Source organism: Haliotis cracherodii, unplaced genomic scaffold (genome assembly GCF_022045235.1).
Source record: "Haliotis cracherodii isolate W230 unplaced genomic scaffold, xgHalCrac1.p SCAF_2, whole genome shotgun sequence".
Classification (NCBI taxonomy): domain Eukaryota; kingdom Metazoa; phylum Mollusca; class Gastropoda; order Lepetellida; family Haliotidae; genus Haliotis; species Haliotis cracherodii.
Window position 1 is genome coordinate 2,540,077 of NW_027266275.1, and position 72,089 is coordinate 2,612,165.

Consider the following 72,089-nt stretch of genomic DNA (forward strand, 5'->3'; position numbering starts at 1 on the left):
CTCAGTAGATACGCTGGCCAGATAACGAGTTATTAAACGTCAGATTAGAACGATAGAATAATACAAGCGAAAAAATCCTTTCAATATTAATAAAAAATCACTGCTAAAAGCAGGATCTATTGTACGATTCCAGCTATATCATGTGCATGGGTAGGTGAATCACTATCAAAAAGTGATTATGGTAGGTGTTCGGAATAAAGGGCTGAGGGGGGTCTCCCAATTCCAAGAATTCATGTGTAAATGCTTTTCGTGGAACTACCCATGGTACTTTTATGGCAGTATAAAGCCAGCACCGCGACATACGGCGGCGCACAACCACAAGGTGCAAGTGAAGGCAGGTGCACCTGCAGCACAACAAGAGACTGGCCGTTATGTGAGTATTGTAGAGTTCATCATAGTTCGCGCAGTGAGGTGGCCGAGTAAAGCGTTGTCTCTTCACACCAAAAACCCGGGTTCGATTCTAAAGTGTGGTTGCTGAGTGGGTTAGATCGCTGATTAGGCACCTCACTCTGAGGGTGTGGGTTTGAATCCCCAATTAGTACTTTGAGGAGTTTGATATAACAATTGGTTGATGAAGAATTGCTTTCACATCACTTCTCTGTACCTCTCAGTGTGCATAGTGAACTTGGAAGATAGCCTCATTTCAGAAAATGCATGTATTTCTGTTTTTATTAACGAAAACAAATGACTTAAATCCTTATGGAACTGAATTGTGAAGCCCTAACTCAATCCGTTTTGAACATGTATCACGGTCACAAATATCCGTGGTATATTTGTACTATACACACTGCTGTAGTGCTACATACATGGAGGTGCCACCTACCTATTGTTCAAGGACCTCATATAGATAGTGACCACTTCCGTGGTCTAGTGGTAGAGCGTCCTCCCGGAGAGCGGAAGATCCCCGGCCGCATCATACCAAAAGACGTTAAAAGATGGTACTTGTTGTTACCCTGTCTAGCGCTCGGCATTAAGGGGCTAAACCAAGGACTGGTCGGCTCGGAGTCAGTATAATGTGTCTTAGAGGGGTATTCATGTTAAACTACGGCATGGTATCTCAATGTGCAAGCACTATAAATTGGCATCAGTCCAGACTAGTACAAGCAGCCACACACACACACACACACACACACACACACGCACACACACAAACACGCACGCACACACACAAACACACGCACACACACAAACACACACACACGCACACACAAACACACACAAACACACGCGCACAAACACACACAAACACGCACACACGCACGCACGCACAAACACGCACACAAACACACACATACAAACACACGCACACACACACAAAGACACACGCACACACACAAACACACGCACACACAAACACACACACACACACACACACACACACACACACACGTCAAGAGGTTTTATTGTACTTTAGGCCTCCGGCCCATACACAAAACAAGAGTACAAAGAGATAATAACCGTGAGTACAACTGCTGCAGACAATACATATGTGGAAACAATTATTTTACGAAGTGACTTCACGATACTATAAGATTCTTGCGCCGAGAAGGTGCATGATGAACAAAAAGTGCTAACCTCAGAATTGTTTTTCCATCATTAGAATACAAATTTGATAAACACAGGTATTTCTGTGGAATACATGCTTCCCTTAAATCAGTATAAACAGTACAAACAAGCGGTATATGAAGTTCATCCTCTATACAAGTTTGACAGAAAGGACACAATCTCATTGGCTTCGGTATAGGACGATGTCCACCATTCTGTCAGACATCCCGAGACGAAATCTTGAATATGTTATGCGCAGAGATTTGCATGTTATAACATTTAAATACAAGTCAGGTTCAATCATCGATTTAAAAGATGACATGACATATCTTGAACTGTTTTCAAGTGTCGATCTCCAATCCTGCTGAAACATATCTAGTGACTTTCTATGGAATAATCTTAAACAATCATGTTTATTACCGTCACTTTGGTACAACCACGCATAACCGAAACCGGTGTCATCGCTGATTTACGGTGGTTCATCCATGTCATTTTCACAGCTATTTTGTCTTTTACGCCAAATGGAATCTGTTTCGGAGGCTAATCTAGACTTGAGTTGACAACTGAAAATCAACCACTCAATTAATTTTGACTGATCACCATTCCCTCATATTCATTCATAATGCAGTCTGGAAATAATCACCAGAACACCTGCTGTTGTAGAGCTGTCCCTTTAGGAGGTGACGTATGTGAAAGTCGAGTGCAGAATTTGTTCTATCTGGTTCTCATAGAGATGACCTTGACTACACCCTCAGATTCTCTTCGAGTATTGACCCGTGAAGATCTACCCGGGGTGGAATAGGTCTTCAGCAACATATGCTTACCCTAAAAGGCGACTATGCTTGTCGTAAGAGGGATCGGGTGGTCGGGCTCGCTGACTTGGTTGATGCATATCATCGTATCCCAATTGCGTGGATCGATGCTCATGATGTCAATCACTGGATTGTCTGGTCTAGACTCGATTGTTTACAGACCGCCGTCATAGCTGGAATATTGCTGAGTGCGGCGTTAAACAACAAACAAAGAAACAAAACAAATTTCAGAGTATTGTATATACAGTTTGTCTTGCAATGACGCTGAAACACAGGACCACAATACAAATCCTAAGAATTAAGTGTCACGTTTTGACACGTTTTAAAGCTTCACTGGTGCAATACTATTGACTTGAATAGACCTGAGAGGGTTTACACTGATGTTTATGTTTTCCATGCTGTCATGTTCCAGTGCACAGAGCTCACGATGGGCGTTGTTGTGTCGTGCCCCGTTCACCCAGCTGAAAGTAAGTAGAACCATTTCTGGATTTATTTGTTTGTTGTTTAACACATCACTTCGTAATATATGAGGGCGGTCTGTAAATAATCGAGCCTGGACCAGACAATCCAGTGCTTGACCTCATGAGCATCCATCTACGCAATGACATGCATCATCCAAGTCAGCGAGCCTGAGTTCGTGAAGACCAATTCTAACCAGGATCTTTACAGGTGAAGCGTTTCTGTAAGGGCCAATGATGCCTTTCATTTTGAATTGTTTTGTACCATCGGTGCTTTGTAAGGACACTTTACTCCACGCCCTTAGGCCGAATTGGAGAGTACTAATGTAAGTACTACAGCATTCGAGGGGCATGATAACGTTTTCAGCCTAGGATATCAAAGAGAGAGAATGTCTGGGATATCAAGTTTATAGTCATGCCTACGTGTGACTTATCTTAGTCTTGACCTGTGTTTGTTGTTTCATCTTTCACAATGTGGCGTGCTACAGTCAGTGAACTGAATTCGACTCCGAGGTATCCTATTCTTTAGCATTTAAATGGACAAAGCTGAGTTTATAGCAGTCATCAAATTATATATCCTAGATGGCCAATTACTAAAGAATATTGATGTACAGCTGCATGCTGTGTGTGGAGACCTGCCCCGTGACATGTAACCATTGAATGTAGATTGGCTTGGGAGATAGACAACATTGACCCCGTCCACAACCTGGCACTGAACAATAGCCACAGTACATTCCTTGAGTTAGAAGAGAACACAGGCTTCTAGTATGTGCCACTAGAAATAATCCTCAATGAACATTTATCGCATGTTCCTTGATTGCAATTTTGTTAAAAGAAGGCTACGCAGGTCACCCGAAGGTTTCCCAGGTCTAATGCCCTGTTAACCAGATGTAATTGCCACCAAGAAGGTTTTTATTTGAGGCTAGTGATAGGTGATGAGACCTGGACTATTGACAGACCAGGATTTGACCTGGCACAAAACAGGGATACCTGACCTGGAGAATAGATGGAGGCAGTGTATTGATCTGCAAGGGTACTCGAAGAAGAAGAAGTCTTTATTTGTACCAAGGCCACTGGCCCATATACAATACATACATTTGAAATAGTGTGGTACATGAAAAAAGGTAATGTCAGGTACAAATTTACAGATTTACAGGCTTTTCATAATTACGTCTTCTTTCATAGCTGTAATACAGGTATTTACATAGTTTTCCAAGTAATTGTTTACACGAAGATGACAGTAGCGTTTTAAATTTATGCATATTTGGATTATTGCAAAATGTTGTTGGTAAATACAGATGTCTAATATCGTTGTAATATTCACATTCTAAAGTAAAATGATATTCATTCTCTATACTTGTTTCACATATGGGGCAGAGTCGTAAACGTAAGTCAATATCAGCCCATCTACCTTCGTTTACCTTAAGTCTTAGTAGCCCGGCTCTAAGCCTTATCAAAACATTTCGATATTTTATTTCAGTAATAATGGAAAGGTATTTTTCTGGTTCCAGGAGACTTTTAAATTCTTTATACAGAATGTACCTAGAACTAGCCTTGATAGTACTATTCCCTGATTGGTAGAACATATTTATCAAAACGTTTTTAAAACTATTCATGAATGATGGCTTGTCGCCAACAGCTTGACTGAGCCAAACTACTCCGAATCCGTGAGAAAATAATATGGAACGAATAGAAGAAGCATAGTTATGACGACCACACTTGTCGTTATATACAAGCATATTATAAGATTTTCTTGGTATCCTATCTTCGTCCATTTCAATCAGTTTTAGCCAATACTTTACAGAACGACACATAGCATTTACATGTAGTGGGTACCGACCGCATTCCCCATACACAATAGCATTTGGGGTTTGCAAACCAACGTTAAGAAACTTCTTACAAGCCATAATATGCACTTGTTCTATTTTTTCAAATCTGTCTACACCCCATATTTCCGCACCATATAAAAGAATAGGTTGAATCTGAGTATCAAATATTTTAAAGAAAACTGAAGTGTCAACAAAACCAATCTTCCGTAGATTGCGAAATATTTCCATTAAAGCTCGTTTACCCCTTGATGCTAGATCTGAAACACATTGGTTCATCTTTGATGTATATGAGAATACAAACCCAAGATATCTATAGGAGTTGGCGGTTGAAATACGTTTGCCTTTATAGAACCATTTCTCATGAACAGATAACCGCCCTCCTCGTCTAAATACAACAACACTCGTTTTATCTAAATTAGCCGTTAATCCATGTGAATCTGCAAAGTTATCAAGAATATTAAGTTGGTTCTGTAAACCAGCTACTGTGTCAGAGACAAGAATAACATCGTCGGCAAACAATAATAATATTTCAAACAAGTCAGGAAATAATTGTACGCCGTGTTTCCTATGTGATGAAACATCATTTGACAGTTCATTGATGAAAAAGGAAAATAATAGAGGGCTTAATATACAGCCTTGTTTAACTCCGTTAGGACAATCAAAATATTCTGTATAAATGTTATCATTACATCTCACACACGCTTTCACGGAGGCATAGATTCCCTTAAGTGCTCTCATCATCTTTCCACCCAAGCCTACATCGTGCAGACACTCCCATAGTTTAAGATGATTTACTGAATCAAAGGCTTTTTTAAAATCCACAAAAGCAACGTATAATTTCCCTTTTCTTTTCGATAAACATTTGTTAACAATTGCATTCAACGTGCATATGTGGTCAGCAGGAGAATATCCCTGTCTAAAGCCTGCTTGTGTCTCGGGTAATTTACTTCCGGGTAATATTAGCCCAGTTTGTAAGTCTAGAGTTTAAGACACTTGTGTAAACCTTACTAATTGTACACAATAGAGATATCCCTCTAAAGTTATCTGGATTATTTTTGTTACCTTTCTTATGTAGTGGAAGGATAATAGCTTTCGTCCAGTTCTGAGGGAATAATCCAGAATCAAATAACTTATTGAACAAATTTCGTAGGAAAGGAGTTATTACATTTTCACAACATTTTAACATTTCAATGACCACGTCATCAACACCAGGGGATTTGCCATTCTTTAAACGATTTATAGCCTTGTGGATTTCTGAGTCGGTAATCGGCGACTCCAAAATACACTGGTCACACTGTTATTCTTTGTTTCCCTACGACCTGATATACTCCGTAACTCTTTCCAAAATGTGGTTGAATCAGATAGAGATAGCTTTAGTTTTGTTTGTGTCATAAATTGATAGTTTGATTTTGCTGTTCTGCAAACATGTTTATACTTGTTTGTCATTTTACAAAAGATTAACTTATTTTCGTTAGATTTCTTCTCTTTGAATTTCCTCATGTATCGCCTCGCTTCCCGTTTTGCTCGTCTGCATTCACTATTATAAAACCCCGTATTTCGGGGTGAACTTTTAACACAAGGTACCTTCATACAGTCAGCGACACAAAGAACAACATTAACAAATTTTTCGAGGGCAAGATTGAAATCAAAAGTTAAAAGATCGATGAGCTCGTTGAAGGATGGACATAGATTTGTTATACTTCCTATAAACACATCACGCTTACGAGGGTTCCATTTATATTTGTGTATTTTGGTGGAAAGATAATCATCACTTGTAGATATTTTAGGGAGAAATATGTCCAAATGTAGACATACAGGCATATGTTTTGACTCAACTCTTGTATCCACAAACATGGATTGACAACAATTGTGAACATTAACTGAACCTACAAAAAAATCGATTACGCTACATCCTTGATCTGCTATGTAAGTGAAACTACCCTCTTTGTCTCCAGTTGTCCTGCAGTTGAAGATATATAAATCATGAGTGAAATACAGTTCCAGTAGCTTACGACCAAAAGCGTTTACAAAACTATCACATGACTGTCCCTTTTCTACAGGAACAGGTGGGTCTTCGGGAAAAGCTGCATTGTTGAGGCCAGGTGTAATTAGTGTCTCTGGTGGGTTGTTTCCCCCGCCTACACGGGCATTCAGGTCCCCACAGATGATGACCTCACAGTCTAAGTCACTATGCTCAATCAACCACTGGTCAACCAATTCAATGGCGGTTGCCTTTTCTGCTGCAACGTAGAATGTTGAGCCAATGGGAGGAACATACATTCAAAATAATAACAGGTTTTTGCCAAGAGTTGAGAAATTATCAAATTTAATGCATACGACATTGTGTATATCTAATTCAATCTGTTGGCAGTGCAGGTCTATACGGGTCTTAACCAACAACGTTACACCGCCTGACAGTGTACCAGCCTTAGCTAGCCTATGAGCTTTTGCAATATATGTGTCATAAGCTGACAGCTGAGGTATGGATAATGCATAGTCAATAAATGTTTCAACTAGACATATGATTTCGAAGCCTTTTATGTAATCTAAAAAGTCTAGATCGTCTGTTTTGGAAAGAAAACCTTCAATATTCCATGTAACTATTTTGAGGTTTGATATGGAAATGGAATGTTCTGCACCTGATAATTCAGAAGTGATGGTAGGGGCCGGGCCGTATCCCTAGCTACTGTTCGCGGTAGCACTGTGCTCGGAATTGCTGTGTTACAAACTCACGACAGGCTACCCGTGAACACCACAGTACAATGATACCCCTTGAAGATCACAATACAATGAAACCCCGTGAACACCGCAGTACAATGATACTCCGTGAACACCACAGTACAACGATACCCCGTGAAGCCCACAGTACAATGAAACCCCGTGAACACCGCAGTACAATGATACTCCGTGAACACCACAGTACAATGATACCCCGTGAAGCCCACAGTAGAATGATACCCCGTGAAGGCAACAGTACAATGATACCCCGTGAAGGCCACAGTACAATGATACCCCGTGAAGCCCACAGTACAATGAAACCCCGTGAACACCGCAGTACAATGATACTCCGTGAACACCACAGTACAATGATACCCCGTGAAGCCCACAGTAGAATGATACCCCGTGAAGGCAACAGTACAATGATACCCCGTGAAGGCCACAGTACAATGATACCCCGTGAAGCCCACAGTACAATGATACCCCGTGAAGCCCACAGTAGAATGATACCCCGTGAACACCACAGTAGAATGATACCCCGTTAAGACCACAGTACAGTGATACCCTGTGAAGCCCACAGTAGAATGATACCCCGTTAAGACCACAGTACAATGATACCCCGTGAACACCACAGTACAATGATACCCTGTTAAGACCACAGTACAATGATACCCCGTGAACACCACGGTACAATGATACCCCGTGAACACCACAGTACAATGATACCCCGTGAACACCACGGTACAATGATACCCCGTTAAGACCACAGTAGAATGATACCCCGTGAACACCGCAGTACAATGATACTCCGTGAACACCACAGTACAATGATACCCCGTGAAGCCCACAGTAGAATGATACCCCGTGAAGGCAACAGTACAATGATACCCCGTGAAGGCAACAGTACAATGATACCCCGTGAAGCCCACAGTACAATGAAACCCCGTGAACACCGCAGTACAATGATACTCCGTGAACACCACAGTACAATGATACCCCGTGAAGCCCACAGTAGAATGATACCCCGTGAAGGCAACAGTACAATGATACCCCGTGAACACCACAGTAGAATGATACCCCGTTAAGACCACAGTACAGTGATACCCTGTGAAGCCCACAGTAGAATGATACCCCGTTAAGACCACAGTACAATGATACCCCGTGAACACCACAGTACAATGATACCCCGTTAAGACCACAGTACAATGATACCCCGTGAACACCACGGTACAATGATACCCCGTGAACACCACAGTACAATGATACCCCGTGAACACCACGGTACAATGATACCCCGTTTAGACCACAGTACAATGATACCCCGTGAAGGCCACAGTACAATGATACCCCGTGAACACCACGGTACAATGATACCCCGTGAACACCACGGTACAATGATACCCGGTTAAGACCACAGTACAATGATACCCCGTGAACACCACAGTACAATGATACCCCGTTAAGGCCACAGTACAATGATACCCCGTGAACACCACAGTACAATGATACCCCGTGAACACCACAGTACAATGAAACCCCGTGAAGCCCACAGTAGAATGATACCCCGTGAACACCACAGTACAATGATACCCCGTTAAGACCACAGTACAATGATACCCCGTGAAGCCCACAGTACAATGATACCCCATGAACACCGCAGTACAATGATACTCCGTGAACACCACAGTACAATGATACCCCGTGAAGGCCACAGTACAGTGATACCCCTTGAAGCCCAAAGTAGAATGATACCCCGTGAACACCACAGTACAATAATACCCCGTGAACACCACAGTACAATGATACCCCGTGAAGACCACAGTAGAATGATACCCCGTGAACACCGCAGTACAATGATACTCCGTGAACACCACAGTACAGTGATACCCCGTGAAGCCCACAGTAGAATGATACCCCGTGAAGGCAACAGTACAATGATACCCCGTGAAGGCCACAGTACAATGATACCCCGTGAAGCCCACAGTACAATGAAACCCCGTGAACACCGCAGTACAATGATACTCCGTGAACACCACAGTACAATGATACCCCGTGAAGCCCACAGTACAATGATACCCCGTGAAGGCAACAGTACAATGATACCCCGCGAAGGCCACAGTACAATGATACCCCGTGAAGCCCACAGTACAATGATACCCCGTGAAGCCCACAGTAGAATGATACCCCGTGAACACCACAGTAGAATGATACCCCGTTAAGACCACAGTACAGTGATACCCTGTGAAGCCCACAGTAGAATGATACCCCGTTAAGACCACAGTACAATGATACCCCGTGAACACCACAGTACAATGATACCCTGTTAAGACCACAGTACAATGATACCCCGTGAACACCACGGTACAATGATACCCCGTGAACACCACAGTACAATGATACCCCGTGAACACCACGGTACAATGATACCCTGTTAAGACCACAGTAGAATGATACCCCGTGAACACCGCAGTACAATGATACTCCGTGAACACCACAGTACAATGATACCCCGTGAAGCCCACAGTAGAATGATACCCCGTGAAGGCAACAGTACAATGATACCCCGTGAAGGCAACAGTACAATGATACCCCGTGAAGCCCACAGTACAATGAAACCCCGTGAACACCGCAGTACAATGATACTCCGTGAACACCACAGTACAATGATACCCCGTGAAGCCCACAGTAGAATGATACCCCGTGAAGGCAACAGTACAATGATACCCCGTGAAGGCAACAGTACAATGAAACCCCGTGAAGCCCACAGTACAATGATACCCTGTAACGCCCACAGTACCATGATACCCCGTGAACACCACAGTAGAATGATACCCCGTTAAGACCACAGTACAGTGATACCCTGTGAAGCCCACAGTAGAATGATACCCCGTTAAGACCACAGTACAATGATACCCCGTGAACACCACAGTACAATGATACCCCGTTAAGACCACAGTACAATGAAACCCCGTGAACACCACGGTACAATGATACCCCGTGAACACCACAGTACAATGATACCCCGTGAACACCACAGTACAATGATACCCCGTTAAGACCACAGTAGAATGATACCCCGTGAACACCGCAGTACAATGATACTCCGTGAACACCACAGTACAATGATACCCCGTGAAGCCCACAGTAGAATGATACCCCGTGAAGGCAACAGTACAATGATACCCCGTGAAGGCCACAGTACAATGATACCCCGTGAAGCCCACAGTACAATGAAACCCCGTGAACACCGCAGTACAATGATACTCCGTGAACACCACAGTACAATGATACCCCGTGAAGCCCACAGTAGAATGATACCCCGTGAAGGCAACAGTACAATGATACCCCGTGAAGGCCACAGTACAATGATACCCCGTGAAGCCCACAGTAGAATGATACCCCGTGAAGCCCACAGTACAATGATACCCCGTGAACACCACAGTAGAATGATACCCCGTTAAGACCACAGTACAGTGATACCCTGTGAAGCCCACAGTAGAATGATACCCCGTTAAGACCACAGTACAATGATACCCCGTGAACACCACAGTACAATGATACCCCGTTAAGACCACAGTACAATGATACCCCGTGAACACCACGGTACAATGATACCCCGTGAACACCACAGTACAATGATACCCCGTGAACACCACGGTACAATGATACCCCGTTAAGACCACAGTACAATGATACCCCGTGAACACCACAGTACAATGATACCCCGTGAAGACCACAGTACAATGATACCCCGTGAAGGCCACAGTACAATGATACCCCGTTTAGACCACAGTACAATGATACCCCGTTTAGACCACAGTACAATGATACCCCGTTTAGACCACAGTACAATGATGCCCCGTGAACACCACAGTACAATGATACCCCGTGAACACCACAGTACAATGAAACCCCGTGAAGCCCACAGTAGAATGATACCCCGTGAACACCACAGTACAATGATACCCCGTGAAGCCCACAGTACAATGATACCCCGTGAAGCCCACAGTACAATGATACCCCGTGAAGGCAACAGTACAATGATACCCCGTGAAGGCCACAGTACAATGATACCCCGTGAACACCACAGTACAATGATACACCGTTAAGACCACAGTACAATGATACCCCGTTAAGACCACAGTACCATGATACCCCGTTTAGACCACAGTACAATGATACCCCGTTAAGACCACAGTAGAATGATACCCCGTGAACACCACAGTACAATGATACCCCGTGAAGGCCACAGTACAATGATACCCCGTGAAGCCCACAGTACAATGATACCCCGTTAAGCCCACAGTAGAATGATACCCCGTTTAGACCACAGTACAATGATACCCCGTAAAGACCACAGTACAATGATACCCCGTTTAGACCACAGTACAATGATACCCCGTGAAGCCCACAGTACAATGATACCCCGTTAAGGCCAGAGTACAATGATACCCTGTTTAGACCACAGTACAATGATATCCCGTTTAGACCACAGTACAATGATACCCCGTGAACCCACAGTACAATGATACCCTGTAAGATGTAACCTATTTCGTCTCTGTCAGCTTATCTATTGGAGATTGCAATCTTGAGTTGTGTGGTTTAGATACAGGCAACAATGTGCTCTTGGAGCTAGACGTGGCACTGGGAAAGGACCAAACAATCAAAGACAACAGGAAGGAGACAATAGGCGTGCTGAGACGTTTGCCCAAGCTTAAGAATGTTACCGAGAGGGATCTGGTGGACATTTCCATCCTTCTTCAAGAGGCAAAAGAAAAGGTACAACAATCACAAAGATTTTATCTTTGACTGAAAGATAATTAAAACTGTAATCTGGTGTCAGTCGGTACATGATTGAATTCACATTTTGTGGTGGATGAGGTGCTTAAAAGCACAGCGTTACTACAGTCACAAACTGAAAACGTCTATACAATGCATGTACTTTACCTCTGCTTGTAGAAAGCTAAGGCATTGCGGGGAGCAGCGTCTAACCTCGACAATGATGGCCGACTGACGCAGAAAGATATAGATGACCAGATACGTAAGTATATCTTACCAGAATTATCCCCGTCATTTTGAAGTTGATATATACTTATTTCAATACTTGCGGTAATATTTAGGTTTCCCCAGGCATTGGATAATTCAATTTGTTTACGCAAAGTTTTGATATTTGTTACATGCATTTCATCCTCCTATTACCACCTCAGTGGTCTGGTGGTAGAGCGTTGGCCCGGAAAGCGGAAGGTCCGGGGTTCGATCCCGGCCGCGTCATACGAAAGGACGTTAAAATATGGTACATGTTGTTACCCTGCCTGGCACTCAGCATTAAGGGGCTAACATATCCTCCACATATCCTCCACATATCTCCAATAAACCTTTTCTAAAGCTTTTTTGAGGCCTTGAATGTTGTTAACATGACGCCCTTCGATCTATTCGTAGAAAAAGCATGCTGGATTGTACCTAAAATGTATGGAGCTGCTGAAAATTTGCTCGACATAAAGGGAAAGTTAACTATAGGAAAGAGACGCGAACACTCTTTGATCCTCGTGGGGATTCCAGCTTACAATAAGCCTATGGTCGTAAAATGCAACTTAATGGATCGGTAGTCGTTAGTTTACAGTAGTATTGTGACAATTGCGCAAATTGTTCACTGTCGATAATGCTAGAATTTTAATATAGAAAGACTTAATGAATATGTCGAACAATAGCTGAGAGGTACACGAGGAGCCATCACTGATACGTTGATATATATATATATATATATATAATATAATTTCTACACGAAAAGTTCAGATTTGGTGTCTGTGATAATGCCAATATATTGTTAAAACCCGCGACCTCACTCAGCAGAACACCGCCTCCGTGGTCTAGTGGATAGAGCGTCTGTCCGGAGAGCCTGGAGCTTTGCATGAGGAGGCTAAAACAAGGACTGATTGGCTCGGAGTCAGTATACTGCGTGTGATTGGGTGGGGTATTCATGTTAAACTGCGACATGGTATCTCAGTAGGCTGGCACTACAAATTCGGCATTAGTCCGGACTAGTACAAGCAGGCACACACACAAGAATAATCTTGAACACGGCGTTAAACCGCATTTCACCTCACCTCACGCAACAGAACATTTTTTTAATATCAACTGTTATTGATTACAGGGAACCAGTCAGTTGTCAGGGTGATGAGGTCTACAACACCCGAAGAGCTAATGGCATCAATGATCAAATATTTCGCCTTGAACGGAGACGTGAAGGCGAAGGAGGGACAGACGTTTTACGCCTATCACAAACTATTGACACAGAGCAAGGTGAAACTAACGCTTGTTTTGTTGTTTGTGAAATCGTTTCTCGGCAGATCGTTTAGATTTGTTTTTGAATGCATACTTGACGCTGCAATGAAAAGTGTTCTTAGTTGCTCAAATCTCCTAGACTCCTACCATGCCTTTTACCTAGAAGACCCGTGAAGGTCCGGGGTAGAATTGGTCTTCAGCAACCCATGCTTGCCGTGAAAGGCGACTATGCTTGTCGTAAAAGGCGACTAACGGGATCGGGTGGTCAGGCACGCTGACTTGGTTGATGCATGTCATCGTATCCTTACTGGGTGGATCGATGCTCTTGATGTCAATCACTTGATTGTCTGATCCAGACTCGATTATTTACAGGACGCCTTTATATAGCTGGAGTATTGCTGAGTGTGGCGTTAAACAAGAATCAATCAATCTATCAATTTCACCTAGAAACATCTTAATTATATAATGTTCTGTCCTACGCCCCGAGTTTAAATTCGTCAAGAAACGCATAGGTGGTAGCAACATTTTCAAAAGTACATTTCGTGGATGTTGCAATATATACAGGCAAATAAAGTGTAGATGTTGTTTATTGATAAAATGTCACAAAACGGAAAACGGAAAACGTTTGACATTTGCATGATTCGCCTTCTTGAGAAACTGAAAGCAGTTTTCATGTGCTGGTCAAGTTAATGACACATATCGTTTTCATAAATCTTTCAGTTAACGAAGTGAAATATGTCCCTGACTCAATACTTAATTTTTCCAACTGAATATACTGAATATCGGCAACATGGCACCACTAGAGATCGCCCACGATCAGGGTGACCCAGCATCACCACAGCAGCCCTACATAGGCGTTTTTTTACCTCAACGTCAGCGACTTCAGCGGCTGCAGTGGTGACGATTTTATCCCTAATTGCTTCCCAAAGTTGGCGTTCCTTTTGGTGAAGTGACGAATCCCGTTTCCGTCTTCAATAGAGAAATGGACAGATCCTTGTGTACCCACGACGGAATGAACGTTGGAATGTTGCCTAGAAAAAGTCAATACATGTATATTCGGTGGATGTATCGTGATGTGAGTGGTCACATCTTATGGACGAAGAACAAATTTGTGTCTGCTTTACCGTGCTCTGCAATCACCAGACGCCGTTTTTCGGCATGACAGTCTGTTCTGATTTCCTGGCTAACAGACAGCAATGTTAATTTTCAGACACCTGACCGTTGCTGATTTATCCAACTATGTCCACCTTTTGTGTACTAGATAATTATTTGTCACGCTCCTGTCAAACTATACTGAACCGCAAAAGAAACGTCACCATGGCCAGATATATGAGAAACCTTATTTGTCCAAACACTGTAAACATACTTTGAGAGATATTAAAAAGATGAAACTTGGCAAAACTGATCATCAAGGTTGAAATTAAAGTGTCAAATGTTCCTAAGTGAAACACAACACTAGTCTCTGAGAAAATGCCATCACAAGTCAGTATCTCGTGTGTCCGCCATTTGTATTGATGATTGCCGTGCTACGTCGATACATGGAATGAATGAGGCGGTTGATGAAGGCCATAGGCACTTGACACCCGTCAGAGTAACGTCTGACATAGTTCAGCTGCAGTTGTCGGCCTTGGTCGGACGTCAATCAGCCGTCTTTGAATCTCGTCCCACAAGTGCTCAATGTGATTTAATTCGGGACTGGGGGCAGGCCACTGCATGGTTCTGATGCCACTCTGCCGGAGGAAGTCTCTCGCAGTGTAGGCACGGGCTTTATCATGCTGACACTCGTGGTTGCGGCGACGTGCCAAATGAGGTATGGCGTGTGGTCTCAAGACTTGATCAATGTTCCGAGCTGCTGTGACACCATTGCCTCTCCCTGGACCGATGTTCTAGAAGACCACAGGGCCGACCCTTTGTGCAAGACCAATTCCACCCCACACCATAATGCTCGCACCACCCAACGAGTCTCTCTCAACAACACACACATCTGAATAGTTTCCAACGGCGTCGCCAGACTCTCTCTCTCTCCCATCCGCTGTTGAGATATAGTAACGGCTCTCGTCTGAGAAGAGGACTCTTCTCCACTGCTTGTGGCACCAATGCTGGTGCTGTGTTGCCCACTGAAGAATGGGACCTCGGTGTGGCCTGTAACAGTGGAGGTGTCTGCTCGTCAATCGTCGACGCACGATGTCCGCACTAATGTGTCCCGTCGCACAATCTGACGACCCTGACGTCGGGTGGTAGCCCTTGGTCTTCCACTACGTGGTCAGTCACCTGTGGTGTTGGTGGTCTGGTACCGTAGCTGGAGCCTGTATATGGTCCTTACGTGGACTTGAAATGCATTACTTGGCGGGCGGTTTTGTAGCAATTCAATAACGAATGAATGTTATCCGATCTGGGTGGATTTTTATAGGGCAAGAAATGGGGGAACATTTCATTTCATTTCAATGTGCACGGAACTCACGTGCATCGGGTTACCATGGCCGTTGCCGTAATGCCTTTGGGCGATCGGTTTTATTGTCATCTGCTTTGTTTTTTATAAATCAAATTTCATTTTTTCGGACAAAGTAATGTTAAATTTGAGAAAATGCAACGTTTCTTGGGATGACGTTTCTTTTGCGGTTCACTATATTAATATTCATACCTATTTTGTTCTTTAGGAAAAAGGCGAGCACAAAGCGGTGTATGCAAAGGTTGCGGGAAATAAAGGTGTAACTGAAGAAGACATTGACCAGTGTCTCGCAGAGATCCACAGGATAATCACACGTATGTTGTTATAAACGCATCCTACTGCTTACCTGCCTGTAATCTCAAGACAAAATAACATTTAACATCCATACTCCTGCATGCATCTAATGGCAGGTACTTCCATAAATCCAAAGTCCAAAATGTATAATGTGCTTCTTGCAAGTGTGTGTATGTATTGCTCATGGTGCACCATTGTCTTGTTTGTTTAACGCCGCACTCAGCAATAATCCAGCTACATCTGTAAATAATCAAGTCTGGGCCACACAATCAAGTGATTGACATCATGAGCATCGATCCACCAAATTGGGATATGATTACATGCATCAACCAAGTCAGCGTGCCTGACCACCCGATCCCGTTGGTCGCCTCTTACGACATGCATAGTCGTCTTTTACGACAAGCATGGGTTGCTGAAGACCTATTCCGATGACCGGGATGATAATAATGTGTTACAGTCATAACTATTCGTATACAACTGATGTTACAGATCACGCTGCTATCGTGAAGATCAATCAAGCTATATCCAATCAAAAGGTGGATCCGAAGGACCTCATGGCCGCTTTACAGAACCCAGATGCTGAGCTAGACTTGCCTTCAGGGGGAACAGATGCAGAACCAAGCAGGGAAAGAGAATATCAGATACTGCTATGGGAAGCTTACACAGAGAAGGTACTCAGACAGACACACCTACGCCATAGTGGTACGGCAATTTGTAAATGCAGTTCTGCCCCTTAGTCGATTATATACAGGCCGTCGTCACACAGCTGTAATAGTACTTTGTGCCCCGTTAAATATCAGACACACATGACAATTTTCGGCGATATGACAGCAGCTTTATCAGAGATACGGTAACCAGGTCCTGACAAACTGGTCCTTTAGGTGGCCCAGTTGTAGAAGGCGCCACCATGCGCTTTGTTGATTCCCTTAGGCAATCAGTATACGCTCAATGTGGGTGCGAATCTGAGGTAGGGCCTGATAATTTGGGTGTTTATTTTGCACCCAAATCCTCTCATACATCCCCTTTACAACTGAGAAACAAATGATCTAATTAAGACAAATACCCGCATATACGAAATAAATAAGAAATATAATTGTATTTTACAATAAATATATTCATAAATATGAAGTCAAAATGATATACATATTTTGATTCGAATGACGATGTTTTACAGGTAGACAGTAAAACTGATGTCAGAATGGACAAACATGACATCCAAAGAGTACTATTAAGTAAGTAACTTTATTATTTGAGGGAATAATTTGATATACTTAAGAAAATAGATTCGTTAGAGAGACACCAGAAGGAAGACTTGTCGGAAAGCCTTACCCTCAAGGATCTAAATAATTATTTGACAAAATGTTTCAGGTTGGGATATACTAAAGAAAATAGATACGTTAGAAAGCGACCAGAAGGAAGACTTGTTGGAAAGCCTTACCCTCAAGGATCCAAATATGAATTATTTGACAAAATGTTTCAGGTCGGGATATACTTAAGAGAATAGAGACGTTAGAAAGCGACCAGAAGGAAGACTTGTTGGAAAGCCTTACCCTCAAGGATCTAAATAATTATTTGCCAAATTGTTTCAGGTCGGGATATACTTAAGAGAATAGCTACGTTGGAAAGCGACCAGAAGGAAGACTTGTTGGAAAGCCTTACCCTCAAGGATCTAAATAATTATTTGCCAAATTGTTTCAGGTCGGGATATACTTAAGAGAATAGCTACGTTGGAAAGCGACCAGAAGGATGAATTGTTAGAGAGCCTAAGGAAAGATGAATTGAACATTAGTGAATATCTTGTGGGCGACATGAACAAATCTGAAGAGTGGTGCTATCCAACATTAATTTTGAAGCGTGACACCGAAAAACAGACACCCAAAGATCCAAAGGTAAAAACAATTTCAAGATGATTTACAACAATGTAATCGATATCATATTTAATCACACAAGTTTACGTCAATGAACTCTTATCTCATATCGTACCATGCCTATTACTGTCAGAACAATAATGAGCACATCAATATCATAAATATAGCTTACGTAATAACATCTACTTTGTAGTATGTGTACATGGTCGTCTTTTGTACGTACGTGTGGGAGAGATTTGACAATTGGTATTGTGAGAAAAGGTACAGATAATCGGCGTGAAACTTGTGAGAATATCCGGGAAAGACCAAAATATTTTACCTAATGTTAATATCTCATAAGAAATAAATAACTCGTTGTCTTTGTTTATCGTACAATAAAGTACTGCATGGAGAATAAACATTGAGGGGCTGGTTTATTCTCCCTGCAGTTTTTTTAGTACGATAAACAACAGCCAGTCGTTTACTTCTTAAATATTTAATTCTCCTTCTAGGAAACCACCGGCGAGAATAGGTGCGAATTCCTGACTCGACGACAAATAAAAAACATTGTGAAAGGTAAGGCATGTCACATTTTTGGTACTATTTGAGCAGACTTCCTGTAGAAGGAATGTGAATGTGGAAGTGCACGCTGATGCACCGCATATTTCTCGGTTATTGCATCTAAAGGTTCATAGAAAGTGCCTCTCTGATCACGTACATCACCGACATACTGAATGATGCCTGATGATGTTACTCTGAGTAATTTAAAGGGACCCGTGAAGAACTGGGGTGGAATAGATCTTCAGCAATGCTCATGATGTCAATGACTGGATTGTCTGGGCCAGACTCGATTTTTTACAGACCGCCATCATATAGCTGGAATATTGCTGAGTGCGGCGTTAAACAACCAACCAACAAACCAGGTTTTCGCGAAAAGATAGGTTGTCCTGCTCCGTCGGTGGCACCGTCACAAGCGAAAGAAGCCCTTAGATATATTTGCCATCTAAACGCACCGAGAAAAGCGACAATTAGTTCCTGACCAATATTGCTGAGTGCGGTGTTAAACAACAAACAATACAATACATAGTAATTTAAAGGAAACCAAATGTGATTATAATCTCCTCATACTAAAACCACCAACCTATGCTTTTATTCCAGAATTCAAGGCAGTCTGGGATATACAGAGAAGGGATCAACAAGAGTTGGAAGAACATTGGGATCAAGTGCTTCGAGATGCCAACTTTCCTCCAGAGGTCAAAAAGACCCCGAAAGGTGCAGATTTTGTAAAGTTAGAGGGCTATCGCAAGCTGTTCAAAGACGAAGATGAATATCAGGTATCGCGTGAAATTGTTCTGATTTCATACATTTACATATATATATATACTAGCGGCATTAATTCATGTTCACTATAAAAATGACATTATAATACAAGTGCTATGGATTTTTCAGATCATCCATAATAATCACATGTGCAAACATTTTGTCATCATCATCCATGATGACCCTAAACATTGATATCCGGGCGGACGCTCTACCACTAGACCACGGAGGCGGTCTTATGAGTGCAAGGACTGTGAGGAATCGATTACGAGATCATAATATCCGACCGCGACGTCAAGCTGTACGTCCACGTCTGCTGCCACATCATCGACATCATGTAGGTTTTAGGTTACAGGACTGGAGATTTGTCCTGTTTACAGATTAGTCCAGGTTTCATCTTGACTGCAGTAATGGCCGTCAGCGTGCTTCTCGACATCAGATGGAACGTTACGCTGACGCGTGGATCGACGTTCTGCATTCGGTGGTGAAATCGTCACGGTGTGGGGAACAATATCTGTACATGACAGAATCACTGATGGTCATCGATGGAAGCTGGCCAGGGGTACGGTACCTTGACGAAGCCATCCGTCCTCCCGTCCCGTCAGATCCATGGACGTCACTTCACTTTACAGCGGACAATGCACACCCTCACGTTCCATGTCTGCTCACAGACTGCACTGGACAACGGAACATCCCCACACTCCCTTGGGCTGATAGTTCACCAGATTTGTCGACCATCATCTGTGGATGAAATGAAACGTCGTTTACGCCAACTTCCAAACCAACCGGTGACGTTGGTACAGCTGTGATAGGCCTTGGTCTAGATCTGAAATGACATCACACAAGCCTTCCTAAACCATCTTGTCACCAATGAGGCGCCTGCTAATGGTGACTAAACGCAATACAGACTTGTGAACTGCCAATTGTTTGTTTGTTGTTTAACGCCGCACGCAGCAGTATTCCAGCCTTATGACGGCGGTCGAATCTAGACCAGACAATCCAGTGATTGTCATGAGCATCGCTCTTCACAATTGGGATACGATGACACTATACCCCAAATCAGCGAGCCTAACCACCCGATCCCGTTAGTTGCCTCTTACGACAAGCATAGTCGCCTTTTACGGCAAGCATGGGTTGCTGAAAACCTATTCTACGCTGGATCATCACGGGTAGAACAGCCAATTTACCCTCCGCCACTTTCAGCCTCACTTGACGATTACAAACGGCATTTGTAGACACTGTCATTATGAATATATTGTTCTGTTATAAAATCGTTATTTGCGGATACATATTATTTCCCATGATTGTCAGTGACGCACGAGAAATTGTCCTTTCCTTGGTAACATCTCCTACTGAATGGACCCTTGTTTAATGGATCCATGGCTTAGACCTGTGTTTTTCTCAAGTTCAGCAACAGTAAAACGTATATCTGACAGTATAAGTTTTTCTATCTCCTTGATTGAATCTTCATTGATGAAAGTTGAGAGACAACCAGACCTAGGGTCATCATGAAGGCTTTTTTCCCCGGCCATAAACATAGCTGCCCAGCGTTTAACAGTGGAATAGCTAGGACACTTATCCCCATACACTTGTGACATGCGGTCATGAATTTCTTGGGGAGTACTTTTCACTGCTCTTGATGACTGCTCAGTACTCGTTATGTTCCATTTCTATGTCCATTTTGACCCCTATCAAGTTAAACTGGCTGTCACTATTATACAAACGGCCTCAACAGACCAAATACACTTGTAATGAACTATTCAGTGCACTACCTTGACTAGATCACTTTGTTGTGGCCCTTAGTTGAATGTTAGTCAGACTTAGAACTTTTTGACCAGCCCTCGTGGAACTCGTTAATAAGGAATTGTAAAATGACATTGTACTCACTATGTATGTAGTTAAGAAATACCGCCAGCAAATTTCTGCTCCATAGGGTGTTTCTAAGACGTTGCTATGACAACAAATACTATTAGTTGGACAACTAATTCACTTGATCGTATGCTGAATGCAACATTCATTAACATTTTTGATGACCAAACAAACCCATATTTTCCCAGGGTTGATTTTCATTGTTTTTCCAGGCTTCAATGCGCATAGTTAGTCATATTGTCATAGCAACCTGGTTGTTGTACTAAGCGGCCAGGTGTAATTATTTCCATGTCAGTTTATACAGGCTAAATGTTCATTGAAACGATCAAAAAGGGTATTATTCTGAACTTGCGAAGATTGCTTAGAGTGGCAATGATATGGGATTGGATATCTGGCCTTTCATAGAGAAGATGTGAAGCGACTTCTCCTGAATATTCGTTATTTCTTGAAAACACCATGCTATATACAAGCATTATATGGTTGGCTGTGTTTTTTTGAGCTTTTTCATAGATAGTTTTCTTGGTTCAAATCCAGATATTCATATGAAGGTTTGTAGGTATACACACGTCACAGCTTTTGAGCATATATTGTTTTCTTCTTTAAACATATTATATTGTACAGCAATATTTTTATATTGTAAAAAATAAATCCTTTACATAGTTTTGTTTATGCCTCATTGCAGAAAGAGCAGAAAGAACGACAAGAGAAAAAGGCCCCCACAGAGGCAACACGTGGATTTGAAAATCTTTTGAGACGGCAAGATGTCCAACGCATTATGTTTGAATGTAGGTAATTTTGTTCACGGAATTTACAATACATTCCTTAGGGTTATAACACAGGGAAATAGTGGGGATAGGCACGATCTCCAAATGTGGGAATGCACAGGGGACCTGCTAACCTGTTCACCGTGTTAGTTAATAATTGTTTCAGTTCTCTTTGTTATATAAATTGAAAATTGTATTTAGTTATCTTTGTTATGTAAATTGATATTTGTATTTAATTCTCTTCCTTAAGAAAGGGATGTGTTTGAAATTGTTTTGGTGTAAATTCATCCAATGTGAATTACTCTGGAATACCCAATTGAATACACTTTGCATACGTTGAGGAGTAAGAGCTTGATACACTTTGCATTGAATTTTATCGAAAACACACAACTGATTGTTTTACTATTATCATGATGCAAATATTTGATTCGAATATAAGACTTTAGTTGTTTTGGCCTCTATGACACTTCTGATGGACATGTTCATGGACTTTTCCAGTGTTCATATTATTTCCAATAATCATGTCTCGCGAAAGTCTCTGTCTAAATTACAAAACAAAGCTCAATATCCCATTAGATAATTCACTATATCGTTTGTCTGCGACCTTCCATCTAACGTCCATGAAGATGAGAGAGTGAGTGAGGTTAGGGCCGCTTTGAACACTATTTCAGTTTTATCAAGGCGTGTCAGTTTGATAGGGGAGAAATGTCCGAAGTTACGTCGGTTTTACCACTTGGTGAAGCCAACAAAGAAGGGTAAGGTGCTAACAAACCTAGAAACATATCTAGTCGACACCTTGGATTCAAACCCATGAAAGGTTTCCGGCGGCACAGCGAATCTTTTTTTTGCGGCGCCTTAGACTACTTGATCTCCCGCTACTTGGTCTGCCGCGTCCCAGTCCTGGAAGGAACATGTTGTGATATAAATAAAGCGACAAAACTCTTCCTAAACTACCGGGCAAAAGAAAGTTTTCACCGACTTCACTTGACCAAACACCAAAAACAAAGGCATATGTGAGATCTATGATGATTAATTTATAAACAGAAATCATTTTCCATGAATTATAATGAAAATACATTGTAATGCTGATATTGCATTCTCCGCAATACACAAAGAAAGAGTCAAGGGGGCCAAATTAAAAATTACAAAATCAGAGTTCATTGAAAAAGTGCATGATGAGTCAATTAATGACACAGTAGTCAGGTAACACGTCATCAATAGCGAGTCTGACCACCCTGGGCATCCATGCACGCCAACACATGCCTCCTCATTGACGTCGTCAATCGGCGGATAACGTCAACAGGAATCCTGTTCCATAAGTTCAACAGAGTCTGTTCAAGTTCCTGTCGGTTCGCTGGAGGCGGTACATGTTGTGTCAGCTGACGATCAAGATGATCCAAGAGATGTCCAATGGGGTTCATGTCTGGAGAACAAGGTGGCCAGGGCAATACGTTGACGTTAACGTTGTTCAGGTAGTCTTGAACAATTCGGGCGGTGTGAGACCTTGCGCTGTCTTGTTGCAAACTAATCCTCTTGGCTGATGTTGAATAAAGGGCACCACAACAGGTCTCAACACTTTATCCCTGTATCGCTGAGCATTCAGGTTTCCTCGGATGATAACCAGCCGTGTTGTAATCTGGCCACAAATGCCACCCCATACCATGACGCCTCCACCTCCAAACGGGTGAGCTTCTCTAATGCAGTTTGGCGCCAGTCGCTCTCCCCTTCGTCGAAAAACTCGAACTCTGCCAACGTTCCTGAACATACAGAACCGACTTTCATCTGTAAAGAGCACTCTCGCCCAGTCACTACGCTGCAACCGACGTACAGTTCGTGCCCATTGCAGTCTGCGTTGACGGTGTAGACGGGTCAAGGCCATTCCACGGAAGGGTCGGTAGGCTCGTATACCAGCCGTACGAAGTCGCCGAAGGACTGTTGGTCTGCTGATGACATGCCCTAGTGCTGTTGCCGCCGTTGACGTCGCCGTCACACATCTGTTTCGGAGGTGAATCTGCCGGATGTAGCGGTCTCCGGCCGGTGTTGTCACTCTCGGTCTTCCCGATCTTGGCCGGTCTTGAGTCTGTCCTGTCTGTTTGTAGCGGATTATCAACTTGCTAATGGTGGTCTAGGAGCAGTTGAATTTTCTGGCTATCTGACGTTGAGTAGCCGCCATATTGGCCACATCGATCGCTCTGTCTCGTTGCGCTTGTGTAAGTCTGGGCATATTCTTGGTGTTTGATTGCTTACTGAATGCCTGCTCTGTCCAACGTCGGTCTTTATGCCACAATCACGCACGTGCATTTGGACAAATGTCTCAAAATCAGGTTATGCATGATTTGGAAAGCTGCGTTCGAAAATCTGCGTTGTGGTTGTGGCATGTTGCATTTGGGCGAATGTTTTCTGTCTTTGTGGACTGTATGTACTGAGTAACCCTATCGCGCTGCAAGTATTCACATGTCGTAGTCACCCTGGTCTTTGTGGACTGTATGTACTGAGTAACCCTATCGCGCTGCAAGTATTCACATGTCGTAGTCACCCTGGTCTTTGTGGACTGTATGTACTGAGTAACCCTATCGCGCTGCAAGTATTCACATGTCGTAGTCACCCTGGTCTTTGTGGACTGTATGTACTGAGTAACCCTATCGCGCTGCAAGTATTCACATGTCGTAGTCACCCTGGTCTTTGTGGACTTAGTAACCCTATTCACATGTACACGTGTACAAGTCAGGGAACGTATATTCAGATGTTATCGCATATGCACATGGATATTGTTTTCCGTATCACGAGGTTGTATCGTAAATCTATTTGTAATGCATTAGTACTCCGGTGTTATATTTCAGTGTACCCTGCCATCATAGAGATAAATGAAGTGATAGAATCTTTCATCAAGGCCAAAAATGAGCCGGTGAAAGACATTGATCGTCTCCAGAAGAAATGTCTGACAGCCATAAGTAAGCAGTCCGCCCAACTGGTGAAGGGAACCCTTGTCAACAACAAACACAAAGGTTATTTGACACTGCTCTCTGGAAAAAGACAACCCAAAACAGGAAAGGTCAGGGCTTAAAACTTACTATTAGGTTTGTTTGTTTGCTTTAATTAACGCCGCATTCAGCAATATTTCAGCATTATGATAGCGGTTTTGTAAATAATCGAGCCTGGGCGAGAAAGTCCAGTGATCACATCATGAGCATCGATCTACGTAATTGGGATACAGTGACATGCATCAACCAAGTCAGCGAGCCTGACCACCCGATCCCGTCAGTCGCCTCTAACGACAAACATGAATTGCTGAAGATAAATTCTGACCATGTTTTTCTCGTGCTACAACCTTTGTTAATTGTAACCCTGTTTGTCGTCGCTGCCTTTATGGACGGACTATTCGGGGATGGGGAAGGAGTTCCTGTAATGTAGACTTCTGGTATTGTACAAAAGCTGTGACGTAACAATAGTAGGTCTTGAACAAGAATTCCAGGCACTCCATGGTCCAAAATGAAATGGGCGGCCCCCTTACCCATATCATAATGTAACAGAACGTTTACTTTAATTTTTCTAAGTCATGATTCCTGAAAATATTATCATTGGGTTAATGATATAATACTTGTAGAATATGAAAACATGATAATTTGAAGCTGAGGTTAAAAGTACTTTGAATATTACACGACACGCGTGATAATATGCATGTGTTAATCGATATAGGTTGATGAAACTGACAAGTGTTTCAAAGAGCGACTGACGTGGCGGCAAATGCGAGACATTCTTTCTGGTGAGCATGTTGTCATAAATTCATATTAATATATTACTGGAATTTATGAATTGCTCGAAAAAACATTTAATGCAGAGCAGATATCACAACTGCCAAGCATAAAGAATATTCCTATAAACAATACTTGTAATCAAAAACATCACACAAGCCAAACTATCATAATCAGAAGATGGAGTGCGACTAGACCAATACTTTGCACTTGACAAAGGTCTCTACATATCCAAGAGTACTAAATCAGTGGATGTTGGATTACATTGGATGTGTTATCTGTTTATATTTAATCACATTTTGGAAAGATAGAGATATGAATTTGACAAGAAAACAATTCAGGTTTAGCTATCGTATAACGTACTTTTGATTATCTGATTTCAGATACATATTTCAAAGCTAATTTCAAGTTCCACGTTCATTTCTAGTGTATTGCATCACAGAATCTGTTTCGAGATATTATCTCTTGTTCTTTTGCTGTATGCGTGTTTAATGGTTTTTCAGATTTGAACGACTTTGAAGATTTTGTGGAGAAGATTATGTCACCCAAATCAACAGATGATGATTGCTGTAAGCATTACGAAACTAAATTAGCAGCCAAGGCAGATATGATCCAGTATTACCGATACAGAAGGAAGGAAGAAGATAAAAAAAGGGTTATGGAATATACACAAGAATACGAAGGAGAAGGTCATGAAGAGCTCTGGGGCCACACGCTTCTACATCTAGCCGTATGTTTTCAACAAAAAAAAACAGCGAAGACAATATGTAAAGATGCGCCCAGTCTTATCCACACTGACATTGGAACATGGCATGTTCATAGAGACACATATAATGGATTGACACCCTTCCTTCTGGCAGTGGCACATGGTGATTTTGACTTGGTTAAGTGCATGGAAAGCGTGAAGCCCGAAGATACTGTCACGATTGGTCGAAGGATGAATGGAACTGTGTTTATGGGCCATTTGCCATTTCACACGGCTGTCCTGTGTTACTTGAACGACCCAAACAAAGACGATACACACAGGGAGCCAGAAAATAGATTTGTGAAGATTATCAAATTGCTTGTGGAAGGAAATGGTGTTCTTGAAGGACAAAACTATAGACGCGACACTGTTCTCCACAGCATCATGCGTTTTGTAAGATGCTTTCCGGCGTGTGAGGCACGTGCAGTGGACATGATGTCATGGTTGGAGTCCTTAATGGAGAAGAAAGTAAAGAAAGAAGATGTTATTGACTATAAAAGAAAACTATTTTTCACAAAAAACGAAAATCACATGACAGCACTCCAACTTGCAACAGAATGTGGCCACATGAGTTTGTTTGCCTGCTTCTTAAAAATAAAAGGAGTGTATCTCATTGCCTACCCCCATGATGACTTGTATGAGATACGACGATTTGATGTCACCGAGATAGACAAGGTTGCTTTGCTCGAAGCTCAGCAATGTCCAACACAATCAGCCAAAAAGGAAACAGACAAGGAGGGTCATCCTACAGAGGCAGCTGATGCGGGAAGTAAGGCTCAAATTCCCCAAGGGTCTAGTAATGCCTCGAAAAAAGACGGAGAAATTAAAGAAGGAAAAGATCAGCCAAAAACCTTAAATTCTTCTGTTGACAACATCAGTAACCAATCTGTTGCTGAACTTCTCTGCTGTCAGGATCTACAAGTCGCAACTAAACTGGTTAGCGCTGACGTTTTTGAAGAAATGGTCCGGCGCAAACTGAAAACATACCTGAATCCCTTTCGGATTCTGTGTTTTGGGCACGTATCTCTGATTATACTGTTGTGTGTGTATGTTGTTGCGAGAGCTGCTGCTAGTGAAGGCATATCCTGGCCACCACGGGGATTTCTGGAATTCTGTAACGTTGTTACATTTCTCAGTTCTTTTCTGTACTTTGTTCAAGAATTCCCGCTTCGATTCTGTTTTGGAAAACAACCATTTACTTGGACAGCATTTCACCACAACGTCGTCTACAGGGTCCTCTTTGTCCTGTTTGCTGGTTTCTTGTTTGTTGACTCGATATTGTACAGGATACCCGATTCAGTCTTTGTTGACTACAAAACCTTATCTCTGATTTTGGCTATCCTTGCAGGTACATGGTCAATATTGTTCTTTCTGCGAATGAGCAAATACTTCAGCTTGTATATTGTACTTCTAAATGAAGCTTTGATTAGGGCTGTGGTGCCATTTGCCTGTCTCATCCTGATGCAGGTGCTTGTGTTCTCCGCCTGTATGCATGCAACGTTTCTACACCCTGAACAAGGAAGGGATGTTTTAAGTGATTTTTCACACTATGGAAAATCATTACTTACCATGGGTAAACTGATGATTGGTTTAACAGAAATTGGAGAGCTATTGGACTCCCGTGAAGATTTTATCATAGTATTTCTGTTTGCTTTATTTTTACTGATCACGTTTCTGCTGATGATCAATGCCCTCATTGGTGTAATGACCAATCGATTTCATGACACACAAACAAACAGAGAAATGGTTTGTCGGTTACAAGAGCTATCAATTATCATCTTTATTGAAGGCTGGTTTTCTGAACGGACTAAAAAACTTGGATTCCCGAGGCTTGGAGTTGATCCTGAAGAATCAAATGGAGACAATGCAGATGAAGCCATTCGAACAAATACTGATGAATACAGTACAAAGAGATTCGTTATGTCTTACAGGAAGGTTCGGAGTTCTACAGCAGATAATCCAGCAAATGCTGAGCATATTCTACGAAAACAGGTGAAAAGAAGCGAGGAACTTAATAATAAGATAGACAGGTTGTTAGATTTGCAAGAGACTAAGAGTTATGATGGAACGAGAGCTTTGAACATTTACCATTATAGCTACTAGTTCATGGGCGGGCGCAGCATTTTGCTCTAGTTTGTGCGTGCGTGCGTGCGTGCGTGCGTGCGTGCGTGAGTGCGTGCGTGTTTGTCAAAGAAGGAGTCTTATCTAGACAAAACCAGTTATTGATATTATAAGCATGGATCCGCGCTGCCGGGTTCGATGACACACTATCAACATTGTCAGGGAGCCTGACGCCGTATGATTACCATGTGTTGCTGGGGATCAATTCTAACCTGGCTTGAATTTCGTCAGAGAAAAACACAGAGTTTCATTTTTTTATTGTTTCAATACATGTGAGGATATAGTTTTGAAGAGGAATTTGAACACTACCACTTGAAACTTGACTTGTATGGCAGGAGGCAGTGCTCGGGATGAAGATGCCACATTTCCAGGCAGGACAATGTGCGAGGACGGGCAGTCACCTGCACACAGTCACCACCTTTCTGAAGTCTAATTGTACCTGTGGTATTTCGAATTTCCTATACAACGTGATTCATTGTATTAGGTCAACGTTGTTGTTTATGTTTGACATGTTTTATATTCCGTAGAAGGTATAGAATCTAGAACGAAGACCTGGTATCATCATTATTTGATAGTCATTTATGAATAATTTATAGTACAGTCTGAATTGGACATTGGACTTTCAGCATATATTTCTTATGAATATGGAAATGTTCTTTTGTTTGCTTTTATCTTTGTAGTAATTATCTATATATAGATACATTTGTACTTGAAAATATCTGTCTTAGATGAAAAATTGTTGCAGGATTTACTCAAACAGAACACTTCACCTGCTACAGTTATTCCTGCGTAGATGGGTTTGCGGTTCTTATGTCTAAGTTTCTTTGTTTGGTGATAATGTCGCACTCAGCTGTATGCCGACGATCTGTGAATATTCGAGTGTGGACCAGACAAACCAGAGATTGATATCATGAGCAATTACGAATACGATGACTAACAATCACCGGGCCTGACCACCAGATCCATTTTGTCGTCTCTCAAGACCAGAACATTGATGGGGACTGAAATTCCTATCCCGAATCCCAACGGGTGTTAGTGATGGTGGAGACTTGTAAATATATTTGTAGTAATTGTCAGTGGCAGCAAATGATTGAACAACTGGTAAAAAATATCCAGTGATATTGTGGCCAGCTTTGACCCGCGGCGACAGCAGCTAGTGAAGCTTTCCAGATGGTTTTGTGCTGGAATATAGAGTTATCCGCCCCTGGTTGGTTAACAAGGAAGGCCTTGCCGACCGAGAAGCATCTGGTATGTGGATGGTACAGTTTCTAGAAGGATGGCTGTATCTCTCTATATAAGAGCGACGAGAGGGCGATTCGAGGCCTTTACGACCTGATCTTTTACTACATTCTAGATTATTCTAGATTCAGGTACGATGACAGGACTGGTTCAATAATTTAAGTGAGAAAATTCTGGACAGTCGTGAATACATTTAATTATTTCTAAGCATGATCTTTAGTGATGCTGATATTGTAATGTCTTATTAAATGTAAACTGAAATTGTGTTTGAATAATTTTTTTTGATTATTTATAGATCTTGTGTGGCCATTTACTGATTTCCCAGTTTAGTTTTGTGCGAACCGGTTTCTTGGTTACCCCCAGCGTAGTATCCGTGTTAGTATCAGCTTGTGTGTCACTAGACACTAGACCACCCGTGTCCCCTTGTATCCGTGTTAGTATCAGTTTGTGTGTCACTAGACACTAGACCACCCGTGTCCCCTTGTATCCGTGTTAGTATCAGTTTGTGTGTCACTAGACACTAGACCACCCGTGTCCCCTTGTATCCGTGTTAGTATCAGCTTATGTGTCACTAGACACTAGACCACCCGTGTCCCCTTGTATCAGTTTGTGTGTCACTAGACACTAGACCACCCGTGTCCCCTTGTATCAGTTTGTGTGTCACTAGACACTAGACCACCCGTGTCCCCTTGTATCCGTGTTAGTATCAGCTTATGTGTCACTAGACACTAGACCACCCGTGTCCCCTTGTATCCGTGTTAGTATCAGTTTGTGTGTCACTAGACACTAGACCACCCGTGTCCCCTTGTATGCGTGTTAGTATCAGCTTATGTGTCACTAGACACTAGACCACCCGTGTCCCCTTGTATCAGTTTGTGTGTCACTAGACACTAGACCACCCGTGTCCCCTTGTATCAGTTTGTGTGTCACTAGACACTAGACCACCCGTGTCTCCTTGTATCAGTTTGTGTGTCACTAGACACTAGACCACCCGTGTCCCCTTGTATCAGTTTGTGTGTCACTAGACACTAGACCACCCGTGTCCCCTTGTATCAGTTTGTGTGTCACTAGACACTAGACCACCCGTGTCCCCTTGTATCAGTTTGTGTGTCACTAGACACTAGACCACCCGTGTCCCCTTGTATCAGTTTGTGTGTCACTAGACACTAGACCACCCGTGTCCCCTTGTATCAGTTTGTGTGTCACTAGACACTAGACCACCCGTGTCCCCTTGTATCAGCTTGTGTGTCACTAGACACTAGACCACCCGTGTCCCCTTGTATCAGTTTGTGTGTCACTAGACACTAGACCACCCGTGTCCCCTTGTATCAGCTTATGTGTCACTAGACACTAGACCACCCGTGTCCCCTTGTATCCGTGTTAGTATCAGCTTGTGTGTCACTAGACACTAGACCACCCGTGTCCCCTTGTATCAGTTTGTGTGTCACTAGACACTAGACCACCCGTGTCCCCTTGTATCCGTGTTAGTATCAGCTTATGTGTCACTAGACACTAGACCACCCGTGTCCCCTTGTATCAGTTTGTGTGTCACTAGACACTAGACCACCCGTGTCCCCTTGTATCAGTTTGTGTGTCACTAGACACTAGACCACCCGTGTCCCCTTGTATCCGTGTTAGTATCAGCTTATGTGTCACTAGACACTAGACCACCCGTGTCCCCTTGTATCAGTTTGTGTGTCACTAGACACTAGACCACCCGTGTCCCCTTGTATCCGTGTTAGTATCAGCTTATGTGTCACTAGACACTAGACCACCCGTGTCCCCTTGTATCAGCTTATGTGTCACTAGACACTAGACCACCCGTGTCCCCTTGTATCCGTGTTAGTATCAGCTTATGTGTCACTAGACACTAGACCACCCGTGTCCCCTTGTATCAGCTTGTGTGTCACTAGACACTAGACCACCCGTGTCCCCTTGTATCCGTGTTAGTATCAGCTTATGTGTCACTAGACACTAGACCACCCGTGTCCCCTTGTATCCGTGTTAGTATCAGTTTGTGTGTCACTAGACACTAGACCACCCGTGTCCCCTTGTATCCGTGTTAGTATCAGTTTGTGTGTCACTAGACACTAGACCACCCGTGTCCCCTTGTATCCGTGTTAGTATCAGCTTGTGTGTCACTAGACACTAGACCACCCGTGTCCCCTTGTATCCGTGTTAGTATCAGTTTGTGTGTCACTAGACACTAGACCACCCGTGTCCCCTTGTATCCGTGTTAGTATCAGCTTGTGTGTCACTAGACACTAGACCACCCGTGTCCCCTTGTATCCGTGTTAGTATCAGCTTGTGTGTCACTAGACACTAGACCACCCGTGTCCCCTTGTATCAGCTTATGTGTCACTAGACACTAGACCACCCGTGTCCCCTTGTATCCGTGTTAGTATCAGTTTGTGTGTCACTAGACACTAGACCACCCGTGTCCCCTTGTATCAGCTTGTGTGTCACTAGACACTAGACCACCCGTGTCCCCTTGTATCCGTGTTAGTATCAGCTTGTGTGTCACTAGACACTAGACCACCCGTGTCCCCTTGTATCAGCTTGTGTGTCACTAGACACTAGACCACCCGTGTCCCCTTGTATCCGTGTTAGTATCAGTTTGTGTGTCACTAGACACTAGACCACCCGTGTCCCCTTGTATCCGTGTTAGTATCAGTTTGTGTGTCACTAGACACTAGACCACCCGTGTCCCCTTGTATCCGTGTTAGTATCAGCTTGTGTGTCACTAGACACTAGACAACTCGTGTCCCCTTGTATCAGCTTATCCCTGGTAGCTGTAACAGGGGACTAGGTTGTATCGGGTGTCCCCAAGGACAGAAACCCACTGGTAGCTGTAACAGGGGACTAGGTTGTATCGGGTGTCCCCAAGGCCAGCACCCCCTGGTAGCTGTAACAGGGGACTAGGTTGTATCGGGTGTCCCCAAGGCCAGCACCCCCTGGTTTCTGTAACAGGGGACTAGGTTGTATCGGGTGTACCCAAGGCCAGCACCCCCTGGTAGCTGTAACAGGGGACTAGGTTGTATCGGGTGTCCCCAAGGCCAGCACCCCCTGGTAGCTGTAACAGGGGACTAGGTTGTATCGGGTGTCCCCAAGGCCAGCACCCCCTGGTAGCTGTAACAGGGGACTAGGTTGTATCGGGTGTCCCCAAGGCCAGCATCCCACTCGCAGCTGTAACAGGGGACTAGGTTGTATCGGGTGTCCCCAAGGCCAGCACCCCCTGGTAGCTTTAACAGGGGACTAGGTTGTATCGGGTGTTCCCAAGGCCAGCACCCCACTGGCAGCTGTAACAGGGGACTAGGTTGTATCGGGTGTCCCCAAGGCCAGCACCCCCTGGTAGCTGTAACAGGGGACTAGGTTGTATCGGGTGTCCCCAAAGACAGAACCCCACTGGTAGCTGTAATAGGGGACTAGGTTGTATCGGGTGTACCCAAGGACAGAACCCCACTGGTAGCTGTAACAGGGGACTAGGTTGTATGGGGTGTCCTCAAGGCCAGCACCCCACTGGCAGTTGTAACAGGGGACTAGGTTGTATCGGGTGTCCCCAAGGCCAGCGCCCAACTGGTAGCTGTAACAGGGGACTAGATTGTATCGGGTGTTCCCAAGGCCAGCACCCCACTGGTAGCTGTAACAGGGGACTAGGTTGTATGGGGTGTCCTCAAGGCCAGCACCCCCTGGTAGCTGTAACAGGGGACTAGGTTGTATCGGGTGTCCCCAAGGCCAGCGCCCAACTGGTAGCTGTAACAGGGGTATCGGTCGTATTGGGTGGACATGCAATGCTACTTGGCTGATAGCGCGAGCCGATGGCATTGTTTGCTTATTTGCTTGATACAGACTGAATTGTTTACAAGCCACAGAGATAGTGGTCAAATGTTGCAGGCTGTGGCATTTAGCAACACTCACTCACCTATCAAATTATATACTCATTGGTTACACGGAACTCAAAATTTCCAAAATTGTAACAGATATTAATTTCTAGTAATAGTTGTATACGAATAATGAATGAATTGGGAACACATTATAACCGCTTGTGAAGTATGACAGTAGATGTTATGACCGCCAACGATCTTAAAGGACGATAGGGGTAAATTTCAAAGTAGACATTTTTCCATCAGTTGTTGTTAATACCGCCACGATTTGCCAAACATTTATTCACTCGACGAGGCATACTGCATATGAGCCTCCGAAAGGCGATTTGAGGGAGTCTGTGCCACTCCTCTTGTCGCCCCAGACCTAGTTCAGCCAACGTTGTCAAGTTCAAGAGGTTTTATTGTACTTAAAGCCTCCGGCCCATATACAAAACAAGAGGACACACAGATAATATCCGTGGGTACAACTGCTGCAGACAATACATATGTGGAGACACTGTTACAAAGTGGGTGTACATAATTATTTCACGAAGTGACTTCACGATACTATAAGATTCTTGCGCCGAGAAGGTGCATGATGAACAAAAAGTGCTAACCTCAGAATTGTTTTTCCATCATTAGAATACAAATTTGATAAATGCAGGTAGTTCTGTGGAATATATGCTTCCCTTAGATCAGTATAAACAGTACAAACAAGCAGTATATGAAGTTCATCCTCTATACAAGTTTGACAGAAAGGACACAATCTCATTGGCTTTGGTATAGAACGATGTCGTCCAGTGTTAATGATTATTTCACATAATCCGAGACGAAATCTTGAATATGTTATGCGCAGAGATGTGTGTGTTATAACATTTAAATACAATTCAGGTTCAATCAACGATTTAAAAGATCTACACATAACATATCTTGAACTGTTTTCAAGTGTCGATCTCCAATCCTGCTGAAACATATCTAGTGACTTTCTATGGAATAATCTTAAAAAATCATGTTTATTACCGTCACCTTGATACAACCACACATAACCGAAACCGTGATAAAATAGCATATAACAAATATATCTGATGCCCATGTTGTGTACCCATGATTGTCAAGATTAAGAAGCATTTTGTATGCTTTTCTAGGCAGGCGGTCTTCGTGCATTTCTAAAATTTTAAACCAATATTTTAAACAAAGGATATATGCATTAATGTACATCGGATATCTTCCACATTCGCCAAACCATACAGTTTAGAGTGTTTATTCCTGTCTTCAAAAACTTTTTACATGCATATAAATGTATTTTCTCTATTGGTTCATAATGTTTAAAACCCCAATGTTCTGAGCCGTATAAAAGGATACACTGTATTTGGGCATCAAATAGCTTAAAATAAACTCTAGGTGGAACAGGTTCTAATTGAGATACAGTGGTAAGTAACATGACCATTGCTTTGTCGGCAGCCTGTGAGGTTAACGCACACCTGTCCCCTTCATGTCCCAAACGTGTTTAAAAGGGGAAATGTCTGGTCAGGGCATAGCATTCTATGGATATTGTGCTGCTGGAGGTGAGCATTGAGGATTTGTGTACGGTGAGCACGGGCCTTGTAATGAAAGACAGAAAGTCGACCCACAAGACCCAGACTGCCAATTTGACCTAGCAGGGCCCGTTTAATTGGCATGTTGAAGCTGAGCTAAACACCCGGGTACAACCATACATGAAGTAAACCAGGTCATGTGATATCATCAGGGGCGGTCGGGTAGCCTAGTGGTTAAAGCGTTCGCTCGTCACGCAGAAAACCCGGGTTCGATTTCCGACATGGGTACGATGTGAGAAGCCCATTTCTGGTGTCCCCCGCCGTGACATTGCGGGAATGTTGCTAAAAGCGGCGTAAAACCATACTCACTCACTCAATCACTCATCCATGTCAACAGTGTCCAAGTATCACACTATAGTAGTGATCTGACCTGATTCCAGTCACGTGGGGTGTACACGTGGTGTGCATCTGCTCCCGTTTGTCAGACAGACCTTACATGTCAAGGTCAGCATGTCATCGTATTCCAATTGCGTGGATTGATGCTCATGATGTCACTCACCGGATTGTCCGTTGCAGACTCGATTATTTTCAGACAGCCCTCATATAGCTGGAATATTGCTGAGTACGGCGTTAAACAACAAACAAACAAACAAACCTTTGTCAGGGTTGTATATATTCGTGTTTACTTGATGACATTGACAGTGTGCATCCCCTTTATCAAAATCTTCAGCAACCCATGCTTGTCGTAAAAGGCGTCTGTGCTTGTCGTAAGGAGCGACTAACAAGACAAAATCTTGGTTCCGCTTCAGGGACATTGTAGACACTTTTCCAAGAACTATCAAAGTCCTGCTTACAATCATGTCCACAACGTTGGCTGTAAAGGCAAGCATGATTTTCTCTGATAGAATTCATTGTTGTTGACTGAGTTCCTAGACTGTCAGCGTGATACACCAATAAACGGTATGTTATCAGGCTCTTCAAACAACGATTAACCTACATGTTGTCGGGAGCTGTTTATAAAAGTAACACAGTGCTGAATAGGCATGTTCGTTGACAGCTCAAGGAATGCATTCATTGCTATCTAGTATTCACAATCTAGTTTGCAATCTTTAATTTCACGTTGACTCCCCGGGGATTACAGGATCTTTACCATAAATAGGATTTCTGTTATATTTAACAATGCACTGACAATTATATAATCACTTCTTTTCAAACTAGTCAGCATAGGCCGAACCCAAGTGTTCTTATGTTAAATAACAACACGTCCTCAGCGCTTTTACGGTATATGCCTTTTCAAATTTAAATAATACCGTCGTTGGTGCAGTCGCTGCGAACAGTGAGTAAGCTGAGTTGGAAACGATCCAAGTCTACCTTTGTCGTAGGTCATAGTTTATCAGTGTGAACCCTGGTGTCCGGCATGGCTGGTATACGCTGACGGCTACATGTGTCCATTGTAGTTCTGTATTTTCAGTCAATGCTATATTGTTATGATACGAATGCAGCTAAATGTGTTTGTCTGTAGGAGGTTTTACCAATCGCAAATGCTGTTATTTCTTATGAATCAGTCAGCGCGATTACATTTTTAATACCATTGTCACATTGAAACATTATTTTTCGACAATGTTCATTAAATCAAATGTGAGGTGAAATGGGTTTCCAAGATTGTTGTGTGTGTGTGTGCCTGCTTGTACTAGTTGGGACTGATCCCGAGTTTATAGTGTTAGCTCACTGAGATACCATGCCGCAGTTTAACATAAATACCCCACTCAGACACAGTAAACTGACTCCGACACGACCAGTCCTTGATTTAACCCTTTAGTACAGAGCGCCAGGCAGGGTAACAACAAGTATCATCTTTTAAAGTCTTTTGGTATTACGCGGCCGGATCGAACCCCGGACCTTCAGCTCTCCAGGCGGACGCTCAACCACTAGACCACGGAGGCGGTCTTAAATCGACAGACTTCATGTGTAAATAAGAGAGTTTTACTGCTGAATACTACTGACACAATGTGCACCTTGTCAGTGTTATTAGCAACGCGCTGGTGTGACGTTGATTAATGTTATTTGCATACTTGTATATGCAAGGAGTCGGCGTGTGGTTCTCGGTAGGAAGTGACAACTTGGACACGATGGCTTGCGTTATATAAAATTATATTTTATACAGATATATATATATATAAATACAAAACACACTATGTGCCAGGTCAGCACATAGTGACAGTAGTTGCTGTCTGGGGATTAGTATCTTATGAATAACGGCAATTAAGTGTTTCAAGGAATACAGATCCAGGGTAATTAGCCTTTGGAATTAGATGTTCATTCGGACAATGGGTGTCCCAAATCGGTCGCTATGACATTATGATTCTCCCATAGAAACAAGGCATGTCGCAATTTAATGACATTATTCAATTCCTGTATGTCTCATCCTGCGAACGAGTGCTGCATGACACTGCGTCAGCAGTCTTACATTGTGTTACACTGACTGATGCATGTCAGGGATTGGTTTCATTTTGTCCTGCATCACAAGGTGTCTTGTGTGTTCCCCTCTCCGTGCTTGGCTTCAGAGATAGGTCGAGAGAAAATTAAACAAAGTAACATTGTTCCGAATCCTGACACTGAACATTATTTACCTTGCAAAAGCACAGGTACCCATGAGGTCATCGTTATTGTGCTGTATTCATGCTGCAACAGTTGCACTTTCCGTCATAGAAGTTACATTTTCTTGTAGAGCGACATGATATATATGTCCGGTTGGCCGAATGAGTGGCAACAAAACCATATGTACATGTTTGAGAGTGATGATGTGGCAGGATTCTAATCACTCTCCTTAAATGTCACTCTGGAATTCTAGAGTGACCTGATCCGAGAACGGACACAGTCTAAATTGTCTAAGGATCAAATTAACCTCCCCCTCCCCCTCAACCCCCTCAATGTATGGTCGGTGATCAGATCCGGGATCCGGGTTGGAATAGGTCGTCAGCAACCCATGCTTGTCTCCTCCCGTGAAGATCCGGGTTGGAATAGGTCATATAGCTGGATAATTGCTGAGTGCGGCGTTGAACAAACAAACAAACGTATCATGTTTTGTACGAGATGTACAGCAGGCCATATATAACATCATACCGTGGCATGCCATAAACGATGACTAGTCTCACCTGCCTATAAGCCACCACTAGCCATAGGTAGGCCCAGAGACCATATAACAGACCTATAATAGATATGGTCTCTGGTAGGCCACTTTATTAGGCTGTGATGCAGTAGCTACTTCATTGACCTACCAGAAGACAGAACGTTGTCCATATGTTATCCTTTAAATGAGACTAGCAGCATCCTTAGAACTTAGATACCAAGATACCAAGGTCCCCCGCCCCCGAAGGAGGTTGTGGATGAGTGGGCGGGGCAGATCAAGACGACCCCCTGTCCCTGCTGTCGACAAGATACCAAGGTCCCCCGCCCCCGAAGGTGGTTGTGGATGAGTGGGCGGGGCAGATCAAGACGGTCCCCTGTCCCTTCTGACGACAGGATATGAGGGGTGTTCATTAAAGATTTCCCCTGACCCACTTCCGATGGATCTAGTGGAATGAAACTTGGCATAGGTATTAGTCTTTCTCCACATAGGAACCACCAAGAGTTACACACTTCTCCCATCGTTTTATGCAACTATGGAGACCTTGCTTGTAAAAACCCTCATTTTGCGTCTCAAACCAGGACTTGACTTCAGAAATCAGTGTTTCATCATCTGTGAAACGTTTTCCCTTCAAAAATGACATCATGGTTGGAAAGAGGTGGAAGTCAGATGGTGCAAGTTCAGGAGAGTAAGGAGGGTGTGGAAGGATTTCATAGCCACAGGACCACGCTTGATAGCGTCCCGCAATTTCCGCAGCAGTGAAGCATAATAAGCTCCTGTAATTGTGGTACCCTTTGCCAAGAAATCCATCATCACTACTCCGTGCTGGTCCCAAAACACCGTGAGCATGACCTTGCCTGCAGAGGGTTGGACATGTGCCTTCTTTGGGGGTGGTGACTCCACATGCTTCCATTGCATTGACTGAACTTTAGTCTCAGGATCATAGTGATGGACCCATGTTTCATCCTGTGTGATAAGTCTGTCAAAAAAGTTTGCCTGCTTTTTTGGGCACATGTCCAAAAGATCCTTTGAGCAATTGACTCGTTCCTGCTTTTGGAAAGGTGTGAGCAACCTGGGAATCCATCGTGCAGACACGATGTTCAAATTGTCATGGAAGATTTTGTCCACAGACCCTCCACTAATCTTGACATCTTGTGCTAACTGGCGAACAGTTATACGTCGGTCTGCCAAAATGGCGGTCTCCACTTGATGGATAGTGTCCTCACCAATGGCTGAATGGGGGCGACCAGGAATGGCAGCTGTTTCCACAGACCACAGCTGTTTCCACAGACCACAGCTGTTTCCGACCACACTTGAACTGGCAATGCCAGTGTTTAACAACGTCATATGATGGGGCATCTTCCCCATAAGTTGCTTTCATTTCATCGAAAGTTTCTTTTGGTGTGCGACCTTTCAAATATAAAAACCTAATCACTGCTCGGTATTCTACTGGCTCTACCCGATCATAACACCTGTGAAAGTGGTAAGATTAATAGTTCGGTGCTGCAAATTCAGACATAACCCATAAATACATGTATCATTACGCATGTGAAATTTCAACCAAATATGATAACCCTAAGTGATAACCCTCGTACCAAGGTCCCCCGCCCCCGTTATATACGTCGTGTCAGCTTAATGTGGGAGAAAAGCAAAAAGTGGTGTAGGCTTTCCTCTTTGGGGAAACCCACGAGCACGGGTATGGTGCTGACAAACCTAGAAACATATCGGGGCGAACCGGGATTCGAACCCACGATCATAGGTTTCTGGCGTCTCCAAGAGACGCAACTCTGCACAGCGAATTGGCCACCAGGTTGACGCTTTGGCCACCAGATTGTGAATTTTTTTTTAATAATAATGAATATGAACGGTTAAAATAAACCAATATATAGACATATATAGAGAGAATATTATTCACATTACTTGTGATCTGTTAGTAAATATTCTATTGTAGTATAGTGTGTGGTATTTTGTTACATTATTATATGCGATTGTAAATCCGAAATATACATACATACATACATGTATATATGCACGTAACGATTTCAATCACAGTTGATGATATCCCCAACAGCGGCTACCTGTGCGACAAGCTAGGGGAGACAACTCCAGGGACCGCCTGGTGTCTTGAATGTGAAGTAGTTGAGGTGCGAAAATACACGGAAAAAGTCCTTCCTCTCGTGACCTTGCACTATGTGACTGGTCCAGAGGGGTCAATATTAAGAAGACACGGAATGTCACGTGTAAGGAACACAGGGGTGAGCATGGCAAATATCTCTGTGACGACTGCAACAAGTCACTGCGTCAGTCATGCTGTGTCGCCTGCCACGGAAACTCTGACTATCGGCACAGTCAGTTTACAGATGACGAGGATAGAGCTGGACTTATCTGGCATAATCAGGGGTCTTAAGAAAAAGCTTTAGTAAAAGCTAAAAGATCTCAAAAGTAGAAATCAAAAATAGGGAAACACAAGACAACAAAGCATCCATAAAAGAACACATCACGTCAACTGCAGGAACACTAACTGAACACATCAAGCAGAAGGCAAGGAAACTATTGGATGAATAATATGAAGTAACAGACAGACAGTTGTCGCAGGTTGATGCAGACTGAGATGTACAGACATCATTGTGAGTTCACTGACCAGGACTTGGTGTCCGACTGCCAGAAGGACCCGTATGGCGCGTATCAGGCCTTGGGGTCGGGGTCGGCAGAGTAGGGAGATGTCAGGGACGGCAGAGTAGGGAGATATCAGGGACGGCAGAGTAGCGAGATGTCATGGACGGCAGAGTAGAGAGATGTCAGGGACGGCAGAGTAGGGAGACGTCAGGGACGGCAAAGTAGAGAGATGTCATGGACGGCAGAGTAGAGAGACCTCAGGGACGGCAGAATAGGGTGATGTCAGGGACGGCAGAATAGGGAGATGTCAGGGACGGCAGAGTAGGGAGACGTCAGGGACGGCAGAGTAGCGAGATGTCATGGACGGCAGAGTAGAGAGATGTCAGGGACGGCAGAGCTGAGAGACGTCAGGAACGGCAGAGTAGGGAGACGTCAGGGACGGCAGAGTAGGGAGATGTCAGGGACGGCAGAATAGGGAGATGTCAGGGACGGCAGAGTAGGGAGACGTCAGGGACGGCAGAGTAGAGAGACGTCACGGACGGCAGAGTAGGGAGACGTCAGGGGCGTCAGAATAGGGAGATGTCAGGGACCGCAGAGTAGGGAGATATCATGGACGTCAGAGTAGAGCGACGGCAGAGCTGAGAAACGTCAGGAACGGCAGAGTAGGGAGATGTCAGGGACGGCAGAGTAGGCAGACGTCAGGGACGGCAGAGTAGGGAGACGTCAGGGACGGCAGAGTAGAGAGACGTCAGGGACGGCCGAGTAGGGAGATGTCAGGGACGGCAGAGTAGGGAGATGTCAGGGACGGCAGTGTAGGAAGACGTCATGGACGGCAGAATAGGGAGATGTCAGGGACGGCAGAGTAGAGAGATGTCAGGGACGGCAGAGTAGAGAGATGTCATGGACGGCAGAGTAGAGAGACGTCAGGGACGGCCGAGTAGGGAGATGTCAGGGACGGCAGAGTAGAGAGATGTCAGGGACAGCAGAGTAGAGAGATGTCAGGGACGGCAGAGTAGGGAGATGTCAGGGACGGCAGTGTAGGAAGACGTCATGGACGGCAGAATAGGGAGATGTCAGGGACGGCAGAGTAGGGAGACGTCAGGGACGGCAGAATAGGGAGATGTCAGGGACGGCAGAGTAGGGAGACGTCAGGGACGGCAGAGTAGGGAGACGTCAGGGACGGCAGAGTAGAGAGACGTCAGGGACGGCAGAGTAGGGAGATGTCAGGGACGGAGACACATCAGTCACACAGGGAATAGATGACGTCAGGTTTACAGCAGGCAGTGACGACATCCAACAGATCCTAGATGACCTACACCTGGGGCAGATTGGCGCCACATACCAGACTGGGTCCTGTCTGGCAGCTTATCCTGTACTGTCCTGCCACAAGAGACGGCGGTGTGGAGGGAGAGGTGCAGACACCAGGACCATGTGACACAATAGTTCTGTAGATGGTGCGCAGCCATGTGTTGTCACTGACCACACCAACAAGTGTGCGAATACCAAAATACGTCAGAATATGGTACTTGTTGTTACCCTGTCTGGCGCTCTGCAATGAGGGACAGAACAAGGACGGACAAGACGGCTATGTGTCAGTCCAATGTGTCTGAGTGGGATAGTCATGTTAATACTGCGGCATGGTATCACACACACACACACACACACACACACACACACACACACACACACACACACATATATATATATATATATATATATATATATATCCAATAATCTTGAACGCTACGATGAACCCCATTTCACCTCACCTAACCTCTTTACAATATCACATACATCAATAACACCAGTAATTATAACAACACCAGTAACAATGTTGATCTAAAAAATATCTTTCACTTTAGTGAAGGTAAGTCTGGCTTGAACTTGTAGGACAAAATGTGGAGGTTGATCCGACACTACACTACGAGACGGAAGGAACTGGCTCGTCAAGTGTATCCACTTGGGAAATGTGTTCTGATCTGAGGACGTGACACCGGTAAGAGCTTGGATTGCTTTTACATACGCGTGACCCACCAGGAGAAAATGGGCATTGTGGGTGCCTGGCTACCATTGTGCTATGACGTCAACTTACGTCAGTGAAGATCGCCATGTGTGATGCCATGTATCTCTGTAATAAACATGAACTGAAGCTTATTAATTGTAATTGTGTTCCGAAGGTGCTGCAGTTTTGAAATATTATTAAAGTCAAAATGTGACTTTTTTCACCCCTACGATCCCTCATCTCATGGCTGGTCACATATACAGTCCGCGTCGAAATTAAGTGACATTAAGTTATATTGCTCTCATTAGAACAATGCGTTCCTCTACGGCATCTATCAGAGTCTGTCCCGTAGGTGTCACCTGTCTGAACATGTGGACAAAGGGAGACACTCACGACGGCCAAACCATGTTACAATAAGACGAATGGTGTTGGGTTTCGAAAGAATATCTCTAGTTGCGGAAGCGAGAATTTCATGCGATCCTGATGTCCATATTAGGCAGTGATGCTTATGATTTGAAGAGATGGAGCCAAGCTTTAACTTACTGTGCCATTTCCCGGCCTCTGGCCTCCAGCAGCGCCCTGCCGGAAGTGTAATTCTCACCGCAGGCATCGGGGAGTCAACACAAGTCAGACTTAGACTAGTGATATGCGTTAGATATTGACAGAAGTAATCAGCGACAAGGTCGCTCGCTCACTTAGCAGGCTATGCAAAGCTGCTGGTTCGTGAAACGGTAAATAGCACGTGAGATACTTACAGCTGTTATTGTGTTTGATTTCAGAAGGTGTCATTCATTAGGATACCTTGTATTTAGTTGGTTGAAAATGGCGGGGTATTGAAAATGTGACGTCAGTTGTCGTGGACAACAAATTGTAAAGTGTTTGGGTGCTAAGCATCTGAATACAGATAAATTGATGTAGTTAAATCCAAACTTCCAGGATTAATAATGCATTTCAAAGCAGATATACACCATTCTTATTATAGGTGTGTACAGAATAAAAATAAATAATAATAAAAAATAAATCGGTATCTATTAATCTAGATTCCATGTTTAATAATGTAAAAACTTTTTAATCCAGCAAAATCCTTCTCAAGGTTTTAAGTTCAAATATCAGTTCAAATCGTGTATTTTTAAATACTGAGGGTTAAATCTTGTTTTATTTATCCGTCATCGAAATCTTTAACTGCTTCGTAAAGAAACAGCTCCGACGGAGAGCGTTTTATGTAAGAAAAGAGACCAAGCATTGTCGTAAGACTAGTAGTACATTAAACTGGGTGGTGAGCCTCGGTGACCTGCTTGATGGCGTGAGAGGTGTCTGATCACTGGTTTGTCTGGCCCAGACTCAATAATTTGCAGGTCGCTGCGACATAGCTTAAATTTGCTAACTGCAGCGTTAACATCATCCACTCAGTCACTCATAATCATCTAAGGTTATTCTTAGGAATAGTTACTACTACTCGTTCCTCTTGGACGAAGCAACCGCCTCTGTTGTCAAGTAGATAGAGCGTCTTCCGGAGAGCGGATGGCCGGTTGTTCGATCCCCGGCCGCATCATACCAGAAGACGTTAAAAGATGGTACCTGTTGTTACCCTGCCTGGCGCTTGGCATTAAGGACTGGTCGGCTCGGAGTCGGTATACTGTGTCTGAGTGCGATCTACATGTTAAATTGCGGCATGGAATCTCAGTGGACTGTACTTTAAAACTAAATACACACGATTACTACTGCTGAATTACTGTAAAAAGAGCCGTGAAACCATACTCACTCGCTCACGCCTGGACTAAGCGATCATTAAGCTAGGGCGTTTGGATGTTGAAATGTGGGCGTTGTAATATTGCTTGATTACTGAAAAAGCGGCGTAAAACCAAACGATCACCCATCCAAGGACTCCCCATGACTAACGTTACTTCACCTAATTTGTGGTCAAACGAAGACGATTTCAGTTATTTGTCAGCGCATCAGCTTGATTAGGGAGGAAATCCCAAAGTAATGTATATGTACGGAGCTGGGATTCGAACCCGTGATCACAATTTTCTCAGTTTTCTGCATAGTAAATTGCGCCGTGTAAAACGACAGGGCCAACTGTGTTCCCTCTTGTATTTGTAAAAGATGTTAGAGACCTGAATTAAATTAAATAGAAATGCAAAGTCTTTGTTTCTTGCTGTGAAAACACGTTTGGTTTATGAAAAACGACAAAGACAATAACGATGAATGAACTATGATGAAAGATTTGTTATAATTTTGAGAAAAGCAATCCACATTGCCATTTCTACTTTTAGAACCTTTGGAGCTAACAACTGAAGTTTGACAAGTAGTATAATCATTTCTGCGGAAGCGCATGCGTAGATAAATTCACTTACTACACATGCGCATCATTAACTGAAAAGGGCGACAACTCGATAATGCGACATTGTGTATGTGTCGCATTGTTGCATAACAACTTTTGTTACACATGTAAATACGAGTTAATGCGCGACGCGACATATTTTGACTTTGTAAAATGTGTCGTTGTCGCATTGTCGCCCTTTGATACAATAGTAAATATTATTTAAAGCACGACAATGCGACAAATTGTGGCATTGTCGCGCTTTGGTATATTTGGACACTTTTTGTTGTTTTGTAAGGACGACAATGCGACAACGCAACTACGTGCCTTCGAGGATTCCATACCTTTGCGTTGCCGTTTTGAAGAACTCGTCGTATAATACATTTTCACTGTGGGTTAAGTTATATAATTGCGTCTTCCTACTTTCAGGGTGGAGTGTTTCACACCTTGGTACTTCTAGTTACCTGTTACAGACGCAGCTTCAGCCCCTCGCGCAAGTCGCTGGAACATGGTGGCGAGCGTCTGCTGGGTGAAGACGAAGGCGGGGATAACCGTTGTACATTTCAGAAGAATGAACACGTGATACCTGGGTTAGGGAAGAACGCCACCTGGAGGCAAAACACCCTCGTCAGACCATTACCAGACACAGCCGGATGTTCCTTCTTGTCCTCCCTGCACAGATCAAGGCTTGCTCTTCACTTCGCATTAGCGATGATTCTTACAGCCGCTGAGAACAGGCCGAAGTTGGTGGCTAGCAGAAAATAGACAGTGCCAACGAAAAAGAGAAGTCCCATCTTTTCCCATAATCCATCTTTTCTCTAGTCTGGGGTCACTCGTGAGTCCTGGAAAACAAAGTCGAGTGCCACAGCTGATGAAACTGGGACGATCCCGACGTTGCACCAGTCAAGGCAGAAACGTGTTGGGTGTCCTTGCTCCCAATGTTCTGAAAGAGCTTCTGGGATACCAGTGCCTCAGCAAGTGGAGAAAGTAACAATAAATACTCAACAATGTCACTGAAAAAGAAGGGATGTTTTTCGTAGGGGTGTTGTGAAGATTTTGTAGGAAGGAATATGCCAAAATAGTAAGGATTGAGGCATTCAGTGAAGAGGCCATCCTTATCCCACTAACCATGCCCAGGTCTTTACGGTATTTATGTCTGACGAACAGACGTGAAACGCTCCATACATCCACAAGCACAGCATGCGGAGATACAGTAGTATTCAAGGTCATACTACGTCCTTGTGCGACCTCAAACTCATGTCCAAGTAACGTAACTGTCTTACATTCAAGATCGCATGCATTTGTTGTATTTGTTTGTTTGTTTGTTACCTTGTTGCTGAACGTTGCACTCAGCGGTAATCCAGGTATGTGACTGTCTGTAAGTAAGTAGTAATCTTTTCTGGACCAGGCAACCCCGTGACTGAATCGTGAGCATTGATCTACGCAATTGGGATGCGATGACAAGCATCAACCAAGTCAGCGAGTCTGTCCATCCACGCAGGTGTTGCTGAAGACCAATTCTACCCGAATATTGACTGTGTTGTTGGAGCAAAGTCTTGTATGAAATTGTTTGGAACAGATAAAGTACATTGTCATCCTCGGAACACAAGTCCCTTCCCTCATTCTAAATCTCGACAGTTTACAGAAAACGGGTCAGCCACTTGATTTAAAACACACGCCCCAAATCTGTCGTTATTATTTCTAGGATCTGCCCCTTTGGCGTTTATGTCAGATAAAAGTGGTCGTGAGTAACGCCCTACACCCTTCACTTTGGGAGGACATTACAAATATAGTTTCGCGTGTCAAGTTACAGATATCAAAATAATCTAATATTTTATCGTTTGCAGCGCAGGATACATTTCGTTAAGGCTTTCTGTCCGAGTACAAGAGCTAGAGTCACACAGGTTCCTAAGTTCAGAGGTCGTATAACCTGTTTCAAAGTTTTCTGCTAGCTATGACATGTACTGAAGAACGGAAGTTTCATTTGCTTGTGGTTGAAAGCGGACTATGCGTGGCCTCTTTCAGTGTCACGTTGACACTGAGTGACCTCCGTGTTCAGCGATTAATATTAAGAACCCAGTGGATAAACTATTCCCGATGACACACATCACAATATATACTCTTCAAAAAAAGAAACTTGACATAGATGTAAAACCACTTTTTGCCAAATATCTAAAATAATTATATTAAATGAGAACCAAATCAGTCAAACAGAAAGATGATGTGTCTATAATTCGCCAAAACACATGCAAAGCACATAAACTTAGCGTTTGGGGATCAATTTTACAGCGTCATCCAAACGCAACCGCCTGTAAAAAACGTACAGCACAGGATCCTGCATTTAGGCATGCATGCCCCCCTTCTGAATGGGTATAAAACTCCACATCAACGGCTGTTCATACAGTCCTTATAACGGCAGTAGAGGCGGTGACAGAATGCCAAGACTGAATGCAGCTCAACAGAACAACGCCATTGGGAGATTACAAGCTGGAGCAACTCGGCGTATCCAGAAAGACAATCTCCGCACTGTGGACCCGATACAACAACACCAACAGAGTTGACGACAGACCAAGGTCAGGAAGACCAAGGGTGACAACCCAAGCACAAGATCGATACATCCGGCTGCGACACCTCCGAGACCGCACTACCACAGCCACGTCTACAACCACACAGATCCCCTGGGTACGCAGATAACCAGATCAAACGGTACGCAACAGACTGAGGGAGGCTGGACTTTTTGCACGAAGACCTGTTTGACGTCATGTATTGACCCCACGCCATCTGGCGGACCGTCTGCTTTGGTGCCAACAGAGGGTTAGATGGGCACGTGCAAGGGAGAGAAATGTACTGTTTACAGACGTCGTGGTGAAAGTTACGCCCCCAACTGTGTGCAGCAGGTTGTCCCATTTGGCGGCGGGAGTGTCATGGTATGGGCCGCAATTCATCACGGTGGTAGAACGCCTCTCGTGCATGGGGCAGGTGCATTGACAGGTGTGCGTTACAGAGACTTGATCCTACAGCCTTATGTTCTTCCTCACGTCAAAGTTCATGGCGGAATGTTCCAGCAGGACAACGCTCGACCGCATATTGCACGTGTTTGTCAGGACTTCTTACACCACAACAACATCCAAACATTACCTTGGCCAGCCCGGTCACCAGATTTGTCCCCGATTGAGCATCTGTGGGACGAGTTGGATCGACGCGTTCGCAGAAGGAATCCACCGCCCCAAACACTTCCGGCGCTTCTTGATGCACTTCAGCATGAATGGCAGCACATCCAACAGCGTGTTATTGACAACTTGATTGCATCTATGGGTCGTCGGTGTTAAGCGGTGATTGATGCACGTGGTGGGCACAACCGATAGTGACATTTTCAGTACCCCTGTGCCATTAACTGTATCGTGTACGTGTGCCTGTCTAGGTGACAGGATTAATGTTTTGAACATTGTGTACATTGATCTTCAAACATTGTTTCAATTATGGTTTCTGTGTCCTATTTTGAACCAATCGCATTATATTACATTTTGAAAGTCAGTGTCAAGTCTCTTTTTTTGAAGAGTATATTTTACTGGGAACCAATCTACTCTGCTTATCTGATACAAGTAGACATCATTGAAGTGATATCTGGACAGATGTCAACTAGGTACATAAACGAGGCAATGAGAGATTGGTCGTCTGTGTCTCAACGACATCAAAGCAGCAGGCGTCGAGAAAAATGCAAATGTCATCGCGGAAACAACTCGTTTTCTTTTATCCAAATGGGCCTTACCCATCTCAGACGTGTTAGACGGCATGCTACAACCAACACAACAACAGGAAGGACACTCACCGGGCCATCCATCTGTTGGTGGAGATCGTGAAACAGCTTACGTCAAATAAAGCCGATGGGTTTCTCCATTGTGCCGCAGTGTCCGGCGCACTAGTTCTAATCAATAAAATTTGAAAATGTAAAAGATCACGTCACTTCTAGATGTAATTCCGTTCCCATGACGCATGTCATAGACAGTGCTTAAATGGTAAACAGATTCATAAAATGTGCAGAGATATTGCACTGACCAATGTTTTTCCCAAGTAATGGTGACCAAAATACTTGTGTACTGTACAGTCATAATACTTTGGAGATCCAATGACAGACAGCCGCGGATAATGACACATGTGGTGAGGGTGTGAGTGGATGTTGGTTCAGTCATCGTCAGCAATAATTCATCCTTATCACAACGGTCTGTAAATATACAGAGTCTGAACCAGACATTCCAGTGGTTGATATCATGAGCAGCTATAGGGCGATGATCACATGCAATCAGCCACGTCACCGCTGATCCAATTTAGAGTTCAGGAGCCTATGCCAACACGGTCTGATATTTCTGAGAGTACAGCTCCAAGATATATTTTCATTTAGGAATCACCTATCACTTTTTTACACTCTCACTGAAATACGATCTTAGTGCTTGCTGCCATACACAAAGATACAAGGACGCCCCTTAGAAGGCTGCAGTGTTGAGGAGTCTCCACATTCTCGGAAGGTTGTTGGTGGGTTCGACTAGGCAGCGCTTCCTGGTAAAAGTCCCAAACTCTGTCCTGTGTACATTTGTAAAACAGTGACAGACAGTAAATGAAGAAACCCCATGTACCAGACACTGCACGGAACGCTTCCTTGTATACAAAGCAATGATTCCTTAGCGGTGAGGGGAACGTATACAAACATAGAGGGTTCACCAACCCATATCACCCGAGGGCCCGATGGGCGAGGGGAACGTTTACAAACAGAGAGGGTTCATCAACCCATATTACCCGAGGGACCGTAGGGCGAGGGGAACGTTTACAAACAGAGAGGGTTCATCAACCCATATCACCCGAGGGCATGAAGGGCGAGGTGAACGTTTACAAACAGAGAGGGTTCGTCAAACCATATCACCCGAGGGACCGACGGGCGAGGGGAACGTATACAAATATAGAGGGTTCATCAACCCATATTACCCGAGGGACCGTAGGGCGAGGGGAACGTTTACAAACAGAGAGGGTTCATCAACCCATATCACCCGAGGGCATGAAGGGCGAGGTGAACGTTTACAAACAGAGAGGGTTCGTCAAACCATATCACCCGAGGGACCGACGGGCGAGGGGAACGTATACAAATATAGAGGGTTCATCAACCCATATCACCCGAGGGACCGACGGGCGAGGGGAACGTATACAAATATAGAGGGTTCATCAACCCATATCACCCGAGGGACCGACGGGCGAGGGGAACGTTTACAAACAGAGAGGGTTCGTCAACCCATATCACCCGAGGGACCGACGGGCGAGGGGAACGTTTACAAACAGAGAGGGTTCGTCAACCCATATCACCCGAGGGACCGACGGGCGAGGGGAACGTTTACAAACATAGAGGGTTCATCAACCCATATTACCCGAGGGCCAGAAGGGCGAGGTGAACGTATACAAATATAGAGGGTTCATCAACCCTTATCACCCAAGGGACCGACGGGCGAGGTGAACGTTTACAAACAGAGAGGGTTCATCAACCCATATCACCCGAGGGACCGACGGGCGAGGGGAACGTTTACAAATATAGAGGGTTCATCAACCCATATTACCCGAGGGCCCGAAGGGCGAGGGGAACATATACAAACAGAGGGTTCATCAACCCATATTACCCGAGGGCCTGAAGGGCGAGGGGAACGTTTACAAACATAGAGGGATCATCAACCCATATCACCCGAGGGACCGACGGGCGAGGGGAACGTATACAAATATAGAGGGTTCATCAACCCATATCACCCGAGGGACCGACGGGCGAGGGGAACGTTTACAAACAGAGAGGGTTCGTCAACCCATATCACCCGAGGGACCGACGGGCGAGGGGAACGTTTACAAACAGAGAGGGTTCGTCAACCCATATCACCCGAGGGACCGACGGGCGAGGGGAACGTTTACAAACATAGAGGGTTCATCAACCCATATTACCCGAGGGCCAGAAGGGCGAGGTGAACGTATACAAATATAGAGGGTTCATCAACCCTTATCACCCAAGGGACCGACGGGCGAGGTGAACGTTTACAAACAGAGAGGGTTCATCAACCCATATCACCCGAGGGACCGACGGGCGAGGGGAACGTTTACAAATATAGAGGGTTCATCAACCCATATTACCCGAGGGCCCGAAGGGCGAGGGGAACATATACAAACAGAGGGTTCATCAACCCATATTACCCGAGGGCCTGAAGGGCGAGGGGAACGTTTACAAACATAGAGGGATCATCAACCCATATCACCCGAGGGACCGACGGGCGAGGGGAACGTATACAAATATAGAGGGTTCATCAACCCATATCACCCGAGGGACCGACGGGCGAGGGGAACGTTTACAAACAGAGAGGGTTCGTCAACCCATATCACCCGAGGGACCGACGGGCGAGGGGAACGTTTACAAACAGAGAGGGTTCATCAACCCATATCACCCGAGGGACCGACGGGCGAGGGGAACGTTTAAAAACATAGAGGGTTCATCAACCCATATTACCCGAGGGCCAGAAGGGCGAGGTGAACGTATACAAATATAGAGGGTTCATCAACCCTTATCACCCAAGGGACCGACGGGCGAGGTGAACGTTTACAAACAGAGAGGGTTCATCAACCCATATCACCCGAGGGACCGACGGGCGAGGGGAACGTTTACAAATATAGAGGGTTCATCAACCCATATTACCCGAGGGCCCGAAGGGCGAGGGGAACATATACAGACAGAGGGTTCATCAACCCATATTACCCGAGGGCCAGAAGGGCGAGGGGAACGTTTACAAACATAGAGGGTTCGTCAACCCATATCACATGAGGGCCAGAAGGGCGAGGGGAACGTTTACAAACATAGAGGGTTCATCAACCCATATTACCCGAGGGCCAGAAGGGCGAGGGGAACGTTTACAAACATAGAGGGTTCATCAACCCATATCACCCAAGGGCCCGACGGGCGAGGGGAACGTATACAAATATAGAGGGTTCATCAACCCATATCACCCGAGGGACCGACGGGCGAGGTGAACGTTTACAAACATAGAGGGTTCATCAACCCATATCACCCGAGGGCCCGACGGGCGAGGGGAACGTATACAAATATAGAGGGTTCATCAACCCATATCACCCGAGGGCCTGAAGGGCGAGGGGAACGTTACAAACATGGAGGGTTCATCAACCCATATTACCCGAGGGCCCGAAGGGCGAGGGGAACATATACAAACAGAGGGTTCATCAACCCATATTACCCGAGGGCCTGAAGGGCGAGGGGAACGTTTACAAACATAGAGGGTAACTATACACACATGTGTATATGTAAATTTACTTTGCGTTCACATGAACATTAATTAAAGTATGTAAATGAAGTATGTTAATGGTGTAAGGCTAACATATTAATCTATCTTTTCACGATTTTCAACATGAAAAGGTTGTTTTAAAAAAAAAGTCAAATGAGAAGAAATCTTCACATTTATTTGATTTAATCTGCATATATTTTTTTCACTCCTTGAAACCCAAAGGAAACACTGTCCACCCATCTCTGAACGTTCGCATTAAAGTCGGTATTGCTGTGTACCGAACAGCGTCAACTTCAGAATACGCAAGAGTTGCCCGATTTGTTTGGTATTGGCAAATCAACAGATATATCAATTAGATTATCATCTGGCGTTCTAATTTGCATTTGCACCTGCTCCAGACAAAGAGCAAATTTGCTCCTGGTGTAAATATACATACGTGAGTAAACGCGTTCACGTGACAGGTGTACTCACGTATGTATTTCTACAGACGTATGCACATAAACACATATGTATAGAGGTGCATGTGAACGGGGTATAATAATATTAGTGGGCTTGCACTATAAAATCGGCATCAGTCCGGACTAGTACAAGCAGCCACACAAACACGAGCATGCACGTCGTTAAATAAGTGCAATAGTCTTGGACTCGACGATAAACACCATTTCACCTCAACTCACCTCACCTAATATGAGAAACCTTAAGGCAGAGAAACAAGACTTTCCGGCATTCAATATATACTGAACAACAAAAGTTGCCGTGACATTGAATAAGATTTAATGCAAAGTTATGTTTTTACCAAATCCTAAACAATTTCGGTTTGCAACAGGTAAAAGACTCCTGTAAGTGTTCAAATGGTTTAATTTGCCATACTGACTTCAGAAAATGCGTGATTTCATAAAAAAAATCATGAACATGACAAAATTTAAATTTACAAATCTATAGTGTGTGTTCCACCTCTGGTTACGATGCAAGCAACACATATTCGTCTCATGGAATGGACCAGGCGTCGCACAAAGTCCTGTGGGATATCTGTCCATATCTGCTGGAGCATGTTTCGAAGTTCCTGGAGTGTCTGTGGAACACTTGGTTGACGTCGAAGGACACATGTGCTCGATTAGTGAGATCAGGGGAGCGAGCCGGCCAGGAGATGACATTCACGTTGTTTTGTTGAAGAGACTCCTGAACAAGTCGAGCAATATGAGGCCGGGCGTTGTCATGTTGAAAGGTAATGCCTGGGCCATGACGACGCAAAAACGGTAGAACAACAGGGCCGATGATCTCGTCGCGGTAGCGCTGTCCATTGAGGTTTCCCTCTACCACTGTCGAACGGGTCCTCTGTCTTGCTGTAATGCCACCCCATACAATAACGCTGCCGCCCCCGAACCGATCTCCTTCCATGACACAATGATTGACGTAACGTTGTGAAGATATTCGTCGAAGGCCAGGGATGCTTCTTGTAGTCACTGTTGCTGGCTGGAATCGATGTCGTAGGTGTGTTGTTCGAATCCAGTTGTCTTGTAGATTATTGGTTACGCGTGGCCTGCCACTCCGAGGATGGTCTCTGTCTGCATTCGTCTGTTGCCAACATTGCCATAAACACCAAATGGTGTTTCTGTGGACGTTAAATTGTCTTGCAACATCCCGTTGACTCGATCCTGCTTCAAGCATACCAATGGCTCGCAGACGCACACGGACTGGCGTGGCATTTCGTAATGTTGAATAATTGCGTAATTTTGTTGTTTTTCTGAGAGGTTGTTGTCAGCAAGATGCTAAACAATGAATATGGAATCCCGTTAACTCACATGTTTTATACCCATTCTTGAGTAGAGAAATGCATGGGGCTTGCATAAATGTCAACTTTTGCATGGAATGCATGCTTTTCTGTAGCAGTTGCGTTTTTGTGACTTGATTCCATACATGTACTACAATATTGAAAACCAAACTTTACTCGTTTGAAAAATACACTAAAATATTGGTGTCACAGGAACTTTTGTTGTTGAGTATATTATGTCCAGAATCTCCATCCATTCCAGGACTATCTGGCAGCACATTATGGCCAGCCTGTACTCCAACCGACCCTACAACTGTGAGCCAAACGATGAAAGAAGCCCATTTCTGGTGTCCCCCGCCGTTAAATTGTTGGAATATTGCTAAAAGCTGCGTAAAATCGTGCTAACTAAGTGCGCTGTGCACATAATAATTGTTATTTTTTCCCCACGTTTACGGGCCAACAGAGACATATTTAACTAACATCACCATCAGCTGTTGGTTAAAAAATAGTTCGCCATTCAATTTCCTAATATGTGTGTGTACGTAGATTGTAAACGTCAAACGTCCACTTGTAAAAAACGGTCACAAGCCTCTGTAGCTCACCTGGTGTTTTAAACATCAACTCGAGAGAATATCAGTCTCGATTATCTATCGAAACAGATTCCATTGGGCGGTGAAAATTATGTGAATGGATCACCGAAAATCAATTGCACATATAGAGCGACGAGTTGATTGTACTAGTCCGAACTTTTGCCAGTTTTAATCGTGCTGGTCCCTAGCCCCGCCGTATTATAATATGAAGCTGACACCGAGACGATCAGGCAGTGATGCTGTACACCCGAGCGGCTGCCTCGATGATGGAGGCAGCTAATACATTCACTGAAATACTATTTTCTGAGTTTTCATAAGATACTAAAAAACAAAAACAAGAAGTCGTTTGACAAACGTTTTATTACACAACAAAAGCGACAAGACAATCAATACAAGGGGCATCATTCATCAACTCTCACCGATGTAAATATAAGCGACACAACAACAATTTACGACTCCGATTATGTGTGTTTATGACCGGTAGTCACAACCACATGCAAAGGCAAGGCAAGGCGAGTTTTCACCTGAAACAACAACACGGGAACATACGGAACAAGTCAAAATAGGGCATCGCAATGACATCATCTGGTGATTGATGCCATTGATGCAATCTGGAAATGTCTTCCACATGACTACATTGTAGCCCTACAAAGGCATTGAAGGCAGTAACCCTTATCAACAAACATGTGAACAAGAATCGTGTGACGCTTTTAGATACATTCCTAAAAGGAGCACGCTTGAATGTAGTGTAGCCACCGCTGACGTACTTCCATTGTCTTCCAAACACTTCACAAAACAGCATAATTTCTATTTCAGATTATCAACCAGGAAACTTCTTGTGATATTGGAGATACTTCTTGGATTTTGAAGCAGTAGTTACACATTGGTGCATTGCCTCGTTAACAGTAAACACCCAACACTATCGTGTTTATGATTTACTCTGTAAGTCACACTTAATATTTACCATTCACATGATATTTGACAACAAGGACAATTTATGCGCCCAGGGCATTTAAATTAACAACAACAACAACAACAACAACAACAACAACAACAACAACAACAACAACAAAAACAAAAACTATTAAAGTACGCTTTCTTTCTTTGTGTAAAGTCTATTCACGACATGACGTCCAATCTCATATTGTATGGACCCGTAAAGTATCGGGTTATAATGGGTCTACAGAAACCCATGCTTGTCTTAAGAGACGACTAACAGGATCGGGTGGTCAGGCACGCTGACTTGGTTGATGCATGTCATCGTATTCCAATTGCGTGTATCGATGCTCATGACAGCAATCACTGGGTTGTCTGGTCCAGACTAAAAGAATACAATCTATCTCGTGCATCAAATACAGGGAAAGGTGAGAACGGTGCCTCACATTTAACGAATACAATGTACCGTGACTACCTCATCACACACAGGGAAAGGTGAGAATGGTGCCTCACATTTAAGGAATACAGTGTATCTTGTGCATCAAACACAGGGAAAGGTGTGAATGGTGCCTCACATTTAAGGAATACAGTGTATCTTGTGCATCAAACACAGGGAAAGGTGAGAATGGTGCCTCACATTTAAGGAATACAGTGTATCTTGTGCATCAAACACAGGGAAAGGTGTGAATGGTGCCTCACATTTAAGGAATACAGTGTATCTTGTGCATCAAACACAGGGAAAGGTGAGAATGGTGCCTCACATTTAAGGAATACAGTGTATCTTGTGCATCAAACACAGGGAAAGGTGTGAATGGTGCCTCACATTTAAGGAATACAATGTACCGTGACTACCTCGCGAAATAATGTTTCATGTCCATAACATGACAACTTTCAGTAAAACGTTTTGATAAGATAAAATTCATCTTTCCATATAATTGCAGTATTATTGCTACTGGTTCGCTCTGAAAACACATACCGCTTTGAACACATTCTCAAGTTTTTTAAAGTCACGTTTGTCTTTAGTAAATAGGGACAAAGAATTATTTATACAAGGATCACATGTATCTTCTAGTGTTTTTTATTATTGTACTTGACATGTTTTCCATTTTAAACAGGACATTTCAGAAAGATTAATAATGAAATACGTACATTGTTTTTTAGTTAAAATTCATTTGAAACTTACAGTTTTTAAAATAGATGCTGTTTTTGCTGTTTTGTTTTTGCATCACCAGAGACGATTTTTTAAATAATTTTACTGTACATTTTAATGTACACCTATTTGCACAGTAACATGCAATGAGGACTGTTTTCACAGAAAGCTTCTCATGACAATCTCTGTGTTATTGTAACTGACGTGATTAGCAGTCGTTATGGCACGAGGCTTATGGAAGGGATTGGTCCACATATAGTCGAGGCCGGTTATCTCGAACCTTGCGGGGCCGTGTTGTAACTTCGAAATATCCGGACATTCGAGAAAATGAGGCAAGAACATCCAAAGAGATCAAGTCACAGTATTATAGATACATAGCAATTACATGCACAAGAAATTATAAACAGAACACATGTATACGATGACACATTGAAACATATTTCGTCGGCACTGATAAATACCAATTGTGACAAATATTCAAACTACAAATATGGCAAATTCAAACTTCGAGATAAAGATATAAAATTCTATAGTAAAGTCAAATTAGGACCGAGTCCAATGTTCAAGATAGCCCTATGTATTAAAAATTGTTATCTCTAATTCGAGGTGAGCGGGCACATTTATGTGTATTTTTATAGCCATGCGTTCGGGACCGGAGAATAGGTTCGATAAAGACGGTACCTTCGAGATAACGAGTTTCGACTGTGTACGATGTTATGGCAGGGTGACACCCAATCTACCCAACAGTTTATATGGAACAATTCATAAAACGATTCCCCCTGATTCAGGCTCATGTATACAAACTTTGTTGTTTTTTTAAAACCCAAGACAAGCATATTTATACAACTTCGTAAGATAATTACCTCATTAACTTGATATCCAAAAACTGTCTCTCTTTTCTTGTGAATAATTTATAATGCCAGTGCATCCTTAGTATCATGTCTCCCCGTTGTGCCAAACAGGGAATTGGTCGTTTCCGCAAAGTTTACATGTGTGTGCTTTGGGTGTTGAAAGTGGAAAAGTGTTGGTCATTTGTCCGTTGTCTATCAAACCGGTCTCTGTAGTCTTGCAGGTGTCGAAGCACCTTTCTGGTACAGACGAAGGAGATCCCAATGAAGAGCCCCTGGAGTGTGTTGGTGACGATGTACAGGTACGTGGTGACTGGATGGGGGACAAAAGCTGACAGGAACCCAAAGCCCCAGGTTAGACCCATCACAATGAATAGCTTGACGTAGATCAGAATCTCATTTCTTTGTTCAGGTCCAAGGGTCCGGGCCGAGGATATCTTGACAGAACAAATCGTGGTTGATGTGCAGATGAAGAAGATGGTATTTAGAACAACAACCATGGCAAGCGGTGCAGCAAAGAAGATCAAGAGTGATAACTTCCTTGTGATCCAACATATTCCTAGTCCATACCCAGGAGAAAACACAGATGCAGGATCCACACAGTCCAGTGTCAAGGCCGAGACGATTGGAACAAGAGGCGACATCCAGGCATACATGCTATACATCAGAAATTGTCTGTTTTTCTGTCTTGGTTCCTTGACCCGAATACGTTTTCTCGAAAACGTGGACCAGACATCAATAGCAATGACGTTCATCCAGAGAAATGCTGCCAAGAAAAAGTAGTGCATGCCAATGGCGAATATCTTGCAAACTATTGGTTGCTTTTCAGTAGATGGGGCAATCAACATGAGCAACTGTGCTGTGAAAAGAGCCACACATAGGAACAGAATGTTTAGGCCAGGGATGTTTCTAAAACCACGGAAGGTTGCATAAATAACAATGGTGACAAGAAGGGCAGTCATGGATAATACCATTCCTATACCACTGATTACTCCTTCCAGAGATGAGAAGTTTGAGGACAGAATGAGGATACGATTTTGCTCAGTTCTTGCGGGCATTGTACGATTGACAACACAAACGATTGCAGTTTTGCCTTTCCTTATGAAGTCCCTGTGACGATGTATAACCTTAGAGGCAGATTCCTGTAGTCGTCCATCCTGTAGAATGTGGAATTCCTGTTCGTTTAATATGATATGAGGACAGTGGCTTAAAGTTTCGTTTCCGAATAATTCTGAAACATCTTTTCCTACCTTAAGTGTACATTCGCCATCCTCACAACCAACAAACCGACAGGTGTCCTGAAATGGGTCATATATTTCATCTACATCACAAATTAGCCCATTTTCAAACTCAGTCTCCATCGATTGAAACGTTGTCCCAGCTGTTTTCACGCCACGGCCAGAATTGATGTCAAGAAGTAGCGAAAATGAATAGAATCCCATAGCTGCAACATATATGACACAGCTTACAGTTTTTCCATTGCCAACACACTTTGGTGAAGCCTGCTTGTTGCACATAGCACAATGAGTATTTTTGTAAATGCCATCTTCGGTGTATACAATCTTATATCCAGATGTATGTGAGCATTGCTCCTCCATTTCAACATCAGGACATGTTGAGATGATGTCTTCAAAACAGGGTCTAAAGTCACTTGCGTTTGGAGGAGGCAAGAGCTGAAGGAAACAGTTTCCATTGGCAAGAATATCGGTCATGGTGAATGTTTCATTCATCTCAATAGGTTTATGATCAACACATTTGACCCTTGGCTGCCACAAATCTGATTCCTCTGCGTGACATTGTGCACAGAATACATTCTTGTACATTAGGCCTGACTCCCTGCCCATTGCCGGAATCTGCAGAAAGAGGTCCGTTGTGTTCGTCACCGAGCAGAGATCAGCGATGTACTGACTGCCGTAATCCCTAGGGCAGTCCACTACAGCGTAGAACTTCCTTGCAGACACCTTGCAATCATATGTACAGTTGATATAATCGTGAAGGGATCTGTTAATTTTCTTTTGGAATGATTTGTCAGCATCCACACAACAGTCGTCGAAGAATGTACACAGATCGTCGCAGAAACAACCCATGTATTGGAAGTAAGTGTTGCTATCACTATACCTTTTCGGAGGGAGGTTTTCACAAAGCCATCCTTTGCAAGAAAAGTTTCCATAGTGATTGGTCACATTTTCACGTATATTCAAACTAATCCTGCCCTGGGCTGGTTCCTGGAAACCAAACCCAAGGAAGATATAGACAAGAATCACGTAATTCATTTCTGTGTAAAAACGTGCAAGCCACAGTCACCCCACACGTTCCCTATTAATCCCCTGGCCACCATATGCTACTGACATCGCTATGTCGCGTACGTTAGTCGCTGTCTTGTACTGCAGAAGGCTGTGTCCGTCATCCAACTGTTTATCAGACATCTTTCTTCCTTCAATAATTGATTTTATGCTGGGAACAAGCTTTTATATTGTCTCCCAGACGAACGAGTTTTCCTTCCAAAACGGACGTTACGGAAACGTGTTATTAAGTGTGTTACTCTCAGATCATGATGGGTTTTTAACACAGCGCGGTATGTTTGTTAATAGTGCACTGAAGGTATATTTAGGAAACATTATCATTAACTATAAAATTATCAATACCAGACAGAAGAAATCTCATTGCTTTTGCATACTTTTGCGATTCCTGATTTAAAGTAGGGAACGGAAGATTGAGAGGTGACATTACAGTTTTGCTAGCAGTCAGAGTAAATATAAAACGTCAACGCCAGCCAATAACCAGTCTCGATTATGCGGCGAAACATATTCCATTCGGCGTAAGACCCATTAAGATCCGGGGTAGAATAGGTCTTCAGCAACCCATGCTTGCCGGAAAAGGCGACTATGCTTGTCGAAAGGGGCGACTAACGGGATCGGGTGATCAGGCTCGCTGACTTATTTGATGCATGTCATCGATCCCAATTGCGTGGATCGATGCTCATGTTGTCAATCACTGGATTGTCTGGTCCAGACTCGATTATTTCCAGCCCGCCGTCACATAGCTGGAATATTGCTGAGTGCGGCGTTAAACAACAAACAAACAAACAAATAATGGGCGTAAGTAGCAATATAGCGTTGAAACAAATATGAACAGATCACTGAAAACCAGTGATGACAGTTCGCGAATACACATACTGGTTGATGATGTCACTGCTTGACTGATCTACTGGCCTATCGAATGTGTGTGTTACCTTTATTTCAAAGTAACGGTTAAAATAGCAAAGGTGGGATGAGAACTGTCCGACTAGATCTACATAGTTTACAGAAAACGACCAAAGGTTTCAGAAAAATAACTTTTAGATCTATATAAAAACGGGGAAAAATGAAGGATGTGATGAAGAATGTGATGAAGGATGTGATGAAGGGGATGATGAAAGATTTCACGAAGGATGTGATGGAGGATGTGATGAAGAATGTGATGAAGGATGTGATGAAGGATGTGATGAAGGGGATGATGAAAGATTTCACGAAGGATGTGATGGAGGATGTGATGAAGGATGTGATGAAGAATGTGGTGAAGAATGTGATGAAAGGGATGATGAAAGATTCACGAAGGATGTGATGGAAGATGTGATGAATGTGGTGAATAATGTGATGGAGGATTTGATGAAGGATGTGATGAAGGATGTGATGAAGGGGATGATGAAAGATTCACGAAGGATGTGATGGAGGATGTGATGAATGTGGTGAAGAATGTGATGGAGGATGTGATGAAGGATGTGGTGAAGAATGTGGTGAAGGCTATGATGAAGGAGATGATGAAGAATGTGAGGAATGAGATGAAGGATGTGATGAAGGAGATGATGAAGGATGTGGTAAATGATAAATTCACAATTTACATCAACTTCAGCAGAGAATGTTCTCGAATCCATGTGGTCAACAATATTTATTTTATATATTAATTAGTTACATAGGACCTACATGAATATTAACATCTCAAATATACTCATACTGCTGCTGCTTCATGTTAGATGTTCGACAATCGAAGGATGTGATGAAGGATGTGATGAAGGAAGTGATGAAGGGGGTGATAAAAGATTTTTACGAAGGATGTGATGAGGCATAGGATGAAGAATAGGATGACGTATAGGATGAAGGAGATGATGAAGGAGAAGATGAAGGATTTGACGAAGGATGTGGCGAAGGATGTTATGAAGGATGTGATGGAGATGATGAAGGATTTGATGAAGGATGTGGTGAAGGATGTTATAAAGGATATGATGAAGGATGTGATGAAGGATTTGACGAAAGATGTGACGAATGATGTTATGAAGGGTGTGATGGGGATGATGAAGGATGTGGTGAAGGATTTGACGAAGGATGTGATGAAGGATGTTATGAAGGATGTGATAAAGGATAGGATGAATGATGTGAAGGAGATGATGAAGGATATGTTGAAGGATGTGGTGAAGGATGTGGTGAAAGATGTGATAAAGGATAGGATGAATGATGTGAAGGAGATGATGAAGGATATGGTGAAGGATATGATGAAGGATGTGGTGAAGGATTTGACGAAGGATGTGATGAAGGATGTTATGAAGGATGTGATAAAGGATAGGATGAATGATGTGAAGGATATGATGAAGGGGATGTTGAAGGATTTGACGAAAGATGTGACGAAGGATGTGATGATATGATGGCAATGATGAAGGATATGATGAAGGGTGTGGTGAAGGATGTGATGAAGGAGATGCTGAAGGATGTGAAAAGAGGGTGATGAAGGTAGTGATGACGGATGTAATGAAGGAGATGCTGAAGGATGTGATGAGGGAGTGGATGAAAGAGATGCTGAAGGGTAGGATGAAATATATGATGGAGATGGTGGAGGTGATGAAGGATGAGACGAAGGATGATGAAGGATGTGATAAAGGGGATGATAAAGGATAGAATGAAGTATATGATGAAGGATGTGATGAAATATTTTATGAAGGATGTGATGAAGAATATGATGAAGGATGTGGTGAAGGCTATGATGAAGGAGATGATGAAGAATGTGAGGAAGGAGATGAAGGATGTGATGAAGGAGATGATGAAGGATGTGGTAAATGATATATTCACAATTTACATCAACTTCAGCAGAGAATGTTCTCGAATCCATGTGGTCAACAATATTTATTTTATATATTAATTAGTTACTTAGGACCTACATGAATATTAACATCTCAAATATACTCATGCTGCCGCTGCTTCATGTTAAATGTTCGACATTCATTTAAAGACAATCAATTGTATCAACATATTAGACATGGATAACAGTATATCACCGACTAATTTATAGTAATAAAAGTAAAGGAGGGTCGCGCAGCACTAAATGCACTAATTATAACCTTAGCTTGTGAGGACATCATCCGTTTGGATAAAGAACTGAATACTTGATGTCTATTCTCCGGGGCTTACATGGGTTTATATCCTTTCGGGTGTCATGTGGTCAATAGTTTCTTTAAGGTGATGAAGGAGATGATCCTTAAATGCTCTCTATCACCCATCAAATCATGATGTCTGCTCGTGACAAGATAGGATGTCCAAAATGACAGTCCTATTGTGATCTATGTGACATCCAGCGGACGTAATGAGTGTGGGGATGAATGCATTAGGAAGTATAGGGCAGTCACCATAATGGGATTGGACAGGACTAGATGGGTTTTGTAACGAAAGAAGGAAATGCAAAGCGTCGTGTGCGTCATAATAAAAATAATTAATCGATTCAAAGGACGTATGTTCGAACAAGAACGGACAATCAATTATCAGTAAGCCTAGCTCATCTTACAAATTCATGATTATGTTTTTATTTATAACGTTGATTGATTGAATGTGAAATTGATACTTATATCGGTGTATGATACTCAGTGCTCGTAAATCGCGATAGCTCTAATGTGAACTTAAGTCTAACAATATTGGCAAAAGAGGTAAATTTCAATATAGATTTGCGTCGCATAAAACGTCGTTACCTCGGATGTCAAAGCTTTGTACAGAACATCGTTCCTTTACCGTTTCAAGATCCGCTGGTTGTGGGATTTTAATCCCAAATTCGACCCCACTAGAAACCTTGGTCTGCTAGCGGTTGATCCCTTTATAGGATTTACCAAAGTGATAAACGTCCGCGATCTGCACCACATCAAGCCAGACCCTCACATAAGCTGATACACATTTATGTTGAAGTAATGTTCAGAGTTTAAACACCACCTCGGTCCGCCAGTCTGAATTACCAGCCCTGGTAACAGTGTTGGGCGCCATGTCAGCTGGAAGGCAAACGTCCACGTTCTCAAGATGTGGCCTGCACCACTGCTCCCCGCTATCAATCAATGTATAATAATTATTTACACTGTGCGGTCCATACGAGTCTTCTGGAAGGGATCAGTGTTGAAAATAATTAATCTAAGGATTGTGTACAGTGTATGAATTCATTGTTAATTGATAATTTAGCTGATTATTGATTCCATTTATGAATCATGATTGTACTGCATTCTGTTTCTTTATGCATATCAATCATGATTGTGACCTTCCTGTATCTTTATGCATGTCAGTCATGATTGTGCTGCCCTCCTGTTTCTTTATGCATATCAATCATGATTGTACTGCTCTCCTGTTTCTTTATGCATATCAATCATGATTCTGACCTTCCTGTTTCTTTATGCATATCAATCATGATTGTACTGCTCTCCTGTTTCTTTATGCATATCAATCATGATTGTACTGCTCATGTTTTTATGCATATCAATCATGATTGTACTGCTCACCTGTTTCTTTATGCATATCAATCATGATTGTACTGCTCACCTGTTTCTTTATGCATACCAATCATGATTGTACTGCTCTCCTGTTTCCTTATGCATATTTATCAAGATTGTGCTGTGCCCTGTTTCTTTATGCATATCTATCAAGATTTTTCTGCGCTCTGTTTCTTTACGTATATCTATCATGATTGTACTGCCCTCCTGTTTCTTTATGCATATCAATCATGATTGTGCTGCCCTCCTGTTCCTTTATGCATATCAATTATGATTGTCCTGCGCCCTGTTTCTTTATGCATATCAATCATGATTGTACTGCCCTCCTGTTTCTTTATGCATATCAATAATGATTGTACTGCTCTCCTGTTTCTTTATGCATATCAATCATGATTGCGCTGCGATCTGTTTCTTTACGCATATCAATCATGATTGTGCTGCCCTCCTGTTTCTTTATGCATATCAATCATGATGGTGCTGCGATCTGTTTCTTTACGCATATCAATCATGATTGTGCTGCCCTCCTGTTTCTTTATGCATATCAATCATGATTGCGCTGCGACCTGTTTCTTTACGCATATCAATCATGATTGTGCTGCCCTCCTGTTTCTTTATGCATATCAATCATGATTGCGCTGCGGTCTGTTTCTTTACGCATATCAATCATGATTGTGCTGCCCTCCTGTTTCTTTATGCATATCAATCATGATTGCGCTGCGATCTGTTTCTTTATGCATATCAATCATTGATTGCTATCCCTTCTTTATTTGTTTCTTCATGCATATTAGTGTGCTAATCTGATGGTCTGCTCGGATTGGCAAAATCGAAACACAGAAAAGTTAAATTAAGCATCAGGATGCACACTACGAATGCTTTCCTTATACTAGATACACATGGCTCCCACGGGAGGGTGGGTGAGGTTGCACACTACGAATGCTTTCCTTATACTAGATACACATGGCTCCCACGGGAGGGTGGATGAGGTTGCACACTACGAATGCTGTCCTTATACTAGATACACATGGCTCCCACGGGAGGGTGGGTGAGGTTGCACACTACGAATGCTTTCCTTATACTAGATACACATGGCTCAAACGGGAGGGTTGGTGAGGTTGCACACTACGAATGCTTTCCTTATACTAGATACACATGACTCAAGGGTGGGTGAGGTTGCACACCACTTTTGTATGCGGATCCTCGTGTTGAAAGATAAGACAAGCCCGGTAGCTCTGCCTAGTACACAATTAAAGGTTTTATTGGGGTTACGAGGAATAAAGTCCAGCGTGGTAGCCTAGTTTTATAGCGAATAAAACTAGATTTTATCTGTAGAGGGTGAGGTGTTTGTGTGTGTGTGTGTGTGCGTGCGTGTGTGCGTGCGTGCGTGCGTGCGTGCGTGCGTGCGTGCGTGCGTGCGTGCGTGCGTGTGTGTGTGTGTGTGTGTGTGTGTGTGTGTGTGTGTGTGTGTGTGCGTGTGTGTGTGTGTGTGTCTGCTTGTACTAGTACGGGCTAATGCCGATCTATAGTGCAACTAAACCATGCCGTAATTTTTACACCACTCAGACACAGTAACCCGACTTCGAGCCGACCAGTCCTTGTTTTAGACCTTCACCTTTAGGCCGGGTATCAAACCAACGACCTTCGGCTCTCCGGGCGGACCCTCTACCACTAGACCACGGAGGAGGTCGTCTTCAGAGAAAGTACATATTGTGACGTGAACACATGTAAAGGCATGTAAGTAATATTCATTATCGCCGGAATGGCATGTTTTCACGTTATAGGTATTAGCACATATGCTGCTACTTTCTATACTTAATCATCGCGATATTTCATTGTTGTAATTCAAGTGTCAAGGATTATATTTCACATGCTTGAGTGCGAAGAAGAGAAGGGATCACAAGGATCGGCTGTTGTTCGCACCGTCTGTAGAGCTGTTGGCGGTACACACTTGGCCATAGGGAGAGTATTGGGACCGGTTGTGAAACTATCCTGGGTGACATTTGCAGTTTTGGTACCCAATACCTAGTACAATAACCATGGTAAAATCTGTATTTGTCTTGATGTGTCTGTTCTACATTGAAGAGGCAGTAAAATGATACATATAGATCCACAGTACCGAACGCCTCACCAGTACTCTGTGTGCACATGGCGACATGGATTGAACCTATATAAAGACAACAACTAGTTGGAATGTTTGTTTGTTTGTTTTGTTGTTGATTAAAGCCGCACTCAGCAATATTCAAGCTATATGACGGCGGTCTGTAAATAATCGAGTTTGGGCAAGACAATCCAGTGATTGACATCATGAGCACAATCCCACAATTGGGAAACGGGGACATGCATCAACCAAGTCAGCGAGCCTAACTATCCGATCCCGTTAGTCGGGTTGCTGAAGATCAAGTCTACCCATGCCCTTCATGGGTACTAGGTGCAATGAGAAATACTTAGTTTTGACTTGTGTTTGTGATATATGAGTAATATTTTAGTATACTCCTCATCATGACAGTATCATCATTGTTTTAAATTCATGTGGTAAGACAGCTGATGCGATATTGCTGGTGAAGCGTTCAGCATGGTTTCGGTCTCAGTAACTCTGCCAGGGGCGCCTATACATACGTAGATAAGAACATGTTACACAAACACATTGAATGGGGCCGAGCTGACGAAATGACGAGCTGATATCCACCATCCTTAACTGAATGATTCCCGTAGGAGTGCTGACGTGTGCCGAAGAGGTGGTTGTCATCACTTGGAGTACCAAACACCTCAATGTGTATGTGGTCAGAAACAAATAACATACATACATGTGTAACAGGACTTTGTGAAACAGCTGTTAAGTCTTTCGGTCAACCCCTCCGCCCTGTATGTATTGAAGATCCTTTAACTGACATGCCTGCATTGCGCTCTTGTTTACGTTCATTCTCTTCGTTACCATCAGTTACGTTCTCTACGTTACCGTCATTTACTGTCGGTTACGTTGTCAACGTTACCGCCAGTTACTAACAGTTGCGTTCTCAGGGTTACCGTCAGTTATGTTCTCACTATGTTACGGTCAGTTACGTTCTCAACGGTACCGCCTGTTACGGTCAGTTACGTTCTCTACGTTACCGTCAGTTGCTGTCAGTTGGGTTCTCTGCGTTACCGCCAGTTACTGTCAGTTGCGTTCTCTGCGTTACCGTCATTTACTGTCAGTAACGTTCTCTACTTTACTGTCAGTAACGTTCTCTACGTTACCGCCAGTTACTGTCAGTTGCGTTCTCTGCGTTACCGCCATTTACTGTCAGTAACGTTCTCTACGTTACTGTCAGTTACGTTCTCAACGTTACTGCCAGTTACTGTCAGTTGCGTTCTCTGCGTTACCGTCATTTACTGTCAGTAACGTTCTCAACGTTACCGTCAGTTACGTTCTCACTATGTTACGGTCAGTTACGTTCTCTGCGTTACCGTCGGTTTCGTTCTCAAAGTTACCATCAGTTGCGTTCTCTATGTTACCATAAGTTCCGTTCTCTGCGTAACTGTCAGTTACGTTCTCAGTGTAACCGTCAGTTACGTTTTCTACGTTATCGTCAATTACATTCTCTGTGTTACCGTCTGTTCCGTTCTCTACGTTACTGTTAGTTACGTCCTCTGTGTTACCGTCAGTAACTTTCTCTATGTTACCATCAGTTCCGTTCTCTGTGTTACCATCAGTTACGTTCTCTGTGTTACCGTCAATTGCGTCCTCTGTGTTACCGTCAGTTAAGTTCATTATGTTACCATCAGTTACGTTCTCTGGGTTACCGCCAGTTACGTTCTCTGTGTTACCATCAGTTACGTTCTCTGAGTTACCGTCAATTGCGTCCTCTGTGTTACCATCAGTTACGTTCTCTATGTTACCATCAGTTACGTTCCCTATGTTACCGACAGTTACGTTCTCTGTGTTACCATCAGTCACGTTCACTATGTTACCATAATTTACGTTCCCTATGTTACCGACAGTTACGTTCTCTGTGTTACTGTCAGTTAAGTTCACTATCTTATCGTCGATTACGTTCTCCACGTTACCGTCAGTTACCTTGTCTATGGTCCCGTCAGACGGCAAATATGACACACACATTCTTTCCTTATTGTATTAAAGTGTAGGGGCATATAACTGTCCAGGTCAGGAAACGAGATAACATATTTCTTTGTTTTTTGTTCAAATAACAGTCAAATTGCTTTTATAAATAAATACCGGAAAAATAATGTAATTGCAAGGAGGTTGCAATGTCGTTCAATGATGGTGCAGCAACGAGGAGGCCTGACTTTAATTTGGTGAAGCAACGGCAAGGCCTCGGCCATTGAATGATAGTTAATTCTCCTATGTTGTGAGTCGATACGATGTTACTCAGTCTTCATCAGATAACTGTAGCCCCACAGCTGAGACTGCGCACAGACCGACGTCCGCCTTTAATGGCCAGTGTCTAATCATAAGTCGGACGTGGTTTTCCTTGTAGTTCCATCATACGGAAGTCACACTGACGTGAAATGTGTGCAAGTGTGCGAATGAATGCTGTTTTGTGCCATAGTAAGCAATGCATAGGGTGACATGGCAGCTTGTAACTAATGAGTCTGGCCTTGGTTGTTAGTAGGTGGTTGGCTGAATGAGCAACGATCGTCTCTGACAAGCACAGATAGTCAGCCACAACAAACTAATATTTGCCCTGTCATGGCAACATTAGCTTTGTTATTTCTGTGTAATGCCATGTAATGGCAACTATCATGTTATGTTTACTATTTGGTAGGAGCATCTCAACACGCCCTGGCCTCTCCACTATAATTCCTAACTAGCTATATCAGAAAATCACATGACCACATGAACAATGTCTCCAAGAGAAACAATTCATATCCGCTAAATACGATGGTTGGAAGGATGTTATACCCGGAAACCCTTTTGTTGTGTTTTGCCGACTAAACCCTCCTAATCAACATATATTTATCACCTAGGCACAATGACACAGCTGAAATGGTGATATATTAACCATCATAGCACACGTGAATAGCTGAAATGGTGATATATTGGCTGCATCGGCCCTCTTGCAAAGCTGAAATGTTGATATATTAACCACCTCGGCACACGTGCACAACTGAAATGTTGATATATTAACCACCTCGGCACACGTGCACAACTGAAATGTTGATATATTAACCACCTCGGCACACGTGCACAGCTGAAATGTTGACATATTAACCACCACGGCACATGTGCACAGCTGAAATGTTGATATATTAACCACCTCGGCACATGTGCACAACTGAAATGTTGACATATTAACCACCTCGGCACACGTGCACAGCTGAAATGTTGATATATTAACCACCACGGCACACATGCACATCTGAAATGTTGATATATTAACCACCACGGCACACGTGCACAGCTGAAATGGTGATATATTGGCTGCATCGGCCCTCTTGCAAAGCTGAAATGTTGATATATTAATCACCTCGGCACACATGCACAGCTGACATGTTGATATATTAACCACCTCGGCACACATGCACAGCTGACATGTTGATATATTAACCACCTCGGCACACATGCACATCTGAAATGTTGATATATTAACCACCACGGCACACGTGCACAGCTGAAATGGTGATATATTGGCTGCATCGGCCCTCTTGCAAAGCTGAAATGTTGATATATTAATCACCTCGGCACACATGCACATCTGAAATGTTGATATATTAACCACCACGGCACACATGCACATCTGAAATGTTGATATATTAACCACCACGGCACACATGCACATCTGAAATGTTGATATATTAACCACCACGGCACACGTGCACAGCTGAAATGGTGATATATTGGCTGCATCGGCCCTCTTGCAAAGCTGAAATGTTGATATATTAACCACCTCGGCACACATGCACATCTGAAATGTTGATATATTAACCACCACGGCACACATGCACATCTGAAATGTTGATATATTAACCACCACGGCACACGTGCACAGCTGAAATGGTGATATATTGGCTGCATCGGCCCTCTTGCAAAGCTGAAATGTTGATATATTAATCACCTCGGCACACATGCACAGCTGACATGTTGATATATTAACCACCTCGGCACACATGCACAGCTGACATGTTGATATATTAACCACCTCGGCACACATGCACAGCTGACATGTTGATATATTAACCACCTCGGCACACATGCACAGTTGAAATGTTGATATATTAACCACCTCGGCACACATGCACAGCTGAACTCTTGATATATTAGCCACTTCGGCACACGTGCACAGCTGAAATGGTGATATATTGACTGCCACGGCACATGTGCACAGCTGAAATGATGATATATTAAACACCTCGACACACGTGCACAGCTGAAATGGTGATATATTAACCACCACGGCACACATGCACAGCTGAAATGTTGATATATTAACCACCTCGGCACACGTGCACAGCTGAAATGGTGATATATTGACTGCCACGGCACATGTGCACAGCTGAAATGATGATATATTAAACACCTCGACACACGTGCACAGCTGAAATGTTGATATATTAACCACCACGGCACATGTGCACAGCTGAAATGTTGATATATTAACCACCTCGGCACACGTGCACAGCTGAAATGTTGATATATCTACTGCACTAACACAATGGTAAGGCGAGTATGAGCGAGTTTATTCTGGCTTGACGCTGCTTTATTTAAGAACTAAAAGACGTGTGGTTGTTGTTTGCCGTACAATAAAACACCGCAGGGAAGATACACCATAAGGGGCGAAGCCTTGAGTAGTTTATTCTCCCTGCAGTCTTTGTACGATAAACAACTCTTCATTTATGTCTTATATGAGATATGAACATTATGTACAGCATCTTTAAGGATGTTGATAAAATGTATAAGCTTTGAAAATATTTACCTAAATTTTAACAATAATGACTCCCTGAATAAAATCCAACCTCGGAAACGTCGGACAAGTCCATTTTATGAACAGGTGGGTTAAGTAGCTGTACCTTTTCTCCTAATACTGATTGTCATATCTCTCCCACTTTTGGATGCGATCCTTCGACCACTGCGTTTATCTGAGTAGCACAGCTACATCTATGGGGAGAAACTTACTGGGCACTTCCCTCTTAAAAATAACATCGTCCAATATATGAGGTCATATTCGAATCACCAGAAATGACGTCATGATAGAACAATGTTTTATCGTGAA

The 72,089-nt window shown here is 43.3% G+C and overlaps 6 protein-coding genes across 6 annotated transcripts; 2 read left to right on the forward strand and 4 right to left on the reverse strand.

The window, feature by feature from the left end:
- The first annotated feature begins 298 nt into the window (after positions 1 to 298).
- LOC139469434 (uncharacterized) lies at positions 299 to 30,246 on the forward strand. The gene is made up of 15 exons (XM_071251600.1): positions 299 to 373; positions 2,770 to 2,824; positions 11,969 to 12,141; positions 12,322 to 12,403; positions 13,514 to 13,662; positions 16,302 to 16,407; positions 16,877 to 17,058; positions 17,562 to 17,619; positions 18,086 to 18,276; positions 18,747 to 18,810; positions 19,393 to 19,568; positions 22,106 to 22,208; positions 25,028 to 25,239; positions 25,884 to 25,950; positions 26,443 to 30,246. The coding sequence occupies exons 2-15, from the start codon at positions 2,785 to 2,787 to the stop codon at positions 28,785 to 28,787; spliced, it is 3,948 nt and encodes a 1,315-aa protein (XP_071107701.1). The 5' UTR covers positions 299 to 373; positions 2,770 to 2,784; the 3' UTR covers positions 28,788 to 30,246.
- LOC139468888 (uncharacterized) lies at positions 3,856 to 5,053 on the reverse strand. Its single transcript, XM_071251021.1, has one exon. The coding sequence runs from the start codon at positions 4,918 to 4,920 to the stop codon at positions 3,958 to 3,960; it is 963 nt and encodes a 320-aa protein (XP_071107122.1). The 5' UTR covers positions 4,921 to 5,053; the 3' UTR covers positions 3,856 to 3,957.
- A 26,104-nt stretch (positions 30,247 to 56,350) lies between the features above and the next one.
- On the reverse strand, positions 56,351 to 59,173 carry LOC139469198 (G-protein coupled receptor Mth2-like). Its single transcript, XM_071251330.1, has 2 exons — positions 58,350 to 59,173; positions 56,351 to 56,393 (listed from the first exon to the last, which is right to left on the reverse strand). The coding sequence occupies exons 1-2, from the start codon at positions 59,171 to 59,173 to the stop codon at positions 56,351 to 56,353; spliced, it is 867 nt and encodes a 288-aa protein (XP_071107431.1).
- Positions 59,174 to 59,502: 329 nt separating this feature from the next.
- Positions 59,503 to 60,202, reverse strand: LOC139469199 (uncharacterized). Its single transcript, XM_071251331.1, has 2 exons — positions 59,675 to 60,202; positions 59,503 to 59,559 (listed from the first exon to the last, which is right to left on the reverse strand). Exons 1-2 carry the CDS (start codon positions 60,200 to 60,202, stop codon positions 59,503 to 59,505), a joined length of 585 nt encoding a protein of 194 aa, XP_071107432.1.
- Positions 60,203 to 62,235: 2,033 nt separating this feature from the next.
- LOC139469203 (uncharacterized protein PF3D7_1120000-like) lies at positions 62,236 to 62,793 on the forward strand. The gene has a single exon (XM_071251337.1). The coding sequence runs from the start codon at positions 62,236 to 62,238 to the stop codon at positions 62,791 to 62,793; it is 558 nt and encodes a 185-aa protein (XP_071107438.1).
- Positions 62,794 to 68,281: 5,488 nt separating this feature from the next.
- Positions 68,282 to 68,977, reverse strand: LOC139469210 (A-kinase anchor protein 5-like). Its single transcript, XM_071251347.1, has one exon. The coding sequence runs from the start codon at positions 68,975 to 68,977 to the stop codon at positions 68,282 to 68,284; it is 696 nt and encodes a 231-aa protein (XP_071107448.1).
- Positions 68,978 to 72,089: the final 3,112 nt, after the last annotated feature.

Bases quoted from the DNA above. Each gene is read 5' to 3' on its own strand.
- LOC139469199 (XM_071251331.1), bottom strand. From the start codon at position 60,202: ATGGGTTGTTTCTGCGACGATCTGTGTACATTCTTCGACGACTGTTGT. The intron at 59,560-59,674 runs GTATACACCGAA...TATATGTTGCAG, and splicing joins ATACATCTGGATATAAGATT to CTATGGGATTCTATTCATTT.
- LOC139469198 (XM_071251330.1), bottom strand. From the start codon at position 59,173: ATGCCCGCAAGAACTGAGCAAAATCGTATCCTCATTCTGTCCTCAAAC. The intron at 56,394-58,349 runs GCTTCGACACCT...CGATCCTGTTAG, and splicing joins TTCGTCTGTACCAGAAAGGT to TCGTCTCTTAAGACAAGCAT.
- LOC139469210 (XM_071251347.1), bottom strand. From the start codon at position 68,977: ATGTGTGTGTCATATTTGCCGTCTGACGGGACCATAGACAAGGTAACT.
- LOC139469434 (XM_071251600.1), top strand. From the start codon at position 2,785: ATGGGCGTTGTTGTGTCGTGCCCCGTTCACCCAGCTGAAA. The intron at 18,277-18,746 runs GTAAAAACAATT...TTCTCCTTCTAG, and splicing joins AGACACCCAAAGATCCAAAG to GAAACCACCGGCGAGAATAG. The intron at 22,209-25,027 runs GTAGGTAATTTT...GTTATATTTCAG, and splicing joins CCAACGCATTATGTTTGAAT to TGTACCCTGCCATCATAGAG.
- LOC139468888 (XM_071251021.1), bottom strand. From the start codon at position 4,920: ATGAACCAATGTGTTTCAGATCTAGCATCAAGGGGTAAACGAGCTTTA.
- LOC139469203 (XM_071251337.1), top strand. From the start codon at position 62,236: ATGACGTATAGGATGAAGGAGATGATGAAGGAGAAGATGAAGGATTTG.